The sequence below is a fragment of the Hordeum vulgare genome, chromosome 5H (assembly GCF_904849725.1).
Source record: "Hordeum vulgare subsp. vulgare chromosome 5H, MorexV3_pseudomolecules_assembly, whole genome shotgun sequence".
Taxonomy (NCBI): domain Eukaryota; kingdom Viridiplantae; phylum Streptophyta; class Magnoliopsida; order Poales; family Poaceae; genus Hordeum; species Hordeum vulgare.
In genome coordinates this window covers 369,447,082-369,519,170 of record NC_058522.1, presented here as the reverse complement: position 1 = coordinate 369,519,170, position 72,089 = coordinate 369,447,082, and the positions used below count along the sequence as shown (strand labels likewise).

The following is a 72,089-nucleotide window of genomic DNA, read 5'->3' as shown; positions in this document are numbered from 1 at the left end:
TCACATGATTCTCCTAATGATGTGATCCCGTTATCAAGTGACAACACTTGCCTATGGCCAGGAAACCTTGACCATCTTTGATCAACGAGCTAGTCAACTAGAGGCTTACTAGGGACAGTGTTTTGTCTATGTATCCACACAAGTATTGTGTTTCCAATCAATATAATTATAGCATGGATAATAAACGATTATCATGAACTAAGAAATATAATAATAACTAATTTATTATTGCCTCTAGGGCATATTTCCAACAGTCTCCCACTTGCACTAGATTCAATAATCTAGTTCACATCACCATGTGATTCCAACGAATCCAACACCCATATAGTTATGGGGTCTGATCACGTCTTGCTCGTGAGAGAGGTTTTAGTCAACGGTTCTGAAACTTTCAGATCCGTGCGTTCTTTACAAATCTTTATGTCATCTTATAGATGCTGCTACTACGTGCTATTCGGAAATGCTCCAAATATCTACTCTACTATATGAATCCGTTTCACTACTCATAGTTATTCGGATTAGTGTCAAAGCTTGCATCGACGTAACCCTTTACGACGAACTCTTTAACCACCTCCATAATCGAGAAAAATTCCTTAGTCCATTTGTTACTAAGGATAAATTTTGACCGTTGCTAGTGATTCAATCATGGATCACTCTCTGTACCTCTCAACAGACTTTGAGTCAAGGCACACATCAGGTGCGGTACACAGCATGGCATACTTTAGATTCTACGGCTAAGGCATAGAAGACGACCTTCGTCTATTCTCTTTATTCTGCCATAGTCGGGTTTTGAGTCTTACTCAAATTCACACCTTACAACGCAACCAAGAACTCCTTCTTTACTGATCTATTTTGAACTCCTTCAAAAACTTGTCAAGGCATGCATCTTGTTGAAACTTCTATTAAGCGCTTTCGATCTATCTCCATAGATCTTTGATGCTCAACGTTCAAGTAGCGCAATCTAGGTATTCCTTTGAAAAACTCCTTTCAAACAACCTTGTATGCTTTACAGAAATTCTACATTACTTCTGATCCACAATATGTCAACCACATATACTTATCAAAAATTCTATAGTGCTCCCACTCACTTCTTTGGAAATACAAGTTTCTCATAAACCTTGTACAAACCCAAAATCTTTGATCATCTCATCAAAGTATATATATTCCAATTCCGAGATGCTTGCACCAGTCCATTGAAGGATCGCTGGAGCTTGCATACTTGCTAGTGTCTTTAGGATCGACAAAACCTCCTGGTTGTATCACATACAATGTTTGCTCAAGGAAACCATCGAGGAAACAATGTTTTGACATCCTACGTGCAATATTTCATAAATAATGCATCAACAACTAACATAATTCTAACAGACCTTTAGCATCGCTACGAGTGAGAAAGTCTCATCATAGTCAACTGTTTGATCTTGTTGAAAACATCTTTGCGACAAGTCGAGCTTTTCTTAATAGTGACTTATCACCATCATCGTCTGTTTTCCTTTAAAGATCCATCTTTACTCAATAGTCCTATGACCATCAAGTAATTCTTCCAAAGTCTACACTTTGTTTTCATCCATGGATCCTCTCTCGGATTTCATGGCTTCCAGCCATTTGTCGGAATCTGGGCCCACCGTCGCTTTCTCCATAACTCGTAGGTTCACTGTTGCTCAACAACATGACCTCCAAGACAGGGTTACCGTACTACTCTGCAGCAGTACGCGACCTTGTCAACCTACGAGGTTTGTAGTAACTTGATTCGAAGCTCAATGATCACCATCATCAGCTTCCACTTCAATTGGTGTAGGCGCCACAGGAACAACTTCCTGCGCCCTGCTACACACTGGTTGAAGTGATGGTTCAATAACCTCATCAAGTTCTACTACCCTCCCACTCAATTCTTTCGAGAGAAACCTTTCCTCGAGAAAGGATCCGTTTCTAGAAACAAACACTTTGCTTTCGGATCTGAGATAGGAGATGTACCCAACTGTTTTGGATACCCTATGAAGAAGCATTTATCCGTTTTGGGTTCGAGCTTATCAGACTGAAACTTTTTCACATAAGTGTCGAAACCCCAAACTTTCAAGAAACAACAGTTTAGATTTCTCAAAACCTCAGTCTATACTGTGTCATCTCAACGGAAATACGCGGTGCCCTATTTAAAGTGAGTGCGGTTGTCTCTAATGCATAACCCATAAACGATAGTGGTAATTCGATAAGAGACATCATAGTATGCACCATACCAAACAGTGCGTGGCTATGACGTTCAGACACATCATCACACTATGATGTTCCAGGTGGCATGAACTGCGAAACAATTTCCACATTGTCTTAACTGCGTACCAAAACTCGTAACTCAAATATTCATTTCTATGATCATATCGTAGACAGTTTATCCTCTTGTTATGACGAACTTCACTCTGAAACGGATTTGAACTTTTCAACATTTCAGACTTGTGATTCATTAAGTAAATACTCCTGTATCTACTCAAATCGTTAGTGAAGTAAGAACATAATGATATCCACTGCATGCCTCAGTACCCATTGGACTGCATACATCAAAATGTATCACTTCCAACAAGTTACTATCTTATTTCATCTCAATGAAAACAAGGCCTTGCTCATGTGGTATGGTTTGCATGTCACTAGTGATTCGAAATCAGGTGAGTACAAAGATCCATCAGCATGGAGCCTCTTCATGCAATTTATACTAACATAACTCAAGCGGCAGTGCCACAAGTAAGTGGTACTATCATCATTAACTCGTATCTTTTTGGCACCAATATTATGAACATGTGTAACACTACGATCGAGATTCGATAAACCATTGAAGGTGATTATTCAAGAAAATAGAGTAACCATTATTCTCTTTAAATGAATAATCGTATTGCAATAAACACGATCCAATCATGTTCATGCTTAACGCAAGCACCAAATAACAATTATTTAGGTTAAACACCAATCCCGATGGTAGAGGGAGCGTGCGACGTTTGATCATATCAACCTTGGAAACACTTCCAACACGTATCGTCACCTCGCCTTTAGCTAGTCTCCGTTTATGTCGTAGCTTTCATTTCGTGTTACTAATCACTTAGCAACCGAACCGGTATCCAATGCCCTCATGCTACTAGGAGTACTAGTAAAGTACACATCAACATCATGTATATCTAATATACTTCTCTTGACTTTTGCCAACCTTCTTATCTACCAAGTATCTAGAGTTGCTCCGCCTCAGTGACTGTTCCCCTCATCACAGAAGCACTTAGTCTCGGGTTTGGGTTTAATCTTGGGTCTCTTCATTAGTGCAGCAACTATTTTGCCGTTTCACGAAGTATCCCTTCTAGCCCTTGCCTTTCTTGAAACTTAGTGGTTTTACAAACCATCAACTATTGATGCTCCTTCTTGATTTCTACTTTCGTAGTGTCAAACATCGCGAATCGCTCAAGGATCATTGTATGTATCCTTGATATGTTATAGTTCATCACGAAGCTCTCACAGCTTGGTGGCAGTGACTTTGGAGAACTATCACTATCTCATGTGGAAGATTAACTCCCACTTGATTCAAGCGACTGTCGTACTCAGACAATCTGAGCACACGCTCAACGATTGAGCCTTTCTCCTTTACTTTGTGGACAAAGAATCTTGTCGGAGGTCTCGTACCTCTTAACAAGGGCACAAGCATGAAATCACAATTTCATCTCTTTAGAACATCACTTATGTTCCGTGACGTTTTACAACGTTTTCGGCGCCTTGCTTCTAAGCCATTAAGTATTTTGCACTGAACTATCGTGTAGTCATCAGAAACGTGTATGTCGGATGTTCATAGCATCCACAGACGACGCTCGAGGTGCAGCACACCGAGTGGTGCATTAAGGACATAATCCTTCTGCGCAGCAACGAGGACAATCCTCGGTTTTACAGACCCAGTCTGCAAAGTTTTGCTACTATCAATTTTCAACTAAATTTTCTCTAGGAACATATAAAAACAGTAGAGCTATAGCGCAAGCTACATCGTAATTTGCAAAGACCATTAGACTATGTTCATGATAATTAGTTCAATTAATCATATTACTTAAGAACTCCCACTCAAAAAGTACATCTCTCTAGTCATTTGAGTGGTACATGATCCAAATCCACTATCTCAAGTCCGATCATCACGTGAGTCGAGAATAGTCTCAGTGGTAAGCATCTCTATGCTAATCATATCAACTATACGATTCATGCTCGACCTTTCGGTCTCATGTGTTCCGAGGCCATGTCTGCACATGCTAGGCTCGTCAAGCTTAACCCGAGTGTTCCGCGTGTGCAACTGTTTTGCACCCGTTGTATGTGAACGTTGAGTCTATCACACCCGATCATCACGTGGTGTCTCGAAACGAAGAACTGTCGCAACGGTGCACAGTCGGGGAGAACACAATTTCGTCTTGAAATTTTAGTGAGAGATCACCTCATAATGCTACCGTCGTTCTAAGCAAGATAAGGTGCATAAAAGGATTAACATCACATGCAATTCATAAGTGACATGATATGGCCATCATCACGTGCTTCTTGATCTCCATCACCAAAGCACCGGCACGATCTTCTTGTCACCGGCGTCACACCATGATCTCCATCATCATGATTTCCATCAACGTGTCGCCATCGGGGTTGTCGTGCTACTCATGCTATTACTACTAAAGCTACGTCCTAGCAAAATAGTAAACGCATCTGCAAGCACAAACATTAGTTTATAAAGACAACCCTATGGCTCCTGTCGGTTGCCGTACCATCGACGTGCAAGTCGATATTAACTATTACAACATGATCATCTCATACATCCAATATATCACATCACATCGTTGGCCATATCACATCACAAGCATACCCTGCAAAAACAAGTTAGACGTCCTCTAATTTTGTTGTTTGCATGTTTTACGTGGTGACCATGGGTATCTAGTAGGATCGCATCTTACTTACGCAAACACCACAACGGAGATATATGAATTGCTATTTAACCTCATCCAAGGACCTCCTCGGTCAATTCCGATTCAACTAAAGTTGGAGAAACTGACACTTGCCAGTCATCTTTGAGCAACGGGGTTACTCGTAGCGATGAAACCAGTCTCTCGTAAGCGTACGAGTAATGTCGGTCCAAGCCGCTTCAATCCAACAATACCGCGGAATCAAGAAAAGACTAAGGAGGGCAGCAAAACGCACACCACCGCCCACAAAAACTTTTGTGTTCTACTCGAGAAGACATCTACGCATGAACCTAGCTCATGATGCCACTGTTGGGGAACGTCGCATGGGAAACAAAAATTTTCCTACGCGCACGAAGACCTATCATGGTGATGTCCATCTACGAGAGGGGATGAGTGATCTACGTACCCTTGTAGATCGTACAGCAGAAGCGTTAGTGAACGCGGTTGATGTAGTGGAACGTCCTCACGTCCCTCGATCCGCCCCGCGAACAATCCCGCGATCAGTCCCACGATCTAGTACCGAACGGACGGCACCTCCGCGTTCAGCACACGTACAGCTCGACGATGATCTCGGCCTTCTTGATCCAGCAAGAGAGACGGAGAGGTAGAAGAGTTCTCCGGCAGCGTGACGCCGCTCCGGAGGTTGGTGATGACCTTGTCTCAGCAGGGCTCCGCCCGAGCTCCGCAGAAACGCGATCTAGAGGAAAAACTATGGAGGTATGTGGTCGGGCAGCCGTGAGAAAGTCGTCTCAAATCTACCCTAAAAGCTCCATATATATAGGAGGAGGGAGGGGGACCTTGTCTTGGGGTCCAAGGGACCCTCAAGGGGTCGGCCGAGCCAAGGGGGGGAGGACTCCCCCCCCAAACCGAGTTGGACTTGGTTTGGTGGGAGGAGTCCCCCTCCCTTCCCACTTCCTCCCTCTTTTTTTGTTTTCCTTTGATTTCTTTTTCTTGGCGCATAGGCCCCCTTGGGGCTGTCCCACCAGCCCACTAAGGGCTGGTGTGTCTCCCCAATGCCTATGGGCTTCCCCGGGGTGGGTTGCCCCCCCCCCCCCCCCGGTGAACTCCCGGAACCCATTCGTCATTCCCGGTACATTCCCGGTAACTCCGAAAACCTTCCGGTAATCAAATGAGGTCATCCTATATATGAATCTTCGTTTACGGACCATTCCGGAAACCCTCATGACGTCCGTGATCTCATCCGGGACTCCGAACAACATTCGGTAACCAACCATATAACTCAAATACGCATAAAACAACGTCGAACCTTAAGTGTGCAGACCCTGCGGGTTCGAGAACTATGTAGACATGACCCGAGAGACTCCTCGGTCAATATCCAATAGCGGGACCTGGATGCCCATATTGGATCCTACATATTCTACGAAGATCTTATCGTTTGAACCTCAGTGCCAAGGATTCATATAATCCCGTATGTCATCCCCTTTGTCCTTTGGTATGTTACTTGCCCGAGATTCGATCGTTAGTATCCGCATACCTATTTCAATCTCGTTTACCGGCAAGTCTCTTTACTCGTTCCGTAATACAAGATCCCGCAACTTACATTAAGTTACATTGCTTGCAAGGCTTGTGTGTGATGTTGTATTACCGAGTGGGCCCCGAGATACCTCTCCGTCACACGGAGTGACAAATCCCAGTCTCGATCTATACTAACTCAACGAACACCTTCGGAGATACCTGTAGAGCATCTTTAAAGTCACCCAGTTACGTTGCGACGTTTGATACACACAAAGCATTCCTCCGGTGTCCGTGAGTTATATGATCTCATGGTCATAGGAACAAATACTTGACACGCAGAAAACAGTAGCAACAAAATGACACGATCAACATGCTACGTCTATTAGTTTGGGTCTAGTCCATCACATGATTCTCCTAATGATGTGATCCCGTTATCAAGTGACAACACTTGCCTATGGCCAGGAAACCTTGACCATCTTTGATCAACGAGCTAGTCAACTAGAGGCTTACTAGGGACAGTGTTTTGTCTATGTATCCACCCAAGTATTGTGTTTCCAATCAATACAATTATAGCATGGATAATAAACGATTATCATGAACTAAGAAATATAATAATAAGTAATTTATTATTGCCTCTAGGGCATATTTCCAACACAACCCACCCCGGGGAAGCCCATAGGCCTTGAGGGAGGCACACCAGCCCTTAGTGGGCTGGTGGGATAGCCCACAAGTGCCCTATGCGCCATAGAGATAAAAATCAAAGAGAAGGAAAAAAAGGGAGGAGGTGGGAAGGAAGGGGGACTCCCTCCCACCAAACCAAGCCCAACTCGGTTTGGGGGGGAGTCCTCCCCCCTTGGACTCGGCCGACCCCTTGGAGCTCCTTGAGCCCCAAGGCAAGGTCCCCTCCCTCCCACCTATATATACGGAGGTTTTAGGGCTGATTTGAGACGACTTTTCCACGGCAGCCCGACCACATACCTCCACGGTTTTTCCTCTAGATCGCGTTTCTGCGGAGCTCGGGCGGAGCCCTGCTGAGACAAGGTCATCACCAACCTCCGGAGCGCCGTCACGCTGCCGGAGAACTCTTCTACCTCTCCGTCTCTCTTGCTGGATCAAGAAGGCCGAGATCATCGTCGAGCTGTACGTGTGCTGAACACGGAGGTGCCGTCCGTTCGGTACTAGATCGTGGGACTGATCGCGGGATTGTTCGCGGGGCGGATCGAGGGACGTGAGGACGTTCCACTACATCAACCGCGTTCTCTAACGCTTCTGCTGTACGGTCTACGAGGGTACGTAGATCACTCATCCCCTCTCGTAGATGGACATCACCATGATAGGTCTTCGTGCGCGTAGGAAAATTTTTGTTTCCCATGCGAAGTTCCTCAACACATGGCTCACGCTCATGTATTGCGTGATAGTTATAAAAGTTTTGTGAAAGTAAGAGTGCGAAAACAATTACTTGGACAATACCGGGGTTGTGCATGATTTACATTGGTTGTGTGAGGATGATGGAGCATAGCCAGACTATATGATTTTGTAGGGATCACTTTCCTTGGCCTTGTTATTTTGAAAGTTCATGATTACCTTGCTAGTTTGCTTGAAGTATTATTGTTTTCCTGTCAATAGCAAACTATTGTTTTGAATCTTACGGATCTGAACAGTCATGTCATGTGAAAGAAGTTACAAAGGACAACTATGCTAGGTAGCATTCCACATCAAAAATTCAGTCTTTATCACTTCCCTACTCGAGGACGAGCAGGACTTAAGCTTGGGGATGCTTGATACGTCTCCAACGTATCTATAATTTTTTATGGTTTCATGATATTATCTTGTCCAACTTTGGATGTTTTGTATGCCTTTTATATATTTTTTGGGACTAACTTATTCACTTAGTGCCAAGTACCAGTTCCTGTTTTTTCCATGTTTTTTACCCCTTTCAGAGGAGGATTTTGAACGGAGTCCAAACGGAATGAGACTGCCAAAAAGATTTTTTTCGAAACAGAAAAATATCGGGAAGCCTGAGAATCAGGGCAGGGGGCCTGCACGGACCCCACAAGCCCTCATGGCACGGCCAGGGGGCGCGCCTCCCTGGCTTGTGGGCTCCCTGGGCCACCTCTGCCCTAGGTTTTGCGCCTATATATTCCCTAAAATCCAAGTAAAAATCAGGAGATCATCGAAAGTACTTTTCCGCCGCCGCAAGCTTCTGTCTCCGCAAGATCCCATCTGGGGCACGTTCTGGTGCCCTGCCGGAGGGGGGATTCGGATACGGAGGGCTTCTTCATCAACACCATGACCTCTATGATGATGCGTGAGTAGTTCACCATAGACCTACGGGTCCATAGCTAGTAACTAGATGGCTTCTTCTCTCTCTTGGATCTTCAATACAAAGTTCTCCATGATCTTCATGGAGATCTATCCGATGTAATCTTCTTTTGCGGTGTGTTTGTCGAGATCCAATGGATTGTGGATTCATGATCAGATTATCTATGAATCTTATTTGAGTTTCTTCTGATCTCTCTTATGCATGATTTCATATCCTTGTAATTCTCTTCGAGTTGTGGGTTTTTGTTGGCCAACTAGATCTATGATTCTTGCAATGGGAGAAGTGCTTGGTTTTGGGTTCATATCGTGCGGTGACCTCACCCAGTGATAGAAGGGGTAGCGAGGCACGCATCATGTTGTTGCCATCAAGGGTAAAAATATGGGGTTTTCATCATTGGTTTGAGATTATCCCTCTACATCATGTTATCTTGCTTAAGGCATTACTCTGTTCGTCATGAACTCAATACACTAGATGCATGCTGGATAGCGGTTGATGTGTGGAGTAATAGTAGTAGATGCAGAAAGTATCGGTCTACTTGTCTCGGACGTGATGCCTATATGTATGATCATTGCCTTAGATATCGTCATGACTTTGCGCGATTCTATCAATTGCTCGACAGTAATTTGTTCACCCACCGTGATATTTGCTATTTTGAGAGAAGCCTCTAATGAACACTATGGCCTCCGGGTCTACTCCACACCATATTTTCAGCCTTACACTTTTTATTCGTTGCACTTTCCGCCTTCAGATCTCACTTTACAATCAATCTTGAAGGGATTGACAACCCCTTTAAAGCGTTGGGTGCAAGCTCTTTTGTGTTTGCGCACGTACTCTGGACTTGACGAGATTCTCCTACTGGATTGATACCTTGGTTCTCAAACTAAGGGAAATACTTACTACTCCTGTGCTGCATCACCCTTTCCTCTTCAAGGGAAAAACCAACGCAAGCTCAAGAGACGACAGAAGGATCTCTGGCACCACTCCCGGGGAAGGACTTTTGTTGCCGTAGCAATGATCATAGAGCAGAATATCTGAGTTGCAAGTTTGGTACACAATTAAGACATTGTGGAAATTGTTTCACAACTAATGCCACCTAGAACACGATAGGATGATGGTGTGTCCGAACGTCGTAGCCGCACCCTATTCGATATGGTGCATACTACGATGTCTCTTATCGAATTACCACTATTGTTTTTGGGTTAGGCATTAGAGACAACCACATTCACTTTAATTAGGGCACCACGTAATTTCGTTGAGATGACACCGTATGAACTATGGTTTCGAGAAACCTAAGTTGTCGTTTCTTAAAGGTTTGGGGTTACGACGCTTATGTGAAAAAGTTTCAGCCTGATAAGCTCGAACCCAAAGCGGGTAAATGCATCTTCATAGGACACCCAGAACAGTTGGGTATACCTCCTATCTCAGATCGAGAAGCAAAGTGTTTGTTTCTAGAAACGGGTCCTTTCTCGAGGTATAGTTTCTGTCGAAAGAATTGAGTGGGAGGATGGTGGAAACTTGATGAGGTTATTGAACCATCAATTCAACCAGTGTGTAGCAGGGCGCAGGAAGTTGTTCTTCTGGCGCCTACACCAATTGAAGTGGAAGCTGATGATAGTGATCATGAAGCTTCGAACCAAGTTACTACCAAACCTCGTAGGTCGACGAGAATGTGTACTGCTCCAGAGTGGTACAGTAATACTGTCTTGGAGGTCATGTTGCTAGACAACAATGAACCTACGAGCTATGGAGAAGCGATGGTGGGCCCGGATTCCGACAAATGGCTGGCGACCATGAAATTCGAGAGAGGATCCATGTATGAAAACAAAGTGTGGACTTTGGAAGAACTACTTGATGGTCATAAGACTATTAACTACAGGTGGATCTTCAAATGGAAGACAAACGATGATGGTGAAAAGTCACCATCAAGAAAGCTCGACTTGTTGCAAAGATGTTTCCGACAAATTCAAAGAGTTCACTACGATGAAGACTTTATCACTCGTAGCGATGCTGAAAGTCTGTTGGAATTATATTAGCACTTGCTGGATCATTTATGAAATCTTGCAGATAGGATGTCAAAATATTGTTTCCTCGACGGTTTCCTTGAGGAAAGGTTGTATGTGATACAACCAGAAGGTTGTGTCGATCCTAAAGCATGCTAACAAGTATGCAAAGCTCCAGCAATCCTTCTAAGGACCGGAGTAAGCATCTCAGAGTTGGAATATGCGCTTTGATGAGATGATCAAAGCTTTTGGGTTTATACAAGGTTTCTGAGAAACTTGTATTTCCAAAGAAGTGAGTGGGAGCACCATAGAATATCTGGTTAGAGTATGTGACTGACATATTTTTTATCGGAAATAATGTAGAATTTCCGGAAAGCATAAAGGGTTGTTTGAAAGGAGTTTTTCAAAGGAAAACCTGGATTTAGCTACTTGAACATTGAGAATCAAGATCTATAAAGATAGATCAAAATGCTTAATTGTACTTTCAAATGAATACATACCGTGACAAGATTTTTAAGGAGTTCAAAATAGATCGGCAAAGAAGGAGTTATTGGTCGTGTTACAAGGTATGAGTATTGAGTAAGACTCAAAACCTGACCACGGCAAAAGAGAGAGAAAAGACGAAGGTCGTCCCCCATGCATTAGTGGTAGGCTCTACAATATGCTATGATGCGTACCGCACCTGAAGTGTGCCTTGCCATGAGTCAGTCAAGGGGTACAAGAGTGATCTAGGAATGGATCACTGGACAACGGTCAAAGTTATCCTTATTAACTAGTGGACTAAGGAATTTTTCTCGATTATGAAGGTGGTAAAAGAGTTCGTCGTGAAGGGTTACGTCGATGCAAACTTTGACACTAATCTGGATGACTCTCGGTAGTAAACCGGATTCGTATAGTAGAGCAGTCATTTAGAATAGTTCCAAATGGCGTGTGGTAGGAGCATCTATAGGATGACATAGATATTTGTAAAGCACACACGGATCTGAAAGGTTCAGACCCGTTGACTGAAAATCTCTCTCACAAGCAATATATGATCAGACCCCATGGGTGTTAGATTCATTACAATCACATAGTGATGTGAACTAGATTATTGACTCTAGTGCAAGTGGGAGACTATTGGAAATATGCCCTAGAGGCAATAATAAATTGGTTATTATTATATTTCCATGTTCATGATAATTGTCTATTGTGCATGCTATAATTGTATTAACCGGAAACCGTAATATATGTGTGAATAAATAGACCACAACATGTCCCTAATGAGCCTCTAGTTGACTAGCTCGTTATTCAATAGATGGTCATGGTTTCTTGATAATGGACATTGGATGTCACTGATAACGGTATCACATCATTAGGAGAATGATGTGATGGAAAAGACCCAATCCTAAGCATAGCACAATATCGTGTAGTTCGCCTGCTAAAGATTTTCTAATGTCAAGTATCATTTCCTTAGACCATGAGATTGTGCAACTCCCGAACACCGTAGGAATCCTTTGGTTGTATCAAACGTCACAACGTAACTGGGTGATTATAAAGGTGCACTAGAGGTATCTTCGAAAGTGTCTGTTGGGTTGGCATGAATCGTGACTGGGATTTGTCACTCCGTATGACGAAGAGGTATCTCTGGGCCCACTCGGTAATACATCATCCTATTGAGCTCAATGTGACTAAGCAGTTAGTCACACGATCATGTGTTACAGAACGAGTAAAGAGACTTGCCGGTAATGAGATTGAACAACGTATAGGGATAACGACGGTCGAATCTCGGGCTAGTGGCATACCGGTAGACAAAGGGAATTGCATACGGGATTAAGTGAATCCTCGACATCGTGGTTCATCCGATGAGATCATCGTCGAACATGGGTGATCCAACATGGATATCCAGACCCCGCTATTGGTTATTGGCCGGTGAGATGTCTCAGTCATGTCTGCATGTTTCCCGAACCCGTAGGGTCTACACACTTAAGGTTCGGTGATGCTAGAGTTGTTATGGGAATCATTTATGTGGTTACCGAAGGTTGTCCGGAGTCTCGGATGAGATCCCACACATCACGAGGAGTTCCGGAATGGTCCGGAGGTAAAGATTTATATATGGGAAGTCCGTTTTCGGCCACCGTAAAGGTTTCGGGGTTTATCGGTATTGTACCGGGACCACCGAAAGGGTACCGGGGGTCTATCGGGAGGGTCCAACTGTCTCGGAGGGCCACATGGGATGAAAGTGAAAGGGAACCTGCTCCTGGTGGTCTGGTGCGAGCAAGGGAGGAGGCCCAAGGCGCGAGGGAGGCCAAACCCTAGGCGTGGGGGCTGCCTTGGGTGGCAAGCCACCCCTAGGGCGCCGCCCCCTCCTCCTCCTCTAGGGCTGCCGCCACACCACCTAAGGAAACCCTAGGGTGGACGTCCCCCTCTCCCTCCCTCATATAAATAGAGAGGGTTTTGGGAGGGATGGACACACCTTGACACCACCTCTTGGCGCAGCCCTACGTCTCCCTCTTCTCCTCCTCCGCGGTGCTTGGCGAAGCCCTGCTGTCGAACTACATAGCTCCACCGCCACCACGTCATCATGCTGTCGGAGTTCTCCCTCAACTTCTCCTCTCTCCTTGCCGGATCAAGGTGAAGGAGACGACCCTCGGCTATAGGTGTGTTGAACGCGGAAACAGCGTACATTCGGTGTTCGGATCGGATCTTCTGCGATTTGAATCGCCGCGAGTACGACTCCATCGACCGCGTTCATAGTAACGCTTCCGCTTTGTGATCTTCAATGGTATTAATATGCTCTCCCTCACTCGTTTCTAGCTTCATCTAGATGATCTTGGTGTGACGTAGGAAATTTTTTGAATTATTACTACGATCCATAACAGAAATCGCCCCCGCCGCCAAAGGAGATCATACCTGAGCATGTCATACAACACTTTATTGGTAATTCTCGACCAGCTGTCAAGGATATGGAGTCAGACTATGACCACTCTATCAAGAAGTCATATCGAGCAAAAAAAGGAGTCGAGCTCGAGCTCGAGCCAAGCAGCTGGCAAAAAATGCGGGAAAACTGTTCCCCAACTGGGAGAATAGGCAGTTCAATCAATCCCCCCGCTACAAACACATGTGAGTATCGGTTATCTGCAGCTGGTAATAACCGAAGATCATAGAAGGCGGGCTAAAGAGGATGGTGTCACTGTAGAACAACTCCTGGGCATCGAGAACTTCCGAACGTTTAAAGAGGAGGAACTAAAATGGAAATATGTACGCGACCAACCTATAATCAAGCCTGAGCAGATTCCGCTTCTATCAACGAGAATGTATGAATTGCAATGGTACCTGAGAGTAGTAAATACTACGGATCGAGAGTCTCTCATGGTGAAAGTCGAGGAAGAGCATTACTACCATTGAAAAGATTTGTGGGTTGTGTATCAAGAAATGTTTCAGTTACTCAATCAAGACGCACTCGACAAATCTATCGTAAGTTGCTATTGTCTGTAAGTGATTTCTTTCTGTAATTTAAGTCTCTAACTAGCTATAGTACTCGTTCATTACCTGTAATTATCCTCACTATATATTCTTTTATGTGGTATTATGAAGAATGAAGATGTATGAAATGAAAAAAGCCGTATGCTATGGCATTGGGTTCATTGACCCAAATACCATTAATGAAGAGACATGGACGCGTAAATGGGAACGAAAAGACACAAAGAAAAGCTTGGTAGATTTCTTGGTGTGACTAAATACCCAACCAGAAATACTACTTCCTTACAACTTCGGGTGAGTGACACCCTCTTGTACTACAAATTCTGTTTTTGCTTACTAGATTTTAGTAAGTGTAGTTGATGAGTTATATATGCACATGCCCGCTTAATTATACAAACGTGTGCGCATGCAGTTTTCACAGGACCTTGCTAATCATTGAAGTTGGCGAGGGAAAAGTTCATGTACCGGACTCACTACTTAAAGACGATAGAGACTACGCAATCGTGAGGGGGATGGTCGACACGTAATTTCAATCATTATTGAACTATATGTCAGCCTCTTTAGTTCATTTCCTAATATCAACTAATTAATAACTCGTTTATTCATTTTCTTTGTCGGTGGGCAGGGCTTGGGAAAAGTTCATCAAACAGGTTGAAGGCCAATGGAAACAAAAACTGAAATGGGTGCGACCGAGGGTAATTAATTAAGTACTACTAGCTAGCTACCATCTCTTTAATTCTAGTTTCAATGACATTATCATGCTTGATTGATTATTACATGATTGAATTATATTCTCGTAAAGTGCCTGAGGCAGGCGTCGGGGAATAATTTATGTGCATACTACGTTTGCGAGAATATTTGCATTATGACATCTAAAAGGTCCAAAAGTGATAGACAACTTTGTGTACGTTTGCCAGAACACTATTAAAAATTCTTTTTATCATGATATAACATATATAGACACAACTAATATATTCATATTGATCTTCTTTTTTAATAAAGATGCAACAAAGGCGGGATCAGCTCCTACCAACGGATCACGTACGAGCAATTCAAGAGGAAATAGCGGGATTTTAGCTCGACCAGGTCATAGATCCCAAAGGAGAATACCATTACAAGTTGTAATGCCTCCATTTAATGATCTACAAATTGTAGGAGAAATTGTATATATGCATGTGTATGTGTGAATCGTCGTGCGAGAAATTCGATGATATATATATAATCGGTTCTACGAGAAATTCTATTTTTATACATGCATAACGTGTACAATATGTATGATGAGGACATGACTACCTTTGATATTATCACAATCATTGCATATGCATATTTATTTGAGGTTATTTCTGATAAAATCATGCAATAATTTATTTATGTTATCTAGAACAAAAATACTTCACCTGTTTTTATTTTATGCCTAAATGCAAAATGGCCGAACACTTGTATGAATCACATGTGATGACAAGGGAAGAGTAAATGGTTGGATGCTATTCAAGAGGTCCTCTCATGTCAAAGGAAATAATTAGTTGTTGTTCAAGAAGTTCTCTCACGTCACTTTTAGCCCAAGAGAAGATAGAGTCCAAGTCTTTGACGTTCTGGACTCAGATTCTGACTGCACAGACATACCTGTACCAAAACGCCTTCAGTTTCCAATTGGGACTGAAAGCCAGTAAAATCTACTTTGTAGCCTAAAAAGAATCACGCAATTCGGAGTCCGTATGAAAAGGTTGAAGGCGTTTTGGTACAGGTATGTCTGTGGAGTCTGAATCTGAGTCCAGAACGTGAAAGATTTGGACTCTATCTTCTCTTGGGCTAAAAGTGACGTGAGAGAACTTCTTAAACAGCAACTAATTATTTCCTTTGACATGAGAGGACCTCTTGAATAGCATCCAACCATTTACTCTTCCCTTGTCATCACACGTGATTCATACGAGTGTTCGGCCATTCTGCATTTAAGCATAAAATAAAAACAGGTGAAGTATTTTTGTTCCGGATAACATAAATAAATTATTGCATGAGTTTTATCAGAAATCACCTCAAATAAATACGCATATGCAATTATTGTGATAATATCAAAGGTAGGCATGTCCTCATCAATGTAGTAGCATAAAATATGTTTGAAACAAAAAAGAATTAAATGGAAAACACAAAAATAAAAGGAAAAATACACCAGAATCCCAAAACCCCTAAACCTTTTAGTCTCGGTTGGTGTAACCAACCGAGACTAAAGGCCCTCAGCCCCCCGGTGCAGGCTCGTGCCACGTGGTGGGTATTCGGTCCCGGTTCGTGATGAACCGGCACTAAAAGGGGGGCTCTAGTCCCCACCCTTTAGTATTGGTTGCAGAGCCGGCACTAAAGGTCCTTATGAACCGGGACTGTTGCCTAATTCTGCACTAGTGGGTAAGTGTGAGATTTTGATACGTAACCAGTAGGAAACCTTCATGAGATTTTGGAGAAAATTTAGAACAACGATGCTTATCAAGAATATAGCACTTTGAGGCAAATACCCAAAAGTAGCCAACTTGGGGATTGTTACCGGTGAGTAGCTCTTATGTCATTTTATCGAGAAGCTTGTGTACTGATGCTTGTGACATGCATTGGGTTTTACGTGAAAATGAATTGGTGATACAACACAATACAGGTAAGTATTTCCCTCGGTAAAGAACCAAGGTTTATCGAACCAATAGGAGTAACAACCAAGCCCCGTCTTAAGCGACTACACATAAAAGAGCAAAACACTTGTACCTAACACAGGCTAGAGGGTTGTCAATCCCCTTGTCTCATTATTTGCAAGCAAGTAAGTAGTGTGGTTGAAAGTTGCATCTAGAGTATTAAGTAAAAGAGAGTAATGCTTGGAGAACGATGACCTGATGTACACAAAGAGAACTCAACTAATATGAATTAACCCCGTTGTTTATCTTTAGTGTCAACAATACAAAGACGTATCTTGTCCCCTAATATGTCACTGGGATATAGAAATCCATCAGATTAAACCCACTCGAACACACCCCTCTAACTGAAGAAAGATCAAGCTACTTAGCCAAAGCAAATCAATAGATAGGAGATATTTACGAAGCTATGATGATCGTGCACATAAGAATCATATTTAGAATTCAGAGAAGACTCAAATATTTATCATGAATAATCTGAACATAAACCCACAATTCATCGGATCCCAACAAATGCAGCGCACAAAAGAAATACATTGGATAGATCAAAGTGAATATGTGATGATCATTGTATTGAACATCAAGAGAAAAAGAGAGAGAGAGAGATCTAGATACTAACTATGGAACCGTAGGTCTGTGGTGAATTACTCACAGATCACCATGGGAGAAGCAAGGATGATGTAGAGGTCCTCCGTGATCGATCCCCCTCCGACATGACACCGGAAAGGGGCTCCGGATGGCCTCACAGTGGAACAGAGACTTGCGGTGGTGGAAAAAGTGTTCCGGCTTGCTCTCTAGGGTTTTTGGGATAAATGTGAATTTATAGGATGAAGAGGTATGCGAGGAGGCAGCTGGGGGAGCATGAGGCAACATGGCGCACCCTACCCCCCTAGTCGCGCCCTGTTGTGTGGTGCTCCTCTCGTGAGGCTTCTAGCCTCCTCCCGAAGCTTCCAGGTCTTCTTCTGACCTAGAAAAATCACCAAATATTTTCGTGGCAATTGGACTTCGTTTGGTACTATAGACCTGAAAAGTCAAAAACACGCAGAAAACAGCAACCGGCATTGGGCACTGGGTCAACAGATTAATGCTCAAAAATAATATTAAATGGTAAATAAACTCCCAAAAAGTATCCTAGAATGATAATATAATAGCATGGGACACCAAAAATTATAGATATGTTGGAGACGTATCATGTAGGCACAGTCGGTTTCTTGAATGACAAGTTGTTTCCACGGCTTCTGCCCAAAAGTGTCTTGGAGTTTTGTACTCGTCGAGCATCATTCTAGCCATCTCTGTTAGAGTCCGGTTCTTCCTCTCAACAACTCCATTTTGTTGAGGCATGTACATACCCAAGAACTCATGTGAGATTTCTTCTTCATCAAGAAAAGTATCCACATTAGTGTTCTTGAACTCCAATCCGTTATTGCTCCGAACTTTCTTGATCTTCACTTCAAATTGATTTTGGGCCTTCCGAGCGAAGTTCTTGAAGATCTTTTGAACTTGCGACTTATCATCAAGAAAGAATACCCACGTAAATCAGGAAAAATCATCAAGTATAAATAGACCAAAAGAATTTCCACCGAGGCTTTGTAACCATTGGGACCAAAGAGATCCATATGAAGAAACTTGAGTGGTCTTCTAGTAGTCATTATGTTCTTTATGGGATGACTTCCTCCAACTTGTATTCCTGCTTGACAATCACAACAAAGTATATCTTGGTCAAAGATAACATCTTTAACAACAAGTATGTGATCGCCTTTAATGAGCTTGTCTAGATTACGCATACCAACATGTCCTAGCCTTCTATGCCATAACAAACCTTTAGAAGATTTTTCAATACGACAAGTACGAGGTTGAGCTCTCTTAGTAAAATCGACAATGTATTGATCACCTCTACGAAAACTGGTATAGACCATGTTATGATTGTCTCGACGAAACACTTGGCAATCGACTTTAGTAAATAGGACATTCAAACCGGAATCGGCTAGTCTAGATACGGAAAGAAGATTGTAGCCAAGGGATTCAACAAGCATGACATTTTGAATAGAACTATCATGAGATATGGCCACCTTACCAAGACCAAGTACCTTACCCTTGGAGTTGTCTCTGAAAGTCAAATACTTGCGCAGTCCATGGTATGGTGTGATCTCATGAAACATGTCTCTATCTCCGGTCATGTGATCGATGCATCCACTATCGAGAATCCACTCTTTTCCTCTCGACATGTACTCTTTGAAGTTTTCCATAAGACTTAGATTCTTCATAGTTTTTTCACACTCAATGTCAAAATTCTCATCTTGATCATAGTAGCCATGTTCCACATTGTCATCATCTAATGGAATGTCCTTGTCACAAAGATCAAGATTGTTGTTAGAGTTATGACTATGACAATGTTCAAGATTATGAATGTGAATGTTCCAATAATGATGTTATTGATGGTAATGACAACTCCTTTAGCACGCATGAGGTCATGAAGCTCAAATAGATATATATCAAAGTTGGGATCACTAGGCTTCATTTTGCAAAAAGCAATAGTTTTATGAAGAATATCATCAAGATTTTTCAAAGGGTAGTTCAGATATCTTTCCTCCAAATCTTTCCACAAAGTGTAGGCACACTCAAAGTTTTTCATTTGATCAAACATGATTCTTGGTAATCCTCTAATGATGAGATTAATAGTTCTAAGATTACGAAGCATGTGAACTTCTTCCTTGTGAGAAGGATGTAAGGGAACAATGGATGGCACATAATGACTATCAACATACTTCCTCAAATGGAATTCATCAAATATATCAAGCATTTGTCTTTCCATTGACTATAGTACTCCCCATTGAGAATAGAAACTCTACAACTAAGACTCCCTAAACTAGGCACATCTATATGCCTCCAATGATAATAAAACCAAAGCAATGGAGACCATGCTCTGATACCAATTGTGGGATCGAGAAGAGTATGTCTAGATGAGGAGTGAAAAGACAACTTAACCAAATAAAAACCTAACATTTTATAAATTTTATTGGTTGGCAAGTTTTAGCAATTCTAGCAAGTCTAGCACATCCTATACATGCAAGTCTACGAGTATAGCACCGGAAAATAAAGACATGCACATGTAAGTAAGGAGTAGAGATAAGAAGATGAAACGCAATGAAGACACGGAGATTTTTGGCGTGGTTTCGATAGGTGGTGCTACCGTACGTCCATGTTGATGGATACTTCAACCCGTGGAGGGTAATGGCTGCGCGAGTCCATGGAGGGCTCCACCCACAAGGAGTCCACAAAGAAGCAACCTTGTCTAATCCATCATGGCTTACATCCACGAAGGACTAGCCTCACTCGGGGTAGATCTTCACGAAGTAGGCGATCTCCTTGCCCTTACAAACTTCTTGGTTTAACTCCACACGATTTGCTCCTTGCTCTAGTGCTTCAAAAGGTAATAGACATGGTAATCTAGGAGACACCATTCTCCAAAATCTAATAGATGGGGTATGCATGATGAACTCCTTGCTCTAGTGCTTCAAAAGATAGTCTCCTCAACACTCAATCACTCTCTCGTAGAATTTGGCTTGGTAGAAGATATTGACTACGTGGAAAGCAACTTGGGGAGGCTAGAGATCAAGATTCATATGGTTGGAGTGGAAGATCTTAATCTCAACACATGAGTAGGTGGTTCCCTCTCAAAAAATGAATGGTAGAAGTGTTTGCTTTTTTTTGAGTTCTCTATATTGAATGAGAGGGGGTGGAGGGGTATATATATCCATCTCCAAAAATCTAACCATGACAACATTATTGCCCAACTCGATGGAACCGAATTAAAAAAAACTCTGTTACACGGACTAGTGCAAAATGCCCTAACTTGTGGGTTCTCGATGGGATCAATATATAGCATCTCGGTGAGTATGATTCGGTTGGCCTAGGAAGTTCCTCACTTTGGTGACACCAATTTGTAAAACTCAGAAATTCAGATCTTTAGTAAATGGATACCAGAAGGTTGGTCACTGATTTTCGGCTCTACCGAAGCAAAACTCGGTTGCAACGATTTGCTAGGGTTTGGCTTGGGATCTATCTAAGGAAAACTCGGTGTGCCCGATATGTAGGAAGTTGGTGGCACCGAATTTGGCTTTTTAGTTTTTGACAGAATATTTTGTGGGAGAAATGTTGAGGATTTTGGTGGCTAATCTCTAAGCACTTTGAGTAACTAGATCATCATAGATACCTCATTCCCTTTCAATAGTATTGGCTTTCCTATGGACTCAAATGTGATTTCTCACATAAATATAAAATGTAGAGTCTTGAAGCTTCAAGCTTTGTCAATCCTATTCTTTTCCAACTTGGGGATCCTCCTCACAATTCCCAGCCACTGCAATCTTTTGACTTAAACTGAAATACACTAGGTAGAATGGTTAGTCCAAGAGATAATGTATGTTGTCATGAATTATAAAAACCTCCAAGGGAGCATCGGTGCTTTAACATGTGTGGTGCTGAAGCATGCACTGGAATCCTCCAGCGGCAATGCGGTGACAAGACATCAGAGAGGACGAAGAAATGATAAGTACACAAATGATTAATAGTAGAAAAACATTGGCATTTTATTACATAGAAAACAGTCGTTCTCTGTGGACCGTCGCGAAAGATCGTTGGCCCACAGTGTGATGTGAAACACAACGTTGCTCCCCAGGACGCTGGTGGCTCGCAACCGCTGGCCTACTTGTATATGGCATCCCTGCGTGTTCAACTGCTCTATGCATGTGGTTGCTCGGGTTGAGGCGGACGCATCGCTCTACTCGCATCCCTCCGCACGCGCTCTGCCGGCGTCCCTCCGCGTGCGCTGCTAGTAGTTGATGCTGGAGCACGAACGCGTAAATTTGGGGCACCATGTGCTTATTAGGAGGAATCAAATGTGTATTATCGGTCTTCCCACAGAATTATGATTACTGACTTGTTTACCGGGTATCACGCACATCCTATTAAGCTAAAGCATTTGTATTATTTTGGCTCATCGCGAATAGTTCATCTAAGTGACCTATTTGTCGGGTATCACACACATCCTCATACGCCGAATGTTTGTGTTATTTTGGCTCATCGCGAACAGTTAATCCGAGTGACTTGTTTGTCGGGTATTACACACATCCTCGTACGCCGAATCGTTTGCGTTATGTTGGCTCATCACAAACAGTTCATTCGAATGACCAATTTGTCACGTATCGCACACACCTTGTTACGCCAAATCGTTTGCATTATTTTATCTCATCGCAAAGAGTTCTTATGAAACAATTGTATGCCACTCATCGCACACCCAATTTATATTTCAACTGTGTGTGATGGATCTACCATCGCATACAGTACTTTTTATTGGTGACGGTTCTATAAACATACCGTTTGCGATTGGTGTGTCGCATACAGTTTCGTCGAAGTGTCTCCTATACATGTGTCATCTTAGCACCTACCTGCAGTAGTGAATGTATGCATCTACGATTGGATGTCGTCCTCCCGCATCTGTGTCCGCGGACTGGTCCCCCTCCTGCCCGTGGATGGATGCGGGAGGAAATTTGTGGGTTGCCATTGGAGATGTCCTTAGGGGGTACACTTGTGTATTTACAACTATTTTTCTAACCATACAAAATATCTGCAAGTGATTATAATAATAGAGGAACAAAGAAATACAAAATCCAAGGAAGTACAATGGAAACCGGATGGAAAAATATATAGAACGACTAAAAAACTGGAAAACCGGTGACGCTCGTCACTCTCAACTACTCTGTGCCCCCAACCCCCTTGCGTCAAATGCGCCATCGAAGGGGCACTGTGCCGGCATTACGCAGGGCCTTCTTGCCTCCTCGTCAACTGCCATTGCAGTTGTGATGGCTGACGTGGCTCCGTCTGCCTCCTCCCCAGGCTCTAGCAATGGATTGGTCCCCCCCCCCCCGGCGCCTGGTCAAGTCGATGGTGGTCCAGGACAATTCTATGGTGTTTGGGTGGGATTTCCCCATATATCAACGATCGTGGACGTTGGGTTAACATGTCGGCGCATGGGGGATGCGTCAATGATGCTAGGGGTGGGCTGGTTGTGAAGTTGTCGCGTCCGGTAGTCCGTCAGGTTGAGAGTGTCACCTACCTCAACCTCAAGTGGATGGACACGCGATCTTCCATTGTCTCAACACAAGCATTTCATCATTAACTGTCAAGAGTCGCTCAAGTGTTGGCACTACTGCAAGGATTTACATGTTCCTAGCCGGTACCCTTGCCCTCTGATAAAGCCCTCCTTGGCAGCGCCTTCCTATGGTACTCGGCTAGATGGTGGGGTTGGTCGTCATGTGCCAGCCGACCTTGCTTCTAGGTCGTGTTCGTATGTTGGGGCTCTCTTGCTGGTATCTCTTGAAGATCACTCAGGTCTTCCAAAAGACTTTTGCATCTTCATCGTGCTCCTGTCGAGAAGGATATTCTTGATGTAATGCTCTTGGCTTGGGCGGCAAGCATTGATCCATCACATAGTGATCATATGCTTGTTAAAGCAATGGCACCTGCTTCGCGGGTATCGCATGTCGTCAACTGTCTTGCGGGATGCTCTGCTTGAAGCGATGATGTGGGGCCCATGTTGTCTTGTCGATGGGGAGTGAGGATTTCGTCGATCCTATGTGTTCGGAGTCTATGTTATTGTTATCCCGCCCTGAGTACCCGTCCTTCGTTGTGTTGTACCATGTTGACCTAATTCTTAGTTCAGAGGAGCCGCTTGGTTTCAATGTGAAGCACATGATAGGGCCTTTGGCAAGCCGGTTCGGTCTCAGGTTACGGTGAGCATGGGTGTTACAGAGGTGATACAAGTTGGTGCACCACCATTATCTATGGAGTAATTTCTCAACAAGGTTACCTGTGGGTTGCCACCCCCTTTTCTTGGCATATGATACCTTTAAACAAGAAGAAGTATGATGGGCGATGAAGCTGGCGTCTAGAAAAAAGAAGAAGGTGTGCAACATTCGAACGTCCAAGTATTGTGCGGAGTGCAGGTTGTTGGAGGCTTTTGGTGAGCTGCCAGAGGTGAGCAACATGGAGGGTGCTAAGCAAAATATGAAAGCATACCTGGACATGTACAAAAACCGCTTTGATCGCAAATGATCACGGCACTGAGCACTTGGTGAGCATTGTCGAGGAGTCAAAGATCGACCTTACAAGATGATTCCCACATGATAATGTTAGCCCTTGATGCTCCCATGTTGAGGCAGAGGTGTCATTCGATATGGATGAGTTTTCCTCACGAGCGGTGATCCATTTGGTTGCACTTGAGCCTCGCCCAATTGCTTTGGGACTTGGCACTCTTATGTCTGGCTCAGATGACGTATCTTGATGCTGCAATTTTCTTTTCCCCTATCCCCAACACTAGTGTATTTTTTCGGGGGGGGGGGCTCGGTTTTTCACTCAGTTTCCCTCATAAACTGGATCGTATCTCTTCTTATTAATGAAATGCAAGAACCCCCTGCCCTCGCGATGAGGTTTCTCAAAAAAGGGTGGCGGTGATAGTTGACCTAGGTAAACCAAGATTCAAAACAGCTTGCCCCCGCTTCAATCAAGCTATAAGCATAGCAAAAGCGGATGCATAAGCCAGCTGACAAAAGAATAAGAGCAAACATAACTAGTAGCCTAGCCATTACAAGAATTTAGTAGTCAAATTATATAATAAAGGGAGAGGCTGGTTAGAGTCTGGTAAGCACAACTATCCATCCTCTTTGCTAACATTGTTAATATACAATTGAGGAATTTAGAGATCTTTGAGTGGTGGCTGGAACTTCAAGAAGCTAATAAGTGGGAAGCTTAAGGTTGGCTTTGGCATTGTAGTGGATTATTGAGTTATAATTTTGTGGTTTCGCATCATGTTCTCATTGAGTTTAGATTATGGCACAATGTTTAACAATATTTTTGATTTCATTCATGGTCCTCCCTAAGGTACAAATTTTCAATTCTATTAGAATTCTGAGAAAGATCCTGTACTGCCATGTCAACGGTGACCCCCAACCCATAGGACCAATGGATTGGCTTCTCACCTCCAGGGTAGTCTGGAAATACCCTAACAGTGCAGATGTACTGGCTCTGGTTGAAGTCTCGGTACTGTTCCTCCACTGTGTACTCGGGGTACCAGCGATAACCGCACACCGACATCACCCTGACCAGCATGGCCGTATGACCCGGTACATCAATGCACCTGGTCAGACGTACCACCTGACGAGAAGGACGGCCAGGCATCTGTAAATAGAGAGTAATGCAAAAGCATTAGAGCTCTGAATGCAAAATTGGGCAGCATAACGGCTGTAATTGCTCAAAACAAATTTTGAGACGACCCAAAAATGGAATAGCGTAACCACTCAACTATCAAGTTCAACTCTCTGATCATCAAACTTACTTCCTGCTTCCTAGGAATAAAAGAAACCCAATATCTCTCGACCCATAGTCCTATAATCTACCGATCAGAACACGAGCCTAGAAGAGGATGAGTAACCTAGTCCTTAATTCCCGTAGAAAAGACGAGGATGACCAGAATAGAATATCTTGAGAAGAGAACAAGAGTGTTACGTTCCCTTCCACAAACAATTCCCTTATATATAACTAAGAAATTCTAGACTCAACTTCGACCAGTTTGGCTTAGTAATCCTACAGTCAGTCAGGCTCTGATACCAACGCTGTCGGGACCCCGATCCTAAGCCATAGGAATCTAGCCTGTAACACATCGCATCCCTTTGTGGTCTCACGCACGGTTAACTCCACGGCTGCAGCCTTACCTTAGCCGGGACCGTTTGCGTCTTTTGACTCACGTATGCGATAGTGTCGCTAGCAATCCAATGTCAAAGAACCCGGATCGACATGTCTAGTCATAAACCAAAGTGGCAGTACCGCAAAAGGACAGGCATACATGACCCAACAAAGCAGGTGTCGGTCATCAGCGAAGGTAGACGAGTCGTAGCAAGCTACAAGGGCTCCATTACGTCGCGTGACATTTCCCCAAAGGGGACAGACACAGCAGCTAAGAAGGACACATGCCGGTCAACCAATGTGTCCGGAGTAGTAGCGAACTACCAAGGCTCATTGGATCACAAAGGGGCATTTCCTTGTAAGGAGTGCTACTAAAGTTCACGACTAAGTAATCGAACCCCATACATATCAAGTACGACACACGTACGCATGGCATACCGATATGTATAGATACATCGATGGCATCACAACATAACCATAAACATACAACCTTTATTTAAGAGGCTCGGAAGAGCCACACACATAATATTACACATTAAGGGTCTCACGACCAATAATAACAGTCATTCAGTTACAAGCCAGCGGAAGAGTTATAAACTGTCTGGGTACAGACAGGGCAACTAGAAGGCACATGGCCTGACTATACTACAGAGCCGACGTAGGGCCAGATCGTAGCTGGGACACCAGCTACTCGTCGTCGTCGATGTCTACGAAGAACCCTCCATTAGGGTCATTAGCAACCTCTGCAACAGTTATTAAGCAAACATGAGTACGAAGGTACTCAACAAGACTTTAGGAGAACTAACTACTCATGCAAGGTATCAAAAGGTATTGTGGGGTTTCATGCGGAAAGCCAGCATTTGACTCGTGGCTAGACAACTTGCATTTTTAAATAATTTTGACAAATTGATTTCTCGCACACGAGTCCACTAACACCACAACAATACACCATCGAGGAATCATTCCGTATCCGTACGGAAATGCCGTCCACGACACTCACGCTTATCTTGGCAATTTTATGAGTAGCCATTGAAGTTATCTATGAACAACATATGTCTCCAAGAAGTCCATATCCGCGGACGCGGCTATTCGAATAGATCATAACCCTGCAGGGGTGTACTTCGTCACACACGCTCTCGCCACTTATCGCTATGTGCACGTCATGCACCTCGGCAACCTTCAAGCGGAAGCCCAGCGAGGGAGTCGGCCACGACCGTTAACCACTCTAGTACCTAGTCCAGGTTTATCGCCTATCTGAGAGTAACCCGTACGGAAGTCCGGCCGAGGTTTCCGCCACGGCCTCAAACGATGTGCGCAGGGTTCCCAAGCCCACCATCCGGGTGCCACTTGGTACACCATGCCACTGCCTACCGCATCATGACCCACCTCTCAGGTCAGCACCATGCACGGCCTCCAGCATTACTATAAACACCAGAAACTACTTGCAACTCCTGGACCGGGTACTACGCGATTAATAGGCCGAGCGGGGTCATATTTCAGGGCCCAGCATGTGGTAGTATCTAGTCTTGGAATACATACACGGAACTCAGTTCCTAAGGACGGTTCCAATGAAACAACCCGCCATGTACTCCTACACGGCCTTTCACCGGTACCTTTACTAACTCAAGTTCAACACACAACCTTTGCTCACCAAACACGTTCCACAATTCTGTTCATCTCCCAGATGACAGACCATACACAACTCTAAGCATAGCATGCATAGCAGGATAAGGCACATCACAGCTCAAGCAACTACCAGGTATGCTAGGTTGCAAGGTTTGGCTATTTAATGTGACAAGGTTAAGTCATGCAAAGGAAGTGGGTTCAACTATCGTGGCAAAAGCAGTTGAAGCATTTGATCTTAAATGCAATAAATAGGTGCGGGAGCAAGAACAAGGGATTTATCGGGATGATCAAAAGGGTTGCTTGCCTTGTTGCTCAGAGGAGGAACGATATCCGTCAGACAGATATTCGGTGGAATCCGAGGGTGCGGAGCCTACCGAAATGAATGGCAACATTCAATAACAATCATATGCACTCAAAATGATGCATGAGCATGGCATGAGAATGAAAGGTGATAAGTTATTATTTTCAACATGTATTAGGTTTAGAGTTGATTTGAATCACATTCGAATAGCAATTCAAACGGGGTATTCTCGGATACCGGTTTAATTGATTCGACCTGATGCTCAGATCAACTTGATCTTAACATGCATGAAATGTCATGTTATGGTATTGATTTGTAACTAGGACAGTGGTGAACATTGTATATATAATGAAATTTGAATATTTTTGCAAATTCCATTTAAAAAGTGATTATAAGAATTGAATTATTCCTTATTCCACAATTTAGGGTTCCGTAACTTTTTCAAACATAGTTGAAAATAGCATAATCAGAATCCTTGAATTTTTCTGATACTTTTTCATATATAAATTATTTTCATTGGAGTTACAGATTAATTTCTATGATTTTTATAAGTTTTAGCAATTTCCTGGAATTAGTTTTATACTGGAAATTCTATTTATTGCATCAGGCTGACGTCAGCAGGTCAGCCGACCTGTTCAGGTCAAACCTGACAGGGGGGCCCCACTGGTCAGCCTCTCTGGGACTAATCCCCGCTGACCAGCCCTAACTGAGGTTTGACTTGGCCTTGGGCCCACTTGTCAGCGAGTGATTAGGTGCTGAGCGGCTGGATTAGCTTTGCCACGTCGACATCCACCGGCGGCGAGGTCGTCCTCGCCGGCGGGGAGCCTCCGGCGACCACCAGCACGGCGGAGGGGCTCGAAAACGGCGCACAGGGGGCCAAATGCTGCGCGGAGAGCACCAGAGGAACGGCACGTCTCCCGCAGCTTCATTTCTGCACCTAGCCGGGGCTGATCTGGCCGGAGATGACGCCGGCGACGAGCTTGGCGGCGGCCAAGGCTCGGGCGTCATCGGGGTCTTTGAATCAGAGGGATCTACGCTCGGTTCTTAGCTGCTACAGCATCTACGCGTCGACCTGGAGCTGCTGGTGCCCTCGGAAGGACGAGCTGATCATCGGAGGGCTACCGGCGACGAGCAGCAGCGGCGGTCCTCGTCGGGCTCCGGTGAAACTAGAGCTAGAGGAGGGGATCGACGGGGAAAACTTAGTGGAAACGACCGCATGCTCACGGGGAGTGCAGAGCAGAGCTTAGACGGCTCGGGGAAGGCCTGGGGGAGACGAATCGACGGGAGAGGTCCGGCGGCCGGAGGTGGAAGACGACGGTGTTGCAGGCGTTGCGGGGCTCGAGGAAGCTTCGGCTTCTGCAGAGATGACCAGGGCGACGAGGCGGAGCTAATGGCGTGCTCTGGGAGGGAATCCTATGGCCAGGGGCACGGGCAGCTCGAGCTCGATCTCGGCTCTAATGGCGACAGCAAGGAGGAGGAGGAGATCCGGGAGGAGGAAGAGAATCCGAGGCGGGGAATGGATAGGGGAGGCCCTGGGGAGCTTATCCCCGTCGTCGCCAGCGCGAGGCGGCGGCCAAGCAGGCACGCAGGTGCGTGGCCACGCCGGAGGGGGCGGCGGCCACCTCCTGCTGCCTACTGGCGCGAGGGAGGGGACGAGCCAGGGATGGGCCGGGCCAGGCTTAGGCGACAGGTAAGGTTTTTCCATTTTTTTTCTGTTTTTGTTTTTCTGTTTTGTTAATTATTTTTTTGCTAATTAATTCAGCTCCAAAACAAAAGTAAAAACTATTTTAGACCTCCTGAAATATTGTTATAATATCCCCAACCATTTCCAAGCTTTTCAACATTTTTGGAAATTTATAGTTTCTGATTTCAAATTTAAAACTTGAAACCAGTAGCCTTTTTCATTTATTCAAAAAGCTTAAAGTGTCAAGAAAATAGTTTTCTCCAATGCTCATTTACTTTCATGATTTATCAGAAAGTTTGAACATTTCTTGAGGCCATTTTGGGTTCATTGATTTTGAACTAGTTTGAGATTTCCTTTAATTGAAATGGTGGCTAGGGTTTTGAGTTTTTCCTTTGCCACTTTGTTGTTTTTGTTGAAACCTCTTACATGCAAATGCAAAGAAGACATGAGCATAATGCTATCTTGCTTAAGGGTTAGGGATGTGACACTATCCAAGGGTTACTTAGCTTCATTCAATGTCCTGCCCCCATGAAAACAGGTGATGGCAACATTTCCTGCATAGCTATTTAGTTGCATTCTCGATTCTGGGGTTAGACCATTATAAATATGTCAAGCAAATGTGATCTTTAATCCCATGAAGTGGAATCTTTCTTTGTAGTGCACAAGACCTCTTCCAAGTTTGAGGTAAAGTCTCACTCTTGTTTTGGAAAGAAATGAATATCTCTAACAACAATATGAATATATAATCTCATTTACCCACCTATTTTTCTTTTATTTAGTGTTTGTTTGGCCTGCTTTTGCTAAATTTTAGGCTAGTTATTTACAATGGTTTATAAATAAGCACAACACAACACAATTCAACAACCACAAGTTGAGCCTAAATCTCTTCTTAACCAGTAAATAATTTATTGGAAAAGGAAAGAGGCACTATCAAATGGGCAAGTTTGGCGACCAAGGAACAAAATTCTTTCATGACAATGCCACCATCAGGTATAGAGAAAAACGTGTCACAAGGGAAGTGTAGTCACATATACAAGGTAAAGTTGGTCTGCTTTGGAATGCCTATAAAAAGAGGATGGGGACCTTTCATTTTCAGCAAATGCACTTTGATGTGAACAGTCATTTGCAAGCAATTGATAATTTCAATATTTTTAGGAGCATTTTCCAAAAAGGGTATCGTTGGGGTAGTTAAGTCCTTGCCCTTTGATAAATCCCTTTGGGCAAATGGGTTTCTAAGACTGTTTTTTTACAAGAAGTGTTTGCCTCATTATCTCAACGTATTTATACAAGTTGTGTGAAGCATTCCAATGAGACAATGTATCTTTAGGGCATCAATGGATCATGTATAACACTAATGCACGAAAAAGGCGCACCCTATGTGGTTACACGCTTATTTCCCTTTTGCACAATTCCATAAAGATGATTAGAATGTTTTTGGTTCATACTAGGTTGTAAAAAGTAATCTTAGAGCTTATGCAAAGAAAGTAATATGGCTTCATCAAGACAAGAATCATTCAAAACTGCTTTGCCTAGGCTTTTGAGCATCTTCACTTGCCTTTCTAGAACTATGCCCATACTCAAAATGGACTCGAGAATTAATGTCCAAGGCTAAAGCTTTGTCATTGTTGCATTGTCTCTTTTAGCTCCCACTGTGAGTGCAACCCTACGAGTTGCTTGATCTTTAGCGGCTGACACAAAATGTCTTAGAAACTAAATGTGAAAAAAGGATTGTTGGACATATATTTGAAGTTCTCGTATCTTGTCTTCGACTAAGGCTTTGGCATCGTACAAGACATATGAAGTGCATATCTCTTTTAGATGGCTATGGAAATGATCATGGCTCATATCTCTTTTAGATGGCTATGGAAATGATCATGGCAATGTAAGCATGGGGGCTTCTTTTGTACGATGCCAAAGGATCGCCTAAACACGGGAATTGCATGAATCAACATATGGTTGGATGGACAACAATATCCGCAGCCCACCAGAGTTTCAAGTCCTAGACATTATATCTTCCTAGATCTATTTTAGGATTTTCGGCAATGTGCATTTAGTAAGAGCAAACGTACTCATTGACAACGAAGACGTGTGTGGCGACTTCGTCCATCTCAAAAAGATGTGCCGGCTCAGTCCACATGGGTGCCTTTATCATCAGCGACCATAGGATTGCCCACTTTTGCCTGCCCTTTCCATAGGATTGTAAAGTGATTGTGTTCTAGATTTAGTGAACTGGGCCAAGAATTTAAGAAAGTGGAATTGGATTTTGTCTACCACAAGAGTTGATATCATAAATACAAAACTCAATAGTACTAGTGACTTGTATAAAATTGAAAGAAAAGAACTGCCCCATCAACACACCGAATTACCGGACACTGGAATGAGATAACTTGGTTTACATGGCAAGATAATATGGGTCAACAGTGAAGAGTGTGCCACAACAATGAGCACACGACCTGAAATGGAGCTTGACCGTGCCAAAAATTATGTCTGGGAAACAGACCTTCAATCAAACAACTAGAAATAAACACTGAACTGGAGCAGCCTTTCCTGCCTCGTTCGTCAAATGTCTCCCACCATTATACACACACGGGGCAAATATATGTGTAGCCAGACTCACCAGCAACCACATACCATCCAGCCAACCATTTGTACATTTCACCTCTTCATTCACTGGGGGCCTGCAGGTTTTCAGTAAGTGTTAAAACGAGTTCATGGGAAGAAATATGAACACAGAGCATAGGAGCAGATAAAAAAATGGAGAATCGGCATAACAAAATTCCTGTAACAAATAAAATTCTTCCAACATCATCCGTCTTGAACAGAATCAAACAAATTCTGTACAATCTGATAACAGTAGCAAGTTCATTCCAGAAAAATACTATCAATGTCGATTTCAACACACGGTTTGAAGCACAAAGAGGCAACACACAACCTGGGTGACACAATGTTTTCGGGGGCTCAAGAATTTGTACAGTAGTATTAGTTGGCTATTGAAATTACATTCTCAGCTCCCTAAACTGGACATAATTTGCACAATCAGTTCTATCTTCAGGAGTTTCCCGATATAGCATGCTGACAGACATGATCTGGTGATCCTATCAGTGATAGCACCACCCCACTGATCCTGGCTCCCGGGTAGCTGTCCATGCAGTGGCTCCAGCAGCCACAGCTCGCTTAGTACATGCATGAGTCAAGAAGCTAACCTTCTTGTATGTTGTTCCTCCCAGAAACTGCAAGTCCTAGAGGTGTTCGATCAAATGATGGAAGATGGTGCGAAAAGACAAAATGAGAGACACAGTTTAAGTAACCATGTCTAGAACGCAGGAGAAGGCTACCCCCACCAACAACATGGGGTTATAGAACATAACATTCGACAGACAAGAATATATTGTGGTAACTCTAGCAAACTAGCTCCAACAAGAGTGTGAAGCAAAATGTTTTGCTGAACCAGTTGGACCAAAGAATCCGACCGTACAAACATCTTTTAGATTCAAGAATCCCACCGTACAAACACCTTTGAGATTCAAGAAGTAATCCCAGATACACCAACCAAGCCCCTCTCCTTTTCCTCATTGTAACAATGTGCATGACATATGTTTTTCAGTACTAAAAGATACCATTCTAACAAGTTCGTAGCATATTGGTCTACATGCATCCTGAATGCGTCAATTGTTTCCGTTAGTGCAGCTGAACTTAAGATCAGAAGAACTTGTTTTAGTGTTGAAACCACTATAAATCAGATTAGTTTACACAGGGTTGATCTGCTGGCCAACCCTTCATGGAGCTAGTTGCCAACAGGTTCCCCCCAGCACCCTCAGATAGATGTCAACCTAGAATGCTAGTTCATAATTTAATAAGATCATAAGTGTTCTATGTCCTGACCAGACCCAGAAAAATCTAGTGAATACAATTGCAAGGATTAATCTCTTATGGTACATAATATGCAGTTATAGTTATTGGCTGCATCATTCTATGCACAAGATTTAAGATATATGTGGCCCATAAAATTTGAGATCACTTCAATTACCAAACTCAGCAAGCGATTAGCAAGTGTTAGTCGGATGGACGGAAGAGCATAATACATTACAATATCAAAATAAAGGATAAATTAATGACCTGATCACAATGCCATTTCAGCTTGCAGTGCAGCAAGCTCATCCTCCTCAGCCGAGGCTTTCTGTGGAGCAGGGCGAGTTGGTTGCGCCTTGCCTGGGACAGGCGCCGTATGAATAGGAATAGTTACAACAGGCTCCAGTAGTTGGGATTCCAACTCTGCTCCCTCCAACTCTTCCAGCTCAGCTTCCAGTTCATCCTGTCAAATTTTCAGTGCGGTAGGTATTAAATGCATCAGAACAAGAATGAAGTCTAAACCCCAAGATCATAAATCCTAATTGGCTAGTGAGTTACCTCGTCAAAATCAGCAGAAGCTCCAAGAGGAGCTGACAGAGCATCTTGTATTTGTTTCATGTTTTCTGTCTGTTCATTAATTTCGTCCATAGTCTTGTCGACATCATCAATATTTCTGTAGCACAAAGAAATGTTCATCTTGAGACCTCAATTCCAGGAAACAGTTATTGGAGCAAATCCTAAATTAAAATGGACCAATACTCACGTTGCTTTTTGCATCGCTTTCATAGCTTTAGCTCCAGTCCTCAATGCATCCACAGTCTCTGTCGTAGCTTTAGCAGCTTCTAACATGATCATCTATATAACAAGATCAGAATTGTGAAGATACATGGATGCAACAATTAGGAAAAAAACATAGTCAGAACTGGGAGGTAACCTGATCATGGATCCTCAACTGGAAATTCCCAAGCTGCTCAATTTGCTGCTCATAAAGTTTTTTCCTCTTCAATGATTGGATAGCCGCTGATGAAAAACAGTGATTCAATTAACACACAGTATTTCCGCAGGTCTGTAATACTCTATTCTAACATTCCAAGGTAATCAGATTTTCTCAACTGAAGAAGAAAGAGTGGACAGAATCAAAATCAATAAGCTGTATTTAGCTACATGAAGAATCATCACTCCTTTTTTAAGTAAAATGACGGTAAAGGTTGGCTGCCATAAAACACTACACAAGACATGCGTCTTATAAACATTGGATCAAAATGCAGAGACATAGATGATCATTGCAAAGTAGGACCATGGCATGTGTATAACAGAAGTTCATTACAATTTTACTTTGAGAAAAGCATATTGTCTCCAATCAACAGGAGGAGAGGGGCTATGATGATCAACCATACCTCTTTTATTCTTTGCTTTTGAGAACTCCTTGGCCCTCTCAAGCTCAGCACCTGCTTTTTTCTCTAACACTTTCTCTTTCTTCTCCAGCATATCAAGAGTCTAAATACATAAAAAGAGTGAGAATTTTAAAATGTTTATAGTATAGGCATAAAAAGTGTCCAAAATTGATTGTAGCGCTAGGATAGTTCACCACTAGACAGAAAATAGAGGACATCTTCCATCCTTAAGAGGTTAATAGCTTAACATTTGCAACTTCAGAAGCAGACGATGAAAGAAAAGACAGTAGTTTATTATCATACAAAGTTTGCACACCAAATAAACTTGGACAAAGCTGAAATCACATGAGAATTCTTACACGCTAAATTCCCCATATACCAAGACAGAAAATTAAAGAGCTAGTTGATCAGAAACTGCCAATGCAATACAAAATGGCCATCAGAATCTTAATCATGCATTAAACAACTTGATGATACAAGCTAACAAGATAAACTACCTCCTTAATTTTAGGAGCCTCTTATCCAGCGAACGTCAGCTGAGAAGCATGGCAGTTGCGAACAATTTGCATGGCAATTTATGTTTGCCAAGGATGGCAAGTTTAGTTGACGAACATGGCAAATCCACATCAGTTCATTTTGTTGGCCAGAATTTGCTGTGTTTGCAAATTAAAGTTGCCATCCTCGCCACAAATAAGTTACCAACGTTCAATTTGCCACCCCCTCCCAGGGAACGTTCGCCAGTTAGCATTTCCGTTAACTTATCCAAATTGTAGCCGGAATAAGAAAAACAAAACGGTAGATTTGACGCCCCACCTCGTTTAACTTGTCCAAAGTGGCCAGCGCGCCGGCATTAGCCTGCTCCTTGGGCTTCCCAAATAACCTGTTGAACATGGTGGCACCTCAAATATGGACTCGGAACCTGCGACACAGAAGCATAAGAGGCATAATCGTTCACCGGACAATCAATAAGAGAATATAAGCTCGGAGAAATCTGGTGCGCAGGGCGTGACTAGCCAACAAACACGAGCTTGCGACTCACAATCTGGCATTAGGATGCAACAGAGGAAGCCGAGAATAGCTACATACGAAAATCCTAGATGACAAATTCGCCACTAGAACCAGCCTACACAAATATAACCCGCGAACTAGGAAATCACTTGGGCGCAAAGTAATGTTTCCTTACAAAAACGACGGAGATGAACTAGCACTTGTGATTTGCGACTATAATCGTAATCGGCGCAGCTAAACCCAGAAGCCTCAGCGCCAACCGAGCCCAGAAGCAGCACGATCACGACCTCGATCCGATGAGAAGCCAGCGATGAATCGACGCAGAAAGATAGATGGCCGGGCGGGGGGGGGGGGGGGGGGGGGGGGGGGCAGGCGGATCTAGCGAGGGCGGAGGAGCGGGCGCTTACCGGATTCAGGCGGCGGAGGAGTCGAGATTTGGCTGATCCGGGAGGAATCTGGCTGGCTGGGTGGCGTCCGGTGGGATTGGCTGTGGAGGTGGGTTGGGATTCTGTTTAGGTTTCTGGTTGGGGAGACGAGGGGAAGAATGAAGGAAAGGGAACGAGTCGAGGTGGAGGCCGCACAGACGGGGACAGCCGCGTGCCTGCGTACCCCACACGGTGAGGTGAAAGAGTAGGCTAAGCAAACGAAACGACTACACGCTCAATCCTTGTTATTTTACTAGCAAAAAGATCCATGCGTTCCAACGGGAGAAAGAAATATCACACGCTCTTAATTTATAAAAAATGGTCTATAATCTGAGAATTTGTAGTTACGACACAAATAAAGATGGTCTTATCCTACAAAAATGCAGTTTAAAATTTCACATGTCTTCTATTTTAACACGGCTTGCATGTAGATTTAATACGTACAAAGAATCAGTCAAGTGACCTTCAGTTTCATCTCTAATCCTGATTTTGTTGACGTGTTCATCCCCAACCCGCATGACTACCGGTATGAAAGAAAGACGAATAATGACTTATTTATTAAGATTGCACCCTAGATAGTATTTTTATTAAATGTTTAACAGATAAAATAATATCATATTTAAATTCTACATATTTTTCTAATCAAATTCCATATATAATATGTTAAATTTGGAGTTACGGTTTAAAAGATATGAGTATTTTAAAAAACATTTAATATATACTGCGAGTTTAATATCATAAACGGTAAGGGCTTTTTTATAAAATCATCTTGATGGGTTTTCCAACGGAAGCGATAGCCTCTTTATTATTAGGTAAAGATTATTACGGAGAAAAAAAATCATCCCTCATACACTCGACGACACCAGCAAATTATTTAAAGTCTTTCATGTACAAAAAACAAATAGGATAAGTAATGTTGTGCACAAACATAATGATGGGCCGATTTTTTAAGTGTACTAAAGTTGTGTCTGATTTATTTGACAATGAAAATATTTACCTAGTTGCCGGTATTAATTTTCCGGTCTTTCCTGCATTTCCTCCTCAGTGATACTTAACAAATAGTGTATTAGGCTCAAAATAGGAAGGCACACTTTAGTACTAAATGATAGCATGTCCATGAGCGCATTATTTTTGTCTTCTTCATACATGTGTTTGTAACTGTAATTCAAGTTAAGATTTAATTTAATTACAAAAAAAAAGATATCTTCGGCAAAGGCAATCAATGTGTACGGATATGTATAACGAATAGGCACTTTGGAAATACCGCATATAAAGAAAATTATTAATTAATGGTGCAACATAAATATAATTTTAGAAATAATTAAGATGCAAGCCAATATCATATTTGAAATCTATACATTTTTCTGAGCTATTTTTTGTATATAACATTCTTATTTTGAAGTTAGGATTTAAAAGATATGAAAATTTTGAAAAATATTAAATCTATTTTTAGTGGTAAATATTAAATCTGTTAGAAAGAGAGGAAGGTTAAGAGAAAGTAGCCGGGCTGAAATTGCATTACTATACAGCCCATTCGCTACAATAACACTTGGGCGAGGCAGTTTTATTTTACGCCAACGTGAAATAAAGGAAAAGGCAGAACAAAAATAAATGGGAGAAGGTGGGATCAAACTCGGGTCTCCCAGGAAAAAGGGAAAGACTCCAACCAGTTGGATGGTTACGGACTTATAATATTGTGGGATAGTTATGTAGATGAACCAAACTTGACGGCCGACGGATTATAAAAAATGAATCGTTTTTTCCATTTACCGATGGCATGGTGGGTAATTTTTATCAACTTTGAGGGCAATTTAAATGACGGCGAACGAGCAGAAGCACTCCGTGCTTTATTATTAGGTAAAGATTAAAAATCCAAAAGACTACAGTCTTTTAGGAAATTCGAGCAATGTCGTGCCCGCCCTTGGATCAGAGTCACGAATCTTGACGCTAGAGGAGTCATGTTTTTGAAGGGTTTGCTTAATTCCCCCCGCCCTCTCCTGGCCTCACCCACTCTCTCGCTGCCTCTCCAATCCCCATGCCATGATGATTCCTTTGATAGGGAGGAGCCAATGGAGGTGGCGCTCGACGAAATCGAGCTTCACCTCTCCTTATATTCGATAAACACTTTGAAGTGCGCCACAACACGCCACCACGGTTGCGTCAATTGTTTAATGGTAGGTCCATAAAAGCTTGTCTTATTTGTTCATCTGTTATAGTGGAGTGTGTACCGTCTACAACTCCCTTGTGCTACATTGTCATTGATATTAGATGATCATGATGGAAGATGGGACATGAGGGTACCTCATCGACGAGACTACACAGGTTGCCACATGTGTTTCTTGAAGTAGATCTTTCATGTATACAGTTGACAACTTGTTGTGTCATCTTGCATTCCTACTTGAGCACCCCGAACCTGTCATGGATATTGATGAAGTCAAGATCAAATTTGTACATGAAGGGTGAATCTATGGCGGTTACGTCAAGCCGTGGAATGATCCATCCCTTTTGTCCCTCTCATAGAATGACATGTCTTACTTACCTTTCAAGTATATGGTGCTGGTGAGAACATCGTTCGTACTTCAGCGAAGGGAACACTAGGACACAACATCCTTGATGAGGTTCCTAGAGATCTCCATGATCCAGGCATTAAAGAGATGCACCGCTTATGCCAGTTCTCCCGGAAATCCAAGGAACACACCTCTGCTTCCGTACATGTCGGTTATAGTCTCATGCTAAGCCAACTTTAGCGGCCACCTTTCGTAATTCCACATGCCCCAAGCAGACACGATGCTCGGCCAGTGGATCCCAACATGTTCTGGGATGTGTCATCGACCATGTGTTAGATGGATTCCTCGAGTTCATCAAGCAGCATGCCGAGTGGGCGGAGGATCTCATGTTCGGACATCAGAAGCATGATGACAGCGTACATGCATGGGCAATGGCAATTGTGTGAGGGTTTTCTCCGGTGAGGAGTTTGTTGAGGTAGGGTGAGCTCCGTCGGGCGAGTGAACTACAATGACTTCTTGCTTGTCTCTACCAACAATACGAAATCCATCAGATCCCCACAGAAAATGAAAGTTTCAAATATAGGGCTAAATTATTTAGTCATGGGTTCTTCAAAAACTAACAAGATATATAGCTTCGAGCTAAAGCAAGACTTGACACTCTTGCTAGTGGGAATTTTTCATTATAGAACTTGGCTTCTATATTTCGATGACGGGCTTCCTCAAATGCTCGAGGTCTTCATGAGCAAGCAAGCTGGATGCACACCCACTTAGTTTCCGTTGAGCTTTCATACACTTATCGATCTAGTGCATCCATTGCATGGCAATCCATACACCTCGCAGTGAGCCAGACACCTCATGCGGACTACTCGCTATCCTCTACCTTTCCTACCCTAATCGGCAGATATATAGGATCTTGCAACATATTTGCGGTCCTCCAATCTTGGGCATTAATGTTGATCTGCCTCAGCATCGTTGTCGCGTTCGAGGAAGCTCAATTGAAGATGACGTCTGATACGTCCATTTTGCATCATGCTTTCATGTTGATATTTATCGCTTTATGGGCTATTATTACACTTCACGGTACAATACTTATGCCTTTTCTCTCTTATTTTATAAGGTTTACATGAAGAGGGAGAATGCCGGCAGCTGGAATTCTAGTCTGAAGAAGGAGCAAGTTTGAGATACCTATTCTACGCAACTCCAAAAGCCGTGAAAATCAAAGAGGAATTATTTTGGATTTTATAAAAAATATCGGGCGGACGAAGTACTAGAGGGGAGCCACCAGGAGACCACAAGCCTGCCAGGCGCGGCCTACCCCCCTGGGCGCGCCTAGGTGGCTTGTGGGCCCCATGTTGCCCCTCTGGCTCCCATCTTTTGCTATAAGGAGGGTTTCGTTCCAGAAAAAATTAGGAGGAGGCTTTCGGGAGGAATCGCCGCCGCCACGAGGCGGAACTTGAGTAGAACCAATCTAGAGCTCCCGCAGGGCCGTCCTGCCGGAGAAACTTCCCTCCCGGAGGGGGAAATCATCGCCATCATCATCACCAACACTCCTCTCATCGGAGGGGACTCATCACCATCAACATCTTCATCAGCACCATCTCATCTCCAAACCCTAGTTCATCTCTTGTAACCAATCTCCGTCTCGCGACTCCGATTGGTACTTGTAAGGTTGCTAGTAGTGTTAATTACTCTTTGTAGTTGATGCTAGTTGGATTACTCGGTGGAAGATTATATGTTCGGATCCTTGATGCTATTCAATACATCTCTGGTCATGAACATAATTATGCTTTGTGAGTAGTCACTTTTGTTCCCGAGGACATGGGATAAGTCTTGCTATAAGTAGTCATGTGAATTTGGTATTCGTTCGATATTTTGATGCGTTGTATGTTGTTTTTCCTCTAGTGGTGTTATGTGAACGTCAACTACATAACACTTCACCATTATTTGGGCCTAGAGGAAGTCATTGGGAAGTAATAAGTAGATGATTGGTTGCTAGAGTGATAGAAGCTTAAACCCTAGTTTATGCGTTGCTTCGTAAGGGGCTGATTTGGATCCACTAGTTTAATGCTATGGTTAGACTTAGTCTTAATTCTTCTTTCGTAGTTGCGGATGCTTGCAAGAGGGGTTAATCATAAGTGGTACGTTTGTCCAAGTAAGGGAAGCACCCAAACACTGGTCCACCCACATATCAAACTATCAAAGTAGCGAACGCGAATCATATGAACATGATGAAAACTAGCTTGACAGAAATTCCCATGTGTCCTCGGGAGCGCTTTACCTCCTATAAGAGTTTTTCCAGGCTTGTCCCTTGCTACAAAAGGGATTGGGCCACTTTGCTGCACCTTTGTTACTATTGCTACTTGCTACTTGCCACGAATCATCTTATCACACAACTATCTGTTACCGATAATTTCAGTGCTTGCAGAGAATACCTTGTTGAAAACCACTTGTCAGTTCCTTCTGCTCCTCGTTGGGTTCGACACTCTTACTTATCGAAAGGACTACGATATATCCCCTACACTTTTGGGTCATCAAGACTCTTTTTTGGCGCCATTGCCGGGGAGTGAAGCGCCTTTGGTAAGTGGAATTTGGTAAGGAAACATTTATATAATGTGCTGAAATTTATTGTCATTTGTCTCTATGGAAACTAATCCTTTGAGGAGCTTGTTCGGGGTATCTTCACCTCAAACGGAAGCACAAGGAGTTGCTCCTCAACCTGCCGCACCTACTGAAATATTTGTTATGAAATTCCTTCGGATATGCTAGAGAAAGTGTTGGCTAATCCTTTTACAGGAGATGGAACATCACATCCCGACTTGCATCTAATCTATGTAGATGAAGTTTGTGGTTTATTTAAGCTTGCAGGTTTTCCCGAAGATGAGGTCAAGAAGAAGGTCTTTCCCTTATCTTTGGGGGATAAAGCATTGACATGGTATAGGCTATCTGATGATACATGATCATGGAACTACAACCGATTGAAATTGGAATTTCATCAAAAGTTTTATCCTATGCATTTGGTACATCGTGATCGAAATTATATCTATAAATTTTGGCCTCGTGATAGAGAAAGTATCGCTCAAGCTTGGGGAGGCTTAAGTCAATGTTATATTCATGCCCCAACCATGAGCTCTCGAGAGAAATTATTATTCAGAACTTTGATGCTCGGCTTTCTCATGATAATCGCACCATGCTTGACACTTCTTGTACCCGTTCTTTTATGAAGAGAGATATTGACTTCAAATGGAATTTATTGGAAAGAATTAAACGCAACTCTGAAGATTGGGAGTTTGATGAAGGTAAGGAGTCGGGTATGAATCTTAAGTTCGATTGCGTTAAATCCTTTGTTGAAACAAATAATTTTTGTGATTTTAGCGCTAAACATGGACTTGACTCTGAGATAGTGGCTTCATTATGTGAATCATTTGCTGCTCATATTAATCTCCCTAAAGAGAAGTGGTTTAAATATCATCCTCCCTTAGAAGTCAATGTAGTTAAACCCAATCCATTTGAAGAGAAAGTCATTGCTTATAATGATCCTATTGTTCCTAGTGCTTACATTGAGAAACCACCTTTCCCTGTTATAATAAAGTATCATTCTAGAGCTTCAACTGTGATACGTAGAGGCTACATTAGAACACCTACACCCCCTGAACAAATTAGAGTTGAACCTAGCATTGCTATTATCAAAGATCTCCTGTCCGACAATGTTGATGGCCATGATATTCACTTCCGTGAAAATGCTGCTAGAATTGCTAAACCTCATGCTAGAGACAAACATAGGCATGTTGTTGGCACGCCTGTTGTTTCTGTTAAGATAGGAGATCATTGTTATCATGGTTTATGTGACGTGGGTGCTAGTGTTAGTGCAATACCTCAATCTTTATATGATGAAATTAAAGATGAGATTGCACCTGTCGAGATGGAACTTATTGATGTCACTATTCAGCTTGCCAATAGAGATACTATCTGCCCTTTGGGAATTGTTAGGGATGTTGAAGTCTTGTGTGGTAAAACTAAGTATCCTGCTGATTTTCTCGTTCTTGCTACCACACAAGATAGATTTTGTCCCATCATATTTGGCAGACCTTTCCTCAATACTGTCAATGCTCATATGACTGTGAGAACCAAACTGTCACTGTTGGCTTTGAAGGTGTGTCACATGAGTTCAATTTCTCCAAGTTTGGTAGACAACCTCATGAAAAAGAATTGTCTAGTAAGGATGAAATTATTGCCCTAGCTTCTATTGTTGTGCCTCCTACTGATCCTTTAGATCAATATTTGCTTGAGCATGAAAATGATATGCATATGGATGAAAGGAATGAGATAGATAGAGTTATCTTTGAACAACATCCTATCTTTAAGAATAATTTGCCTGTTGAACTGCTTGGAGATCCACCCCACCAAAGGGTGATCATGTGTTTGAGCTTAAGCATTTACCTCATACTCTTAAGTATGCTTATCTCGATGAAAAAGAGATATATCTTGTTATTATTAGTGCTAGCCTTTCAGGCATGAAGAAAAGAAATTATTAAAAACTATGAGGAAGCACCGTGCTGCTATTGGATATACTCTTGATGATCTTAAGGGCATTAGTCCCACTCTATGCCAGCACAAAATTAAAACCGATCCTGATTCCAAACCAGTTGTTGATCATCAATGGAGATTAAATCCTAAGATGAAAGAGGTAGTAAGAAAAGAAATACTAAAGCTCCTGGAAGCAGGTATTATCTACCCTGTTGCTCATAGTGATTGGGTAAGTCCGGTACATTGCGTCCCTAAGAAGGGAGGTATTACCGTTATCCCTGATGATAAAGATGAATTGATCCCACAGAGGATTATTACTGGCTATAGGATGGTGATTGATTTTAGGAATTGAATAAAGCCACTAGGAAAGATCATTACCCTTTGCCTTTATTGACCAAATGCTAGAAAGATTGTCTAAACAAGCACACTTCTGCTTTCTAGATGGTTATTCTGGTTTCTCCCAAATAGCTGTTGCACAATCTGATGAGGAGAAAACCACTTTTACCTGCCCTTTCGGTACCTTTGCTTACAGACGTATGCCTTTTGGCTTATGTAATGCACCTGCTACCTTTCAAAGATGTATGATGGCTATATTCTCTGACTTTTGTGAAAAGATTGTTGAGGTTTTCATGGATGACTTCTCTATTTACGGGTCTTCTTTTGATGATTGCCTCAGCAACCTTGATCGAGTTTTGCAGAGATGTAAAGATACCAACCTTGTCTTGAATTGGGAGAAATGCCACTTTATGGTGAATGAAGGCATCGTCTTAGGACATAAAATTTCTGAAAGAGGTATTGAAGTCGATAAGGCTAAGGTTGATGCGATCGAGAAAATGCCATGCCCTACAAACATTAAAGGTATAAGAAGTTTCCTTGGTCATGCTGGTTTCTATAGAAGGTTCATTAAGGACTTTTCTAAGATTTCTAGGCCTCTTACCAATCTCTTGCAAAAGGATATTCCTTTTGTTTTTGACGATGATTGTGAGGAAGCCTTTGAAATACTTAAGAAGGCCTTGATAACTGCACCTATTGTTCAACCACCTGATTGGAACTTACCTTTTGAAATTATGTGTGATGCTAGTGATTATGTTGTTGGTGCTGTTCTAGGACAAAGAGTTGACAAGAAATTGAATGTTATTCATTATGCTAGTAAAACTCTAGATAGTGCCCAAAGAAACTATGCTGCTACTGAAAAGGAATTTTTAGCAGTCGTGTTTGCATGTGAAAAGTTCAGATCTTACATTGTTGACTCCAAGGTTACTATTCACACTGATCATGCTGCTATTAAGTATCTCATGGAAAAGAAAGATGCTAAACCTAGACTTATCAGATGGGTTCTCTTGCTACAAGAATTTGATTTGCATGTGGTTGATAGGAAGGGTGCTCAGAACCCCGTAGCAGATAACTTGTGTAGGTTGGAGAATGTTCTTGATGACCCACAACCTAGTAATGATAGCTTTCCTGATGAGCAATTGAATGTCATCAATGCTTCACGTAGTACACCATGGTATGCTGATTATGCAAATTATATCATTGCCAAATATACACCACCTAGTTTCACATACCAGCAAAAGAAGAAATTCTTCTTTGATTTGAGACATTACTTCTGGGATGATCCTCACCTTTATAATGAAGGAGTAGATGGTGTTATTAGACGTTGTGTACCTGAGCATGAACAGGGACAGATCCTACAGAAGTGTCACCCTGAGTCTTACGGAGGACACCATGCGGGAGATAGAACTGCACACAAGGTGTTGCAATCAGGTTTCTATTGGCCTACTCTCTTCAAGGATGCCCGTAAGTTTGTCTTGTCTTGTGATGAATGCCAAAGAATAGGTAATATCAGTAAACGCCTGGAAATGCCTATGAATTATTCACTTGTCATTGAACCATCTGATGTTTGGGGTTTTGATTATATGGGACCTTTTCCAAAGTCCAACGGGTATACTCATATCCTAGTTGCTCTTGTTTACATTACTAAGTGGGTAGAAGCTATCCCAACTAGTAGTGCTGATCACAACACCTCTATTAGGATGCTTAAAGAAGTTATTTTCCCTAGATTTGGAGTCCCTAGATATCTAATGACTGATGGTGGTTCACATTTTATTCATGGTGCTTTCCGTAAAACGCCTGCTAAGTATGATGTCAACGATAGAGTTGCATCTCCCTATCATCCTCGGTCCAGTGGTCAAGTAGAGCTAAGTAATAGAGAGATTAAACTAACTCTGCAAAAGGCTGTTAATAGGTCTAGAAAGAATTGGTCTAAGAAGCTTGATGATGCACTATGGGCTTATAGAACTACTTATAAGAATCCAATGGGCATGTCTCGGTACAAAATGGTTTATGGTAAATCATGTCATTTACCTCTTGAGCAAGAGCATAAGGCTTATTGGGCAATCAAAGAGCTCAGCTTTGATTTCAAACTTGCTGGTGAGAAGAGGTTATTTGATATTAGTTCACTTGATGAACGGAGAACTCAGGCATATGAAAATGCCAAGTTGTTCAAAGAAAAAGTTAAGAGGTGGCATGATAAAAGGATACAAAAACGTGAGTTCAATGTAGGTGATTATGTCTTGCTATACAATTCTCGTTTAAGATTTTTTGCAGGCAAGCTTCTCTCTAAATGGGAAGGTCCTTACATTGTTGAGGAAGTATATCGTTCCGGTGCCATCAAGATCAACAACACGGAAGGTAATTTTCCGAGAGTGGTAAATGGGCAAAGAATCAAACATTATATCTCACGTACTCCCATAAATGTTGAAAGCAATGTTATTAATACCATAACTCCGGAGGAGTACATAAGGGATATTTATCAGCCTGTTTCAGACTAAAAAACGAAGAGGTATGTGATTCGGTAAGTAAACCGACTCCAAAACTTTTCGTGTAGCAATTTTTCTTCGTTTTGGAATTTTTAGAAAAATAGAAAATTTTAAAGTAGTCCGGAAAGCGCACGAGGAGGCGACAAGCCTGCCAGGCGCGACCTACCCCCTGGCCGCGCCTGGGTGGCTTGTGGGCACCTCGTGTGCCTCCCGGACTCCGTTTTCCTGCGGAGTACTCCTTTTGGTCGGGAAAACTCATTATATATTCTCCTGAAAGGTCTGACCCTCGTATTACGCAAATATCCTCTATTTTCGTTTCGAGCTACTCTGCAGGCAGATCTAGATCGCTATGGTGTCCCCAAAAGTTCCGAAGGACAAGTTCTTCGAGAAGGTCATCAATCCCTACCTCGCGGGAGTGCTGCAACACCCTCAATCTATCGAGATGCATGAGGGGGTGTTGCACATCCATGATGTTGAGGGGCCCAAGAAGATCGGAAGCGTGGAGGCGAGGCTCAAAGTAATGGATCAGCAAGTCTTCAAGTGCCAAGGGATGGTGGAACGCGGACTCAACGCCAACCATATGATGATCACGAAGTTCACCAACAAGCACAAGATCAATGCCAATGACATTGGGAAATACCTCTCCAGGATCTATGACAGAATTGATCACCTCCAAGCCCAGATCTATGACCTGCAGAACCAAACCTGTGAGTATGAGTATAGATTTAAATCAATACGGTTGGCTGCAGATTTGAGGATTTCGGAGACTCGATCATCTTTCCATGATGGAGCACCTATGCCTTGGAAGACGGAGGATCAAACCCAGGTTGCAACAACTCCACCACCATCACCTTCGAAGGAAGACAACTAAGCACGGGTATGGGCAATCCCCTTGGCTTGTGCCAAGCTTGGGGGAGTTGACTCGGTATCGTATCACCATCACATCTTTTGCCTTTACCTTTTTCTTAGTTTGATCCTTTTTGGTTTGATCTTACTCTAGTAGAATAAAGTTCTTAGTGTTCTAGGCTTGAGTTTTGCTTTGTGTCACCCCCAATGTATTCGAGCTCGTGAGTCATATAATAAAGAGTGTTTTAGTTAAGGGCCTTGTCTCATGCCATGATCTAAAGAAAAGAATAATAAGAGAACAAAAGCATGAAAGATCATGTAATGATCTTATGGGAAGTGATGGCTTCACATATAAAAGGAATGATGATTGAAAGTTGTTGTGGGTGGACAAACGTAGACCTTGGTCATTGTTGCAATTAATAGGAAGTAATAAAGAAGGAGAGGTTCACATATAAATATATCATCTTTGACACTGTCTATGATTGTGAACACTCACTAAACTATTACATGCTTAGAAGTAGATGTTGGACAAGGAAGACAACATAAGGAATTATGTTTGCTTGGTTCCGAACAATGTTATATGACTAGAGATCCCTTAGCATGTGACGCTTGCTTCCACCTCTTATCAGCCAAAACTTCCGCACTAAGTACAAATACTACTTGTGCATCCATAAACCTTCAACCCAGTTTTGCCATGAGAGTCCACCATACCTACCTATGGATTGAAGAAGATCCCTCAAGTAAGTTGTCATCGGTGCAAGCAATAAAAATTGCTCCCTAAATATGTATGATCTATTAGTGTATGGAAAATAAGCTTTGTACGAACCTCTGATGAGGAAGACATAAAAGCGACAGACTACATAATAAAGTTCTTTATCACAGGAGGCAATATAAAGTGACGTTCCTCCACACTAAGAGGTCACACATCCAAACCTCAAAAGCGCATGACAACCTCTGCTTCCCTCTACGAAGGGCCTATCTTGTACCTTTACTTTTTATCCTTAAAAGAGTCATGGTGATCGACACCAATTCCTTATTCTCGCATATATCTTGGCTAACGTCATGTGCTAGGGAAAGATCTATATTCATATGTCAACTTGGAAGTAAGTATCCATGAATTATTATTGTTGACATTACCCTTGAGGTAAGTAGTTGGGAGGCGAAACTATAAGCCCCTATCTTTCTCTGTGTCCAACTGAAACTTTGATCTCATGAGTACCACGTGAGATTTAGCAATTGTAGAAGACAAAAGGATGATTGAGTATGTGGATTTGCTTTACAATCTCTTATTTGAGTCTTTTCGATGTTATGATAAATTGCAATTGCTTCAATGACTAAAGGCTATTGGTTGTTAATTCTCAATAAGATTCTTGATCCATACTTTACTTTGTAAAGGAATTGTCACTTTAGCATAAGAGCTTATATGCCGATATTGATGTTCTGATTATGATCATGATGCCTGCATGTCCGTATTTTGTTTTATCGACACCTCTTTGTCTAAACATGTGGGCATATTTATTGATCTCGGCTTCCGCTTGAGGACAAGCAAGTTCCAAGCTTGGGGGAGTTGATACGTCCATTTTGCATCATGCTTTCATGTTGATATTTATCACTTTATGGGTTGTTATTACACTTCACGGTACAATACTGCCTTTTCTCTCTTATTTTATAAGGTTTACATGAAGAGGGAGAATGCCGGCAGCTGGAATTCTGGTCTAAAAAAGGAGCAAGTTTGGGATACCTATTCTGCGCAACTCCAAAAGCTGTGAAAATCAACGAGGAATTATTTTGGATTTTATAAAAAATATCGGGCGGACGAAGTACCAGAGGGGAGCCACCAGGAAGCCACAAGCCTGCCAGGCGCGGCCTACCCCCTGGCCGCGCCTAGGTGGCTTGTGGGCCCCCTGTTGCCCCTCTGGCTCCCATCTTTTGCTATAAGGAGGGTTTCGTTCCAGAAAAAATCAGGAGGAGGCTTTCGGGAGGAATCGCCGCCGCCACGAGGCGGAACTTGAGCAGAACCAATCTAGAGCTCCCGCAGGGCCGTCCTGCCGGGGAAACTTCCCTCTCGGAGGGGGAAATCGTCGCCATCGTCATCACCAACACTCCTCTCATCGGAGGGGACTCATCACCATCAACATCTTCATCAGCACCATCTCATCTCCAAACCATAGTTCATCTCTTGTAACCAATCTTCGTCTCGCGACTTTGATTGGTACTTGTAAGGTTGCTAGTAGTGTTAATTACTCTTTGTAGTTGATGCTAGTTGGATTACTCGGTGGAAGATTATATGTTCAAATCCTTGATGCTATTCAATACCTCTCTGGTCATGAACATAATTATGCTTTGTGAGTAGTCACTTTTGTTCCTGAGGACATGGGATAAGTCTTGCTATAAGTAGTCATGTGAATTTGGTATTCGTTCGATATTTTGATGCGTTGTATGTTGTTTTTCCTCTAGTGGTGTTACGTGAATGTCGACTACATAACACTTCACCATTATTTGGGCCTAGAGGAAGGCATTGGGAAGTAATAAGTAGATGATGGGTTGCTAGAGTGGCAGAAGCTTAAACCCTAGTTTGTGCGTTGCTTCGTAAGGGGCTGATTTGGATCCACTAGTTTAATGCTATGGTTAGACTTAGTCTTAATTCTTCTTTCGTAGTTGCGGATGCTTGTGAGAGGGGTTAATCATAAGTGGGACGTTTGTCCAAGTAAGGGCAGCACCCAAGCACCGGTCCACCCACATATCAAACTATCAAAGTAGTGAACGCGAATCATATGAACATGATGAAAACTAGCTTGACAGAAATTCCCATGTCTCCTCGGGAGCGCTTTACCTCCTATAAGAGTTTGTCCAGGCTTGTCCCTTGCTACAAAAGGGATTGGGCCACTTTGCTGCACCTTTGTTACTATTGCTACTTCCTACTTGTCATGAATCATCTTATCACACAACTATCTGTTACCGAGAATTTCAGTGCTTGCAGAGAATACCTTGCTGAAAACCACTTGTCAGTTCCTTCTGCTCCTCGTTGGGTTCGACACTCTTACTTATCGAAAGGACTACGATAGATCCCCTACACTTGTGGGTCATCAACGTCCTTCCTTTGTCTCCACAAGGTCCATGCCCTCAGGACGATGATTGTTATAGCTTCTTATTTCTCTCTGATCTATCGGTTTGGTTTGGCCAACTAGATTGATTTATCTTTAGTGGGAGTGGTGTGTTGTGAAGGGTTCAACCCTGTGTTGCTCAATTCGAGGATACAAAGGGACATGACACATATTGTATTGCTACCATTAAGGATAAAATGACGGCTCTGAACATATTGCTTGTCTTACTTTGTCTACATCATGTCATCTTGCTCCAAGCATTACTCTGTTTTATACTTAATACTCTAGATGCATGTTGGATAGCGATCCATGAATAGAGTAAATAGTAGTAGATGCAGGCATACGTAGTTCTACTTTTTTATGGACGTGATGCCTATATACATGATCATTGTCGTGAATAACATGTCATAACTATGCGCTATTTTATCAATTGCCCAGCAGTAATTTGTTTACCCATCGTATGGTATGTTTGAGAGAGTAGCCTGTACTGAAAACTATGGTCCCCGAGTCTACTTAAACATAATTACTAAAATTTCAAAAATACTTTCTCCAATCTATTTACTGTTATTTAATTTTATTTATTTCTGTTATCTATCTACCCGTATTTAATCCCTGCATGTAACGAGTTCAAGGGGCTTTATAACCCTCTTGCCCGCGTTGGGTGCAAGTGTTTGGTTCTATGTGTAGGTGATGTCGAAGTGGGTTTGCATGATTCTCTAATTGGTTCGATAACCTTTGTTCTCATTGAGGGAAATATTTATCTCTACTATGTTGCATCTCCCCTACTCTTCGGGGAAAATCCCAACAAAGTCTACAAGTAGCAATGCCTAGTTTACAAAGAGTGCAGCCTTGTCGGCAAGGAGCTCGGAGGCGCTACTAAGCTACTGCAAATGGCCAGGGTTTTGACCCATGTAAAGGTTGCCATGGGCCTCCCTTTATAGACGAAACTTGTCACCAACGTGGCTTTAATAGTGGTCAAAATGTTGAAGTATGTGACAGTGTTACATACCTAACCCTAACGGTATATAACAAACGGATTAAATGTGATGTTTGGTGTCACGATGGAATGGAAGCCGACAAGGGATCCCAGTGATACATCTCCAACATATAAATAATTTATGAAGTATTCATGCCAGATTTACCTATGTTTACAATACTTTTATATGGTTTTGATGCATTTTATATGATTTAATTAGAACTAACCCGGACTGACGTTGTTTTCAGCAGAATTATCATGGTGTTGTTTTTATGCAGAAAATAAAAGTTCACGGAATCGCCCAAAACTTTTTGATGATTTTTTCTGAACAATATGGGAAATACCAGAGAAAAGAACCACCGAAGGGGGGCCACCTGCTGCCACAAGCCAACAGGGCACGACCACCCCCTAGGCTCGCCCTGATAGCCTATGGGACCCTCGTGGCTCCGTTTGACGTGATTCCAACACTAAAAATCCCTATATATACAGAAACCCTCATAAATAAACCTAGAACTTCCTCTCTGCCGTTGCAACTCTCTGGGTAGAATAAATCTCACCCGAAGCCCTTTCTGCTAACCTATGGGAGGGGGCAATCATCACCGGAGGCCATCTTCATCATCATAGTGGCCACCATGATGAGGAGGGAGTAGTTCACCCTCGGGGCTGAGGGTATGTACTAGTAGCTATGTGTTTGACCTCTCTGTCTCTCGTGTTCTTGAGATGTCACGATCTTGATGTATCATGGTCTGTGTTAATGTAGTTGGATCATATGGTGTTTGTCCCTTGCTATCTTGATGTGATGAATTGAGTCTTTCGCTTTGAGATTTTGTTATGTTAGACTGAATATTGGATTTGAGATCACTTGATGTATTATATTGCATGTGGATACCCATCGTGACAATGGGGTGTTCTATTGAATCACTTGATATTTGTTTTGGTACTCAACTCGCGATTCCCAAGGTGACATTGGGGTATTCTATGCATTGGGGTTGATACACGTTCTTTCCCTACTTTCTCCGATATAAATCTTGGGGGTACTCTTTGATGTTCTTTGTGTTGGATTGAATATTATGAATCTGAATTTTTTGATGCATGTCGAATAATTAACCCACGGATACTCGAGGTGACATTGGAGTATCTAGGTGACATTAGGGTTGATTTATATGTATCATAGGTATTATTCTAGTACGAACTCTAGGGTTGTTTGTGACACTTATAGGAATAACTCAATGGATTGATCGGAAAGGGTAACTTTGAGATGGTTCGCTGCCTACAACAAATTCTTCTTATGTTCTCCGCTAATAGCAACTTTGGAGTGATTCTTTGTCGCACTTTGAGGGATGATCGTATGATTCTATTATGTTAGCATTTTCGAGAGATTGCACTAGTGAAAGTATGAACCCTAGGCCTTATTTCCAAGCATTTATATAACATTTTGCTCGTTGTTTACTACTTGTTACCTTGTTGTTTTTATGTATTCAGATTATAAAAATCTATTTCTACTATCCATACTACACTTGTATCGTCATATCTTCACCGAACTAATGCACCTATACAATTCGCCATTGTATTGGGTGTGTTGGGTACACAATAGATTTCTTGTATTTGATTGCAGGGTTGTTTGAGGGAGACCATCTTCATCCTACATCTCCCACGGTTTGATAAACCTTCGGTCATCCATCTGAGGGAAATTTGTTGCTGACCTACAAAACTCTGCACTTGGAGGCCCAACGATGTCTACAAAAATAAAGTTGTGTAGTAGACATCAAGCTCTTTTCTGACGTCGTTGCCGGGGAGGTGAGTGCTTGAAGGTATGTTTAGATCTTGTAATTAAATCTTTTAGTTTCTTGTTTTTCACTAGTTTGGTTTTATAAAAGAAAACTACAAAAAATGGAATTTAGGTGGCCTCAAATGCTTTGTAATTATAGTGACTTTCGTGAAAATGATGGTTCGGAGAATTGTGCTCAATTGTTAGAGGAAGAATTTATAAGAATATTTAATGTGAAATCCTTGAATGAGCATGATAGCAATATTGTTGGTATGAATTCTCTGAATATCCATGATGCTAACTATCATTGCATTAGTCATGAGAAGAAGGTTTCCTATAAGCATGTCAATTTTTTGTGGAGTTAATAAAATTTGTGAAGATATGCCATATAGGGATGATAGATTTTGTAAGAAGCATGAACATGATAAAACCAATTGGTGGCTTAAAGTGATAGATGAATTTGCCACAAGATTAGGCTCTCCTCATTCCTTTACTTGTGAACTTTGCAATATGGTTGGTCATCTTAATTTCCAATGCATACATTTTCATGATCAAACTGTTTCCAAACATTGTGATGATTTGATCTTCGGTGAACTCTATAATGAACTTTGTATGTTTTTGGGGTGTTAAGAATTGTCACATAAAAATGATTGGTTTGATATATCCCTTATCACTAATGATATTGAAACTAATCTACAAGAAATTTATATGTTTTGCATAGTAAATTGCAATGAGAATGCTTATATTACCAACTATAGAAAGCGAGGAAAACAAGTAGAATATAAGATGAGTACTAATGAAAGGGTAAAGTGTCAGTGTCAAAACCAATGAATCTCGGGTAGGGGCTCCCGAACTATGGATCTTGGATCGATGAGTAACAGGATACAAGGGAGACGATGTTTACCCAAGTTCGGGCCCTCTTAATGGAGGTAATACCCTACGCCATGCTTTGTTTGTATTGTTGATGAAGTATCGAGTATAGAGTTGAGCTACCTCGAGATTGTATGATGTGGTCTAAACCCTAGGAGTGTTGATCTCAATGTGCCTTACACACTAAAACCCTTTGGTTTATATAGATACCAGGGGTACCTAGGGTTACACAATGTTGGTTACATCAGGGGTAAGCATGTTGAATCCATCGTTGTGACTTGGAGCATACACCAAGGATTTGGAAGATTTCGTCCCAGACATGGCGTCGTCTTGTAGTTCGGCCGTCCAATGATACTTATAAGGTGGCTCATGAGTCCGACCCATGAAGATAGGTCAACATCCCAAGGACCCCTTAGTCCCGGACTCCCACAGTAGCCCTCAAACTGGCCTCCAACATCGTAGTCTTGATTCCTAGCAGCTTCTTGTGTCCAAGGTCTTCGGCTTGCCGGGGGAGTTCCTCTCCCCATTTATATTTGTCCGATTATAGTTCGGCCACCGATGACTTCCCTGTTTCTGGACAATATATGTGACTTAGCCTCGAATACCAACCGTTCGAGTGTGAATAGCGCTTCTATCTAACAACTTTTTAGCGAAAGGTCGCGACTGGTCATGATCACTGACCATTTACAAAAACTCGATTCGTGGTTCGAGGCAATTTCTTCATTGACACGTTCCATCAATACGGAGATCGTGTGCCGTTTTTTAGGGGATATGGTTTATGATTTGGGCTACCCCATGCGTGCATAACTGCACGATTTATCGGGAAGTGGCGAGGTCCGTGGCACAGCAGAGGGGCTCTTAGTATTACAGTGGCTTATAAAAAGGAAACCGCCACTGTAGCCCCCGGATGCTTCTCAGACCTGACATCGGCATAGCCTTCCCCAATCCTCTAATCTCCAAGCTCCCACACTCCACCCCCCCGCCAATCTCTTCGAACCCTTTCCCCAATTCAGCCACGGCCGGCTCGGGTTCTAAGGACAAGTGGGAGGCTTCCTGCGTCACCAACAATGACATTTTGGAGCTGAAGCGCGTTGACTACTTGTCGGCGAACATCGTTCATCGTGTTCCGGAGAGGGGCCATGTCATCCCCATGCAAAAAGAAGGAGAGGGAGTGGTGTTCATCCACGACTTTCTCCGGGACCTCAAGTTCCCACTCCACCCCTTTGTAAGGGGTTTGATGTTTTATTATAGATTGGATCTTCATGACCTCCCCTGAACTCTATTATGCATATTTTGGCCTTTTATCACAGTCTACGAGGCCTTTCTGCGGGTCCAACCCCACTTCGGCTTGTGGTTGAAAGTTTTCAACGTCAAGCCGAAGATAGTCACCAGCGAGCAGGCGGACTGCAGGGCAGTGATGGTTAGCAAGCTCCCTGTGGTACAATATCTGGACAGTTCTTTCATAGGCATCGTCAAGGTCTAGCAGTACGAGTGGTTCTACATCATCGAACCACGTGATGCGGAGTGGGCAGCACACTGATACGTCCATTTTGCATGATGAGTTACTATTGATATTTGTGTTAACCTTGTTCATTATCCCTTATTATCATACAATTCTTATGTTCTTTCTCTTTGAATATGCAAGGTACATCACTAAGATGGAAATTTTTGGAAACTAGAATTCTCGAAAAAGGCAAAAATCAACTTGCTCCAAATGACCTGAAACTTTGCACAAAATTTTGATGGAATATTTAAGAATTTTTGGACCAAAATATACCAGAGAGGGGCTGCTGGACACAAGCCAACACGGCCCCCAGGCCACGCCTTGATGGCTTGTTGGGGCCTCTGCTAGTCTCTCGACCCCTGTCTTCTCCTATATGGTGTGTTTTACCCTAGAAAAAAAATCATAAATTATCTTTCGAGATGAAGCGTTGCCGTCTCGAGGCGGAAACCTGGGCAGAGGCCCTTTTGCTCTCTGGCAGAGAAATTCTTCCAGGGAAACTTCCCTCCGGGAGGGGGAAATCGAAGCCATTGTCATCACCAATGCTTCCTCCTTCGTGGGAGGATAAATCTTCATGAGCACCATCTCATCTCCAACCCTAGTTGATATCTTGTATTCAATCTCTGTCTCAAAACCTCAGATTGGTACCTATGGGTTACTAGTTGTGTTGATTACATCTTGCAGTTGGTGCTTGTTGGATTAACTACTAGAATATATTATGTTCATATACTTAATTATTATTATTACACCTGAAAGGACGTTGATGTCGGCTAGAGGGGGGTGAATAGGCGCTTTAAAATAATTACGGTTTAGGCTTGAACAAATGCGGAATAAAACTAATGTTTAATTTGTCAAGCACAAAACATAAAACAATTAGGCTCACCTATGTGCACCAACAACTTATGCTACGCAAGATAAACAACTAAGTGATAGCAAGATATATGACAAGAAACAATATGGCTATCACAAAGTAAAGTGCATAAGCAAAGGGTTCGGGTAAGAGATAATCGAGGCATGTGGAGACGATAATGTATCCCGAAGTTCACACCCTTGCGCATGCTAATCTCCGTTTGGACCGGTGTGGAGGCACAATGCTCCCCAAGATGCCATTAAGGCCACCATAATCTCCTCACGCCCTCGCACAATGCAAGACGCCGTGATTCCACTAAGGGACCGTTCATGGCGGTCAACGAACCTGTACAAACAAGGTTGGGGCAATCTCCACAACTTGATTGGAGGCTCCCAACAACACCATGAAGCTTCACCACAATGGCATGTGGCTTCGCGTGACCAGAAATGCTCGAGGCAATCTTCACAACTTAATTGGAGACCCCGACGCTTGCCCGGAGCTTTACACCATAATGATTGAGCTTCAAGGCACCACCAAGATTCTAGGACGCCAAAGCATCCACAAAGAACAATCTCTAAGGGTACCAAGTACCCAAGGGTAATACGCTTCTCAACTTATCACTTCCACCTATCACCGTGGAGAACTCAAACCGATGCAACTAATGCAATGACAAGAACACACGAAGTGGTCAAGTCTCTCACACTCAAATCCCTCCACAACAACAAAAGCTATGGAGAAATATGAGAGGAAGAACAAGGAGCTCACAAAGAACTCCAAGATCAAGATGCAAGGGGTTCCCCTCACATAGAGGAGAAAGTGATTGGTGGAGATGTGGATCTAGATCTCCTCTCTCTTTTCCCTCAAGAACTAGCAAGAATCATTGGAGGGATTGAGAGTTAGAAAGCTCTAAGAAGGTCAACGATGGGGGAATTCACTACAACAAGAACCCCCCTATAGCAACGCATTTTTCCGTATCTAAAAGACCATATATGCGTTGTTAGTGTACTTACCAACGGTTTGAGATGCGTTGCCTTATCTGGCGTTGCTAGTGCTTAACGCAACGCTTATATTGTTGTTGGTAAAAAGGTCCGTTGCAATAATACAACACATAAAACAGACTTGTGCAACACCTATATATGTTGGTGCGTGACGTACAAGAATCAAAATCCCATTGCTCGGCAACGAAAAATTTGCAATGCTTCAAGTGTTGGATCATATATAATGTGAACAATATTATTTTTATACATATTGGTATGAATTAAATCAATGCTTCACATAATGGTGATAATTATGTATTTCAAGTGAAGAAAAACAAGAGAATATACTCACAGAAGGAAGAAATCATATATTAGATAAAACTATTGCATTACAGTAGTGGATATTACACGAGGAAAATCATCCAAATGGGATGCATAATCTAAATGGTTTCTTAACGGTGAAACTTAAACTGAAAGCATCCATCATCATCCCTACAACTTGACTAGAACATAATCAAGTATCATAACATCATCCCTACAACTTAACTAAACTTGAAAGTGTCCGTCTTCATCATCAAACAGGAACATCATCATCAAGATTGTAGTGTACTTGCGAGCTGCCACACACACCCATATAATCATTCATTTATCTTTTGAATCTACGAACAAAAAAACAAAGTGAACTGTTAACTAACAATGCATTAACATGATGCAAGTAGTGACAGAGGCATGATATGAGTCACTTACAAAGGTTGCCATGTAAAATCAAAATATGCACTACAGTATTGCAGGTTTTGCGACTCCGTACCAAATCTTCAGTTTTCACAAGTGCCATATCGACATGAACCGCCCAAAATTCATTAGTAATTTCACCAGCATCAAGTTGGAATTTAGGAGCACAACCTACAATTGTAGCAAGCTCTACATCTACATCTCTGTTATTATTTTTTTAGGCTCATTAAAAAAATACTTTTGCTCCGAGTTGTTAGTGAAAATCAAAGTTACCATTGGCAGAATCATGCCGAGAAAAATAATTAATAGAAAGTGGTAATAGATAAGTGGTAATAGGTGTAGAATTTTATCTAAGATGCCACTTGACTAAATAAGTACTAGTCGTCTAGCGTAGTTTTATAAGATCTGTTTACTGTATTTAGGGGATATGCAGTAAACATTTTCAGTTCATAAATCATAAGTAAATCGCAAGATCTGCTTGCGTGAGAAAATTTTGATATGACATGAAGCTCACATAAACATATTTTTAAATGGCAAGCAAGCTAACATTGAGTTCTATGACAAGCAACAATGATTGATCACCAGATTACCTTCCTTACGCTCTTGAAGTCCATTTGTAGTGGGAAGGAAACCTTATGCAGCTCTATGTGGTAATGTCACCAGATACTTGGCTTTGACATGCCCTGTACGGATGTCCTTCTTCCGAGCGTCGCAGCAGCCAAGTTGACTGAGCTACGTAAAGCTGTCAAGAAGCTCCTCAGTTTGTAGTAGCAGAGAACATAGAGATCTAAATGGTCTTTTAGGCGAATGAAAATATGTAAAAAAATACTGAAGTGTGCCTAAAATAAAATAGACGGAGAAATATTTGGGGTCATGTACATGGCAACATATTCAGTTCTTAAGTCTGACTGTATTTCTCTACACGGGGTGGAACTGATTATTAATTAGTAGATAAATTTGATATTGTAACCTTCTCTGATGTCTCGGAAAGAAATATTACCATAAGCAAGTGATGCCGTAGCAAAAGGTGGAACTATGAATCGTCAACATCAACCACGATACTAAGATAACAAGCCTTATTATACAATCAGTCAATCACATAATCAACAACAGCAACCAACGACTGCACAATCATGTTTCATTACCATGGGTTGGTGAGAAGATCCTAAGCCATAACTAGAATCAATTCAATCACAGGAAGCGGCTTTAGCTCGAAGCTCCCCTCCACACCAGCCAACTGTATTTCAGACTGTCAGTAATTATCAGGGAATGTCAAATCGTAAGTAGCAATTTCCAACTAGCCTAAAGAGGAGCAGATCATGATGGGGGAAACAGAAATTGGGAGAAGAGAAGCGTCCGTGCTCACCGCGGCGACATGATCGTGATGCTGCTTGTAGTTGTAGCTCTCCCCGTAGCCGCATGCCCCTGTGCGGAGGTAGCAGACGCATTTGGTCGCTGGGGGCGATGATGAGGGTGGCGCACTCAGATGGAGCGAATCAGGGAAGTGGTGATGAGGGATGGCGCGCAGGCGCCAGGATGGAGAGACACAGTGGAGTGGGGAGGGGCAGCGTGCCAGGATGGAGGATCTTAGGCGAGTCGTGAGGAACGTGCTCTGGTATGCGTGTAGGGCGATGGGCGGCGGCCGGCGGCCGACGTGTGAGGTTTGATATGAATAGGATGAAGCTGACGACAGTTAACAATCTAGGTTAATCGTGGCAACTTGGGCCAGTCTAGACAAGTGGTTGGGTTAGTGTGTTGGGCTTTAGTTCGAGTAGTGGCCCGTTGCAATTTATGTACCATGAGTTGCAAGCTTACAACGCATATGCTACAATGCTTATATATGTATCTACCATAAATTTTGCAACGTATAGTCAAAACGTTGTAGAATATGTGTTGCTTTATAGGGGGTATTCTTGTAGTGCCCCCTCCGGTAGTTCTTTCGCCCAGTATTTTTTATATATTCCATAAAAAATCCACGTAACTTTTCAGGGCATTTGGAGATGTGCAGAATAGTGGACTAGGATTTGCTCCTTTTCCAGTCCAGAATTCCAGCTGCCTGAATTCTCCCTCTTCAAATAAACCTTGCAAAATAAGAGAGAAAAGGCATAAATATGGCACCACAAGTAATATAAGAGCCCAAAAAGCAATAAATATCAACATGAAAGCATGATGCAAAATGGACGTATCACTCATCCATTGCACGAGTGCTCAAAATCGAAAGGGAGAGGATCATTTTGACTTGTGCCTGACTAGTGGTCTGGGGATGAGTCAAAATAAGATTTCGAAGGAGACTAAGTGTGAGGTTTAGTAGATTGAGTTCTCAATTAAAAAATATATGTTATGATCTCAACCCATCTCCCACTTCTTGCACGCAAACACCATTTGGATACATTCGAGTCACGGACAATGAGAGCTCTTGCACCTTTATATTCTTACTTTGATAAAGTCAATACTAGATATAGACTCTTGCTTTTATTGTCTTGACTTGAATTGCATATCTCACTTGCTTTACTTTGAAGTTCTTATATGTGTGTTAGCATGTCACCACAGAAATTATTGTGTCATCATTGATCTACTCGAGGATGAGTAGAAATTAAGCTTGGGGATGTTGATACGTCACAAACGTATCTATAATTTCTGCTTGTTCCATGATCTTTTGGGTGACATTGTTATATGTTTTGCTACACTTTATATCATTTTACACATATTTGGACTAACCTACTAAGTCAGCGCACCCAGTGCCAGATTCTGTCTGCTGATGTCTATTTTGCAGGGGCTTTTACCCAATTTTCTGAAGCCCGAAAAATTCCACAAAAAATATATAAAAAAATCAGCGAAACAGAAGCTTTCGGATCATCGAAGATGTGCCAAAGGGGGGCCAGGGGCCTCCTAGGCGGCCTGCTGGCTCGGCCAGGCCCTAGGCCGTGCCAGGAGGTCGCCTGGTGGGTCCCACCTCCTTCGGTGCCCTCCTTTGGACTATATATAGAGTCCTGAGAGGAAACCCTCGCAGACTTTCTGGAATCGCGAATTTCTCCAGCGTTCTGCCGCTGCAGCGCTTCCGAGATCGGGAGCGTCAGGAGACCTCTTCCCGGCACCCTGCCGGGGGGAGGATTGACCTCCGGGAGTTTCTCCACCGCCATGGACGCTTCCCGTACGTGCCGTGAGTAGTCCTCCTTGGACCATGAGTCGATGACCAGTAGCTATGTGATGTCTTCTCTCCAATCTTGTGCTTCAATGGTTAGTCCTTGTGAGCTGCCCTACATGATCAAGGCATCTATGTAATTCTCTTGCTATTGTTATGGTCGGTTTGTTGGGATCCGATGGATTATGAGATTATGTTCAGATTGTTATGAGTTATATATTTGATTGTCCTTTTATATTATGTTCCTTAGTGATTCAGGTATGTTCTCCGTTGCTATTTATTGCTTTGGCCAAGTAGTAGATTGTAACTCCAAGAGGGAGCGTTATGCATGATTGTGGGTTCATGCCCCTCGATGTCTAGCTTGAGTGATAGAAACATGAGATTAGGGGATGTGCTTGTTGCCACCAGGGAGAAAACAACGGTGCTTGTGACCACGGTCGCAAGGATTGTTACCTTACGCATAGTTCGTCAATGCAGTTGTCCGTTGCTTTGACTTTACACTTTGGGTGGGGCTCGCAACTTAATACCGGAGAGATTTTATGGATAGATATCTCAAAGTGGATGATTAGTAAGTAGATGCTATTGAATAAACGGTCTACTTGTCTTGGAGTACTGCCCATTACTATTGAACCTCTAACTATCAAGTAGCATAATTAGCATTGCGGTGCGATTATAATTCTGTCAATTGGCCAACTGTGATTTGTTTACCCAAGGATAGTTGTTTACCGTCTTTTGGGAGATAGACATCACTAGTGAACATCATGTGACTCCGGTCCATACCACCATCATTGTTTACACTTCCATCATTTGCCGCTTTCATTTACTTATCCGTTGCAATCACTATTACCTTCCTGCTTGTGTTTTCATCCTTTGCAAAGTACAAGGCCGGAGAGATTGACAACCTTTTTGTACTCGTTGGGAGCAAAGTTATTTGTTGTGTGTGCAGGTCCACGTCTTCTGCTAGCGCCAAGGTGGAAGACACCAACTTGTTGAGCCTAGGAGTCCTCCTGGTTTGATAAACCTTACAGTCTCCGTGTAAGCGAAATCTGTTGCTGACTACATCTCCACCTTCCACTTGGGGTATCGAACGAGTGGCGAGAAGTATATCCATCAAATCATCATCAAGAAAATTTCTGGCGCCGTTGCCGGGGACTCCAGTCTTCAAGATAGGGGAGTTGCACGCTATCCTTTATCTTTGCTTTTTAGTCTTGTTAGTTTGCTTTTTAGTTTTTGCTTTAGAGTCTTATACCAAAAACCACAATAAAATTAGTTGCTTTGTTCTTGCTTGTTGCTGCTGCTATGGCTTCCACTGAGAACACTAAGTTGTGTGACTTCACTAGTTAGGCTTATGGAAAACTGCACTCTTAGTTCGGTGCTTGGGTAAGGCCGCTTTACCACACCCATGGTAGAAAAGTCTCCTCCACCTACTGAATGTATCCCATTCAAAATACCACTTGGGATAATTGAAATAATTAGGAATGATTGTTATGAAGGAGATGGAACAATCAATCCTAGTATTCATTTTTTGAAACTCATAGAACTTTGTGAGTTGTTTAAAATTTCAGATTTGATAATAGATGGAGTCATGAGGAAATTATTTGCCTTGTCACTGAAAGGTAAAGCATTGGAATGGTATAGGCTACTAGATGATTCTCACCTACGGGATTGGGAAGAGATTCAATCTCTCTTTTACTCCAAGTTTTATCCTCTTCATGAAGTCCATGTGGATCATGGTAACAATGCTTTGTGTGATACTTATATTGTTGAGTTTATTCTTGATCCTAGTGAAAATTATTATGAGAAGAGAACATATGCTTATAGATATTTCAATAATATCAAGTTCCCTCTCTTTATGTTGAAGGTTTTGAAGCTGCACTTGTTTTGCCTTCCTATGCTTATTGCTTTGTGCTTCAATGAATTATTCTATTGCAATATTCCTATGCATAGGAAGAATGTTAGACTTAAATGTGTTTGTATTTTCTTCTCGATGCTCTATTTTCTGTACAACTCTTATTCCTATGAGAGCATGATTAAAATCTTAAGCCTATCTTTATGGCTATAAAGAAAGAGCTCTAGGGAGACAACCCTTGTTATCTTTACTTTGAGTTTTTACTTTCAGTTTTAGCGGTCTTGATGCTTGTTACTAGTGTAGCAACATCATTGTATATTTATTTTAAAGCTTTGTGCCAAGTTATAGCTTCTGATTGCAAGAAAGTTCAAAAATTGTGACATGCTGTCCAGAAATAGATTTTGTCTGCTTGACGAAAACATTCGCCAAAAATCACCAGATCATCTTTTTGATCTGAATTTTTTTGACAACATGCTCTATATAATTTCCTTTGTGGCATCTATTCTGAGTTTTTTTGATTTGAGTTGCAGAAGTGCCCCGAATAAATTACTTGTTGTTCTGTTTTTCACAGATTCTGCCATGTTTTGCGTTTTCATTGTTTTGCATGAGCCGAGACTTTGAAGCTGGCCTGCTGAACATGATGAAGAAAAGATATGAGGTACGGTGCTATGGAATAAACTACCCCATATACCCATGTGTAGGCCCCAAGGGTCGGGTCATCTTCTGGAAGATGAGCCGGATCTTGCTTAATAATCTTGAAAAACTTCAACCTGTAGCCCCCAAGGGTCGTGTCATCTTCTTGAAGATTAACCGGGTCTTGTTTAATAATCTTGAAAAACTTCAACCTGTAGCCCCCAAGGGCCGGGTCATCTTCTTGAAGATGAACCGGGTCTTGTTTAATAATCTTGAAAAACTTCAACCTGTAGCCCCCAAGGGTCGGGTCATCTTCTTGTAGATGAGCCGGGTCTTGTTTAATAATCTTGAAAACTTCAACCTGTACCCCCCAAGGGTCGGGTCATCTTCTGGAAGATGAGCTGGGTCTTGTTTATTAATCCGCCCTCTCTTTTTTAGAGAAGCAAATACATTAGCCCTCAAGTGTCAAGTGTATTGCTTGCAATGTGCTTGAGACTTGATGCCAACCGATCAATGCGACCAAGTAGCGATAAGGTCACTGATCCTTCCTGCTTGATTTTGTAGGAGACTATAAGTCAAACTGACGCATCGATAAGTGGGATGAAAAAAAGTTTGGGACGTCAGTAGACGCCAGGGCTGCGGTGGAGGAAAAACTTCGAGCCACGTTGACAGAACTTGAAAAGGTCAAGGTTGAGTATCTTTGTTACAAAGAGTCAACTAAAGCTGAGAAAGCTGCCCTGGTGAAACGTGCCAATGACGCCGAGAGCCAATTGAAACAAGTCATAGAAGAATTGACTGGTCTTTGTGGACACATCTCCAATATGACCAATGCTATCTTTGGTAAGTCCTTAATATAGTGGCTGTTATAATTTTTTTAAAGGACACAAGATGCCACGCGACTTATGTTTCATTTGCTCCTTGTAGGCCCTCAATCCGCCAATCTCCAGGATGATCCTATTCTGAAGCTAAAGGCAATATATACCCTGACAGAGCAACTCTATGTTGGCCGCTTACTGACCATCAAGGCTGTATGGGGGGATAAAGACCCAGCAAAATATATCAAGGATATGCTAAAGCGGCTCTCAACCATTCCCTGACATATAGAGGAAATAAGGAAATCATCCGCACGGAAAGGCCTAATCTCAGCTATGAGCCGATCAACAACCTATGCTCTAGAGCTCAAGCCAGATGAAATAGTGGCGGGTTTCTTGAATATAACGATGATGGCTTTGAGTTTACGCAAGAAGATTACGCTCAGTGCATAAAGGATGTTTGCCATGCGGCAAGCCGGCTTGCTGAGAGACTTGATGTGTTCAAGTATCAGGCGGCTTATGATGATGATTATAAGCGTGTGGCGACTCCCAGTTTTGCACCAATGGAGTTGACTCCTCAGCGTCGTAAGCATCTTTTTGCCTCTGATGCTGACCCGTCAACCATCTTGAAGAAGAAGCTGAATTTCATGCCTTAATCAATTGCACCTAGTATGTGGATAACTTCTAGATCCAAGACCCCGAAAACTCGGCACAGGGAGACCCGGAAGCGGCTTAGACGTGGCGACCTTCGAAACTTCAACCTGAAGAAGAGACTGAACCCGGAGGAAACTTGCCACCGGGTTAATATAGAAAAACGTTTGGCCTTTCCGAGCCATGTAATTTGCTTTTGAGTATACTTAAAACTGCTTATGTACTTGCATTAAGAGGGATGCCAAACTTTCCTCGCGTTACCTTGTAATATAAGTCACCTTGTTTTGGCTATCGGTGGTTTAGGAAGTATTGTGTTCTTTCTTCCTTGATCATCGTCCAATTTGAATGAGTCAACAAAGCTGTTGAATCTTTGCCTGAAAATATAACACCATATGAGGTGGAAAATAAGCTGGCTCAGTGAGTCACGGCCGGTAGACGGGCTTGCAAGGCTCTAGTCATACTCTAAGAGGTTTTTGCAAAAACCTTTATGTGTTTAGACTAGTTGATCAGGCTCAAGTCAAGCTTCAGTGAAGCAGGTTCAGTGAACCATGGTTTGTCTATTTTCCATATGATGGCTCTCGCAAGTACCTCAATGTTTTAACCTTGGAAGTTCAGGGTCCTATATTGAATTGACTCGCCAAGAGTACACGGGTCTTATGGGCGAGTCGCAAAACATAAAGTTCAGTATAACCATTGTAATGCATTAATTTTTCGCTAGCCAAGAGGGTAATAAGGCGGGACTCAATGAGTCAGAAGCCCACGAATGACCCATATCATGGAAAAATGAGCATAGGATAGCAGAAGACAATGCTATTACTGCTAAAGGACCTGGGGACTAGTAGCCCCCAAGTAAGCCGGTTTTTATCGTTCATGATCATACATTGGCGCATATGTTTGAACAGTGCATCGTGGCACATGATCCTCTTTGGCTTACTAGTATCCATGTTTGAGCGATCACATTAGGGCGACTCACTCTCTTTGATAATAATGGCGTCCATGTTTGGATGGCCTCCTTCGCAGCGACTCATCCTCTTGGGCGGCTTATTTTAACCAATAAAGACTCATGCTCAAATATAGGCTGAACCTACAAATACCCCGAATTTCATGGGCGTCGGCTTTATTGATAGCTTGGTGTTTTGTGTGTGTGGATAGCTTGGTAGAGGTGCTTGTGATGTTGATGTGTTAAGGCACACGTACATGGGGTCAAAACCCTCATGTAACCATTGGTGTTGTGCACATGAACAAGCATCCATGTAGGAATTGATCTAGTGAATACACATGAGATGTTGCACTATTCACTATGTATGATTCTTATAGTTTATGCCTCCCTAGTTTGTGGTCACTTGCTCCAAGCAAGTGCATAGGTATTTTATATGCTTTTGGGGTAGAATCATCCCAGGAATCCATTGGTGAGATTAGTTTTGCCATTGGAACATTTTCTGGAGATGACATATTTTCATTTTCTTCTATGTTTGGAGCTTGGTTCCATGAGTTGTGGTGAGCCTTTGTGAGTGTTTCTTGGTTGTGGTAGTATAGGGTGACCCCCTCTACCACATGTTGGTTTCAATTCATGTTTTGGAATACATGTGTGCAAGTTATGCCCACTCAAAGTAGGCATGTGGCTGAAATTCCAGATTGATTTTCACTAAGTCTGAGAATCTGTTTATATTTTCTTCTCCTGTTGATGAGGTTGTGCAGGTCTATGTGTTGTGATCTAGCCTTAGCTTTAAACAGGAAAGTTGGACCTGATATGTTTGTATAGCTCCATGTAAAATTTCATGTCATTTGGAGTCCTGTAGATATTGTTTTGGCTGCTGTAAAAATGCTTCAGAGCATAGACAGAAAGTGAGAATCTGGAATTTTCACCAAGTCCCCGAAAACTGATATTTTTGGGCAAGTTTGCAGCCTTGTAACTTTCTGTGTTTAATTCCTTTTTGTGTGATTATTGCTTTTGATTGTAGTATTCTTGGATAGCTACAGTCACATATATTATTTGTCATATGTGGGTGGTTGTAGGTGCTTTGCTTGTAGCTCACTAAGTGCTATGATGCAGTTTATGGCAGATTGTGTAGTTTTGTCATTTTGATGTTTGTGAGTGCTTAGTTGATGATGTGGTGTTCTTCCTTGCTCCACCCCATCCATGATGGTTTGTTTTATGTCTTGGCAACCTGGAAATACCAGAGTTGTGCCATTTGAGTGTGTGGTGATGATTTTGACACGTAGGGCTTCATATCTTGTTTCGTTGTTTCCCGTTGATCCGTAGCTCGGATTGTAATGTTATTTATATGCTTTTGCATCATTTTCACGGGACACATCTGATCATGTCATTCTAATGCATGTCAAAATAGCTTAGGATGCAGTTCTGTCCAGGAACATGTATTTACTCCTTATGCTTGTGCTAGTGATAGAAATAGTGATGCATGCTCATATTCATCTCATGCATCAAGTGCTTGTTGCATATTGAGGTGCTGTTGTTAATTGGATGTTATTCTTATCTTGGGTAGCACCGGGATCGGAGAACTAATACGTGGATTCAGGAGAGTACGTGCAGGACGATCAAGAACCATTCCAAGCTGAGGATATCACCTGCAAGATGATATGACCTTGATTCCATCTCTAGACTTGTTATGCTAGTTTACATTTCTTCCATCATATGCTCACTGCCTGCCACTGAAATAATTGCCTCCTGAATTTCCATGAAACCAAACACTGATTCCTTCCTAGCAAACTTGAATGGCTAAGTAGGCTTTGCTCAGCTACTAATGTTAGCGTTGCTAGGTGCAGGTGCTTTGCCTCATGTGATAACATGAGATTGATATCATTATCTTAAATTCTGTTATTTAATTAATGCACCTATATACTTGGTAAATAACGGAAGGCCTAGCCTTTTGCTGGGTGCTTTATTCCGTTATTGCCGCCATAGTTACCGGCTACCGGTGTTTGATTCCATATTGATCGCTCCTAACACGTTCGGGGTTGTTATGGGGACCCCCTCGATAAATCACGTAGTGCTAAGGCTTGTCCGGTAGGACCCAACATTGGTTTTAATTTGCTAATCACTTAATAATAATCTGCATAGGGAATGGCCTACCCGAGTAATTTAAGCAACAACCTGGGCCAATGCTCCTCATGAGTGTTGGTCCAAACTAGAGCACCGTGCGGGGCCATCCCGGGGCAACTCGGGAGATTTCTCTGGCCACTGTACACTTCGCTTATCCGCGTGTCCTGAGACTGAGATACGCGGCTCTTAACAGGGTCATCGACACGTCGGGAGGTCCTGCTAGTCTTGTCTTACCTTAGCGATATATGTTGCATATAGGAATCCCGGTGAAGCTTTGGTTCTCCCCAGAGTTGAGGTTTTCCTCGAAGGAATCCGACGAGATCACGAGATTCGTGATAGAGGATTACTTTGCGGCTGATACGTCTCAAACATATCTATAATTTTTGATGGTTTCACACTGTTATCCTGTCTTCTTTGGTTGTTTTATGTACCTTTGATATCTTTTTTGGGACTAACTTATTAATTCAGTGCCCAGTGCCAGTTCTTATTTTTTCCGTGTTTTTGACTCTTTTCAGATCTGATTTTGGAACGGAGTCCAAACGGAAGAAAAACCCCGAAATGATTTTTTCCCGAATGGAAGAAGACCAGAGGGCTTTTGGGCCAAGCCAGGTGGGCTCCAGGGAGCCCACAAGCCCCCACTCCGCCACCAGGGGGAGGCGGCGGTGGGCAGGCTTGTGGCCTCCCTGGCCGCCCCCTGACCTAGGTCTTTGGCCTATAAATTCCCAAATATTTCGCAAAAAATCAGGGTAGCCTCGAAAATACTGTTTCGCCGCCGCAAGCTTCCGTTTCCGCGAGATGTCATCTGGAGACCCTTCCCGGCACCCTGCCGGAGGGGTCTTTGGAGTTGGAGGGCTTCATCATCATCATCATCGCCCCTTCAATGACTCGTGAGTAGTTCACTTCAGACCTACGGGTCCGTAGTTAGTAGCTAGATGGCTTCTTCTCTCTCTTGGATCTTCAATACAAAGTTCTCCATGATCTTCATGGAGATCTATCCGATGTAATCTTCTTTGGCGGTGTGTTTGTCGAGATCCGATGAATTGTGGATTTGTGATCAGATTATCTATGATATAAATTTGAGTCTTTGCTGATTTCTTATATGCATGATTTGATATCCTTGTAAGTCTCTCCGAGTCTTGGGTTTTGTTTGGCCAACCAGATCTACGATTCTTGCAATGGGAGAAGTGCTTGGTTTTGGGTTCTACCATGTGGTGACCTTTCCCAGTGATAGTAGGGGCTGCAAGGCACACATCAAGTAGTTGCCATCAAGGGTAAAAAGATGGGGTTTTTATCATTGATTTGAGATTATCCCTCTACATCATGTCATCTTGCTTAAGGCGTTACTCTGTTCTTATGGACTTAATACACTAGATGCATGCTGGATAGCGGTCGACGTGTGGAGTAATAGTAGTAGATGCAGAAAGTATCGGTCTACTTGTTTCGGACGTGATGCCTATGGAAATAATCATTGCATAGATATTGTCACGACTTTGCACGGTTCTATCAATTGCTCGACAGTAATTTGTTCACCCACCGTCTACTTGCTTTCGTGAGAGAAGCCACTAGTAAACACTACGACCCCTGGGTCTATTCACATCCATCGTTTACACCTCCGCTTTTACTTTGTTTTGTTACTTTGTTGCTTTCAGTTCTCACTTGGCAAATAATCTATAAGGGATTGACAACCCCTTCATAGCGTTGGGAGCAAGTTTTTGTGTTTGTGCAGGATCTTGAGATACTCCTCCACTAGATTAATACCTTGGTTCTCAAACTGAGGGAAGTACTTACCACCGCTACGCTACATCACCCTTTCCGCTTCGAGGGAACACCAACGCAAGGCTCCAAGTCCACGGGGGAAATCCTTTGCATACTTGCTTAGGAAGTCCCTTAAGGCGTAGCCGCAGCAGAAGGATCAAGCCAAGTATTCTCCCGTCGACGTGCCTATTTCTGGCGCTATTGGAAGGTCTTTCGTTGCAGTAGCAGAAGTATTTCTGGCGCCGTTGCCGGGGAGGAGAGATCAAGATCTATCCAAGTAGGTCTCACAAACTCATCTCTTGCATTTACTTTTGTTGCCAGTTGCCTCTCGTTTTGCTCTCCCCCACTTCACGTTTGCCTTTTTCGTTTGCCTTTTCGTTCGCCCTTTTCTCTCGCTTGCTTTCTGTTCGCTTGTGTGCCATGTGCCTTCTTTTAGCTTGCATCTTTGCTTGCTAAAAATCCATTGATATGGATCCTCACCCACTTGCTAGTCTCTTTAAGAGACCCACTATTGTGGAACGAATTGCTAGTGAGTTGAGGGCAATTGATTATTTTTATGGAGTTTTGCTTGAGATGCGTGAATCTGAAAACCGTGATGAAGAAATTCATGAAGTGATTCATGAGGGCTCCTTGGATGAAAAGCATGATTTCAATGATTTCACTATAAATCCTATTAGTGACAATCATGCTAAAAATATGCAAAACCCTAAGCTTGGGGATGCTAGTTTTGCTATGTCCCCTAGTTGTTGCAATAATCATGATTGGGGTGATGATCTTTCTTATGATCTTGAAAATTTGTTTAAACCTCATGATGAATATGATATTTGCAATAATATTGAAAGTGGGTTTGGAGAAGTCATGACTTTAGTTGATGACAATCCCACTATTTTTGAAGAGCGCCAACTTTGCATGCATGTGGATCATGAAAAGAATATCCTATGGGATAGCTATATTGTTGAATTTGAATATGATCCCACATGTAATTGCTATGAGAGGGGAAAATATCTTGGTAGAAACTTTCATGTTACCAAATCACCTCTCGTGATGTTGAGATTGCTCTTGTCTCTTTCTTCTTCCTTGCATATGGCAACTATTGGTTGTCTTGACAATCTGTTTACCTATAAAATGCCTATGCATAGGAAGTATGTTAGACTTAGATGTGGTTTTCACATGCTTTAGGATGCTCTTGTTATGCTTCAATTCTTGTTTTTTGTGAGAGCATCATTGAATGCCCAGCTAAGGGCGTTAAACAATAGCGTTTGTTGGCAGGCAACCCAACGAATCTATCCTTTTTCTTTCTGTTTTGTGCTTTCCACACTTTCATAATTCTGTTATGATTGTGTTTTTGTGTTTCTTTTTGCGTTTGTGCCAAGCAAAACCGTTATGATTAGTCTTGGGGATGATCGTTTGTTCATGCTGGAAAAGACAGAAACTTTCTGCTCACGAAAAGAATTTTTTTCTGTAAGAGCTTTTGAGTTGATTCTTTTTTCTGCTGATTGCTACGCAAATTCTTCAGACTTCTGTAATTTTTCAGAATTTTTGAAGAACGAGAGGTATACGAAATATACAGATTGCTACAGACTGGTCTGCTGTTAACATATTCTGTTTTTGTTGTGTTGGTTGCTTATTTTGATGAAACTATGGATAGTATCGGGGGGTATTAGCCATGGAAGATTGAAAGTACAGGAACCCAACATCAGCACAAGTAGAATTTAAGTTTGCTACAGTACCTAAGGAAGTGGTGGTTTGCTTTCTTATACTAATGTTATCACGAGTTTCTGTTTAAGTTTCGTGTTGTGAAGTTTTCAAGTTTTGGGTGAAGTTCTTATGGACAAAGAGATAAAGAGTGGCAAGAGCTCAAGCTTGGGGATGCCCAAGGCACCCCAAGAGATTCAAGGATGCCGTAAAAGCCTAAGCTTGGAGATGCCCCGGGAAGGCATCTCCTCTCTCGTCTTCAATCCATCGATAACGTTACTTGGGGCTATATTTTTATTCACCACATGTTATGTGTTTTTGCTTGGAGCGTCTTGTATCGTAGGAGTCTTTTATTTTTGTTGTGTCACAATCATCCTTGCTGCACACCCAGATAGAGAGACATGCACACACCGTGATTTTGTCGAGCTTCACTTATATCTTTTGGTAGACAATTCAACTCACATGTGCTTCACTTATATCTTTTAAGTTAGATACTTTTGCTCAATGTGCTTCACTTATATCTTTTAGAGCGCAGCGGTGCGTGGCTTGGTAGTTGATCTATGCTTTGAAAGTAGTCTCAAAAGGGGTAGTTATCCAAAGGGATACGTAAACTTCCACCTTCATGTGCATTGAATAGTTAGAGAAGTTTGATTCATCTCAATTAGTTTTGAGTTTTGGTTATGGTAATATTGAAGTCATGCTAGTAAGGTGTTGTGAATATAGAAATGCTTGTGTTGAAGTTAGTGATTCCCGTAGCATGCACGTATGGTGAACCGCTATGTGATGAAATCTGAGCATGATTAGTATATTGATTGTCATCCTTTGCGTGGCAGTTGGGATCGCGCGATGGTTTATACCTACCAACCCTTCCCCTAGGAGTATGCGTTGAATGCTTTGTTTCGATTACTAATAAATTTTTTGCAACAAGTATATGAGTTCTTCATGACTAATGGTGAGTCCATGGTTTAGATACACTTTCACCTTCCACCATCACTATCTTCTTAGTGCCGTGCAACTTTCGTCGGTGCACAAAACCCACCGTTAGCCTCCCTCAAAACAGCCACCATACCTACCTATTATGGATTTTTCAAAGTCATTCCGAGATATATTGCCATGCAACTACC

At 42.4% G+C, this 72,089-nt stretch overlaps 1 protein-coding gene across 3 annotated transcripts; it reads right to left on the bottom strand.

The window, feature by feature from the left end:
- Positions 1–31,458: 31,458 nt before the first annotated feature.
- Positions 31,459–36,050, bottom strand: LOC123452615 (vacuolar protein sorting-associated protein 32 homolog 2-like). 3 transcript variants are annotated; one of them, XM_045129303.1, is made up of 8 exons: positions 35,876–36,048; positions 35,274–35,379; positions 34,464–34,563; positions 34,001–34,086; positions 33,830–33,921; positions 33,625–33,739; positions 33,334–33,529; positions 31,459–31,895 (listed from the first exon to the last, which is right to left on the bottom strand). In XM_045129303.1, the coding sequence occupies exons 2-7, from the start codon at positions 35,349–35,351 to the stop codon at positions 33,338–33,340; spliced, it is 663 nt and encodes a 220-aa protein (XP_044985238.1). In that variant the 5' UTR covers positions 35,352–35,379; positions 35,876–36,048; the 3' UTR covers positions 31,459–31,895; positions 33,334–33,337. The 3 variants fall into 3 exon arrangements, with proteins under 3 accessions (XP_044985238.1, XP_044985240.1, XP_044985239.1); XM_045129305.1 differs by lacking the exon at positions 31,459–31,895 and adding an exon at positions 32,000–32,456 and having other exon boundaries at positions 35,876–36,050; XM_045129304.1 differs by lacking the exon at positions 31,459–31,895 and adding an exon at positions 32,000–32,447 and having other exon boundaries at positions 35,876–36,049.
- Positions 36,051–72,089: the final 36,039 nt, after the last annotated feature.

Coding starts and splice junctions, on each gene's coding strand:
- LOC123452615 (XM_045129305.1), bottom strand. CDS start 35,351: ATGTTCAACAGGTTATTTGGGAAGCCCAAGGAGCAGGCTAATGCCGGC. Junction 34,564..35,273: donor CTTTGGACAAGTTAAACGAG/GTGGGGCGTCAA, acceptor TTATGTATTTAG/ACTCTTGATATGCTGGAGAA. Junction 33,740..33,829: donor AAAGCGATGCAAAAAGCAAC/GTGAGTATTGGT, acceptor TTTGTGCTACAG/AAATATTGATGATGTCGACA.